Source organism: Heloderma suspectum, chromosome 5 (assembly GCF_057233095.1).
Source record: "Heloderma suspectum isolate Gila_16-S chromosome 5, 16-S_ref, whole genome shotgun sequence".
Classification (NCBI taxonomy): Eukaryota; Metazoa; Chordata; class Lepidosauria; order Squamata; family Helodermatidae; genus Heloderma; species Heloderma suspectum.
In genome coordinates, this window is record NC_139462.1 from 225828626 (window position 1) to 225900714 (window position 72089).

A 72089-nucleotide genomic window follows, 5' to 3' on the forward strand; every position below is an offset into this window, starting at 1 on the left:
TTGCCATATCTGAGCTCACTAGGGAGGGTACCTCCCCCTGTTCTGGCTGTTCCCAATCTGAATCTGAAAGTGAGCTGCCAGACATCTCCAGACACTCAGATTCATTGCTGACACTTTTTATTCTCCCAGTATTTTAGCATTTTAGCTTCGTAGTCTTTTCACTCCGGTATTTTAAATCTGTATTTTAAATCTCTGCATTGCTGCTACATTTTATTCTGATTGTACTGTTATATTGTGGTTTTAAGCTTTCAAATTTTATATTGTTTTATGCTGCACTTTCTGGTTTTAATTTTTATTAACTGCCCAGAGAGCTTTGGCTGTTGGCCAGTATAGTGATGAAATAAATAAATACTTTTTTTTGTCATGTGGAAAAATACTCAAATAATTATGTAAGAAGTTTTGTGACAATTTACATAATTTACCTTAGTATGTAACATTTAGCATAATGTCCCCAGTTCCATTCAACTTCTCTTCAGCAGAAACATAGGTATTTTCCTATGAATAAATATGAGTAAACTTTAGGAAAGTAAAAAAGAAATCAGAAAGTCCACAGACTCTGAACAGCCTGAAGGGGTCATTCCACAGCAGATTCCGCAGGTCAGATTATCAGAAATTCAAGCTCATCTCAGTCCAACTCGAATTTCCCAAGTATCCTTCATAACAGGTACCTCTGACAGCCTCATTTTATGATGTTGTTTTCTTCCTGTAGCCTTTTAGGGCCTGCCTGTCAGTCAGAATCTACACAAGCGTGGTCAGGCAGCATAGTCCTTCTGACAATTGCTAGCTTATAGGCTGAATGATTGGGCTGCATCTCTTCCTGCATGCTTGAGAGATTTCTTTCCTTCCATTGCTCTCTGGTGCATTGTTCCAACATCAGTTGGCTTCCTTAGATGCTTCTCCCTCATGAAAAGTGTGAGGATTTCTCTGCTATGTTCATGAAGTGACACCCTCCCCCATGCAAAATAAAGCAAACCAAAAAAAGCCCCATCATTTTGCTTCTGAACACATTTTAACTTGGCAGGAGTTAAAAGGAGGGAAACTTAGAGAGTGGGATGATATTTTAAGCTAAGTTGTTACTTGTTCTTTGGTCAGCCATCACGTGGTGGAATCAAGGGATGTTGTTTTTATTCAAATCTGTATAATAGAACAATACTCAACAGGGAGCAATTGTCAACTCTAGTTTTTATTTATATGAGGCAAGGATCTGTTTGTTTAGAGACGTGAGGCAGAAGGTTTATACTTGGGTTGTGGGCCAAGCTGCATCAGTGGCAGGTACCAAGTCCAATATTGTCTATTTAAAACAGGGGTGAGGAACCTGTGCCCTCTAGATATTATTGGGCTCTAACTCCTATTTGCCCCAGCCAGCATGGCCAATGATCAGAGATGAAAGCTTTGCTTCATGGTAACACCCAATAGATTGGCGATCTCCACTCTAGTCATGGTCCCACCACTCTGAACATTATCCACAGGATGTGGCCTACAGCAACATTAGAGAACACCAATGGGGGGTGGACCACAGATGGTGACTGTATCCATGAAATTAAAAGATGCTTGCTCCTTGGGAGGAAAGCTATGGCAAACCTAGACAGCATAGTCAGAAGCAGAGACAACACCTTGCCGACAAAGGTCCGTATAATCAAAGCTATGCTTTTCCCAGTAGTAATGCATGGCTCTGAGAGCTGGACTATAAGGAAGGCTGAGCGCCGAAGAATTGATGCTTTCAAACTGTGGTGCTGGAGAAGACTCTTACGAGTCCCCTGGACTGCAAGGAGATCAAATCAGTCCATCCTAAAGGAAATCAACCCTCTCTGCTCATTGGAAGGACAGATACTGAAGCTGAAGCTCAAATATTTTGGCCACTTAATGTGAAGAGAAAACTCTAGGGATGTACTAAAGGGACTTACTTTGTCCCGCAGCTTTTATCGCGGTGGGGGGGAGGCGCTTCGCTGCTCTCCCCCCTAAGTTCAGGTGGGGGGGGGAGGCTTCCCACCTCGCCCAGCCGAAATTCAGGCTGGGGGGAAAGGCTTCCCGCCTCGCCCGGCCGCGAAATTAAAAGTAAAAAAAAAAAAACCGCCCCCGTGATAGGCTACGTGACGATTAACGTAGCCTATCATGGCTAGATTTGCAAAGTCAGCTGTGATAGGCTACGTAAATCATCACGTAGCCTATCACGGGTGACTTAAAAAAAAAAAGCACATACGGATAATGGCGGCCCCCATAGGGAGCCGCCATTCGCGTTCCTTATTTGGTCGCTGTAGTCTACATAAATCTTTACGTAGACTACAGCGACCAAATAAGGAACGGGAATGGCGTCTCCCTATGGGGGCCGCCATTATCCGTACATGCTTTTTTTTTTTTTTAAAGTCACCGGTGATAGGCTACGTGACGATTTACGTAGCCTATCACGGCTGACTTTGCAAATCTAGCCGTAATAGGCTACGTTAATCGTCACGTAGCCTATCACGGGGGCGTTTTTTTTTCTTTTATTGGAATGGTGGCGGCGGCAGCTGGTTGAAAGACCGGCTGCCGCTCCCACCCCAGATGAAGACCCAACGAACCGCCGGCCGGACCTGTCGCCGGGAGGGACATTCGGGAAAGGTAAGTCCCGTCCCGGGGGTGGGTGGGTGGGGGGGTGCGGATAATTTCTCCCTGAAACTTGTTTGGGGGGCCGAACACGTTGGCGCTCGGCCCCCCGAAGTTTCAGGGAGAAATTCTCTGCCATCCCTAGAAAACTCCCTGGAAAAGGGACATGAAGGCCTGGTGTGCTATGGTCCATGGGGTCACGAAGAGTTGGACACGACTTAATGACTGAACAACAAATTGAAACTGAGAGGATACAGCTTTTTTTTTTTTTTACAGCCATTTACAGCTGCATTTAGGCTAATCTACCATCTTTACGGCCGCAAATGGTGTCCACTACGCCATTTGCATTCCTGTTTTTCCCCACAATAGGCTACGCAAATATTTGCAATGGCAGCCAGCTGTACTGCCAGCGGAGCTGGGGGCTGGCTCTGCAGGATTGCCATGGAGTGGAGCCAGGCCAGACAAATTCCGGGGGGATGGACGGATCACCTCTCCTCCCCGTGAATGCCCCCCCCGGACCCGGAGGTAAGGGATTTATACATCCCTACAGACAGCTACCCTTGTGAAGCCCACAAGTAGGGATGTACAAGAGTCACTTACGTGGTCTCGCAGCTTGCTTCGCGGTGGGGGGGAGGTGCTTCACTGCTCCCCCCGAAGTTCAGGCCGGGGGGGGAGGTTTCCCGCCTCGCCCGGCCGAAATTCAGGCCGGGGGGGAGCCTTCCCGCCTTGCCTGGCCAAAATTCAGGCCGGGGAGAAGCGCCCCGTCTCCCCGGCCGCGAACTTCAAAAGAAAAAAAAAACGCCCCTGTGATAGGCTACGTAACGATTTACGTAGTCTATCACAGCTAGATCTGCAAAGTCAGCCGTGATAGGCTACGTTAATCGTCACGTAGCCTATCACGGGTGACTTTCAAAAAAAAAAAGCGCGTACGCAAATGGGGGCCCCCATAGGGAACTGCCATTCGCATTCCTTATTTGGTCCCTGTAGTCTACGTAAAGATTTACGTAGACTACGGTGAAAATAAGGGCAACGCTATTTGCGTTGCCCTTATTTTCGCTGTAGTCTACATAAATCTTTACGTAGACTACAGGGACCAAATAAGGAACGCGAATGGCGGCTCCCTATGGGGGCCGCCATTAGCCGTATGCGCTTTTTTTTTTTTAAAGTCACCCGTGATAGGCTACGTGACGATTAACGTAGCCTATCAGGGCTGACTTTGCAGATCTAGCCGTGATAGGCTACGTTAATCGTTACGTAGCCTATCTCAGGGGCGTTTTTTTGTTTTTGTTTTTTACTTTTCTTGTAATGGCGGCAGCGGCAGCCGGTCGAAAGACCGGCTGCCGCCCCCGCCCCTGACGAAGACCTGCCGAACCGCCGCCGGGACCTGCCGCCGGGAGGGACATTCGTGAAAGGTAAGTCCCATCCCGGGGGGGGGGGTGGCAGAGAATTTCTCCCCGAACAACCTTCGGAGGACCGAATGCACTGGCGCTCAGCCCCCCGAAGTTTCGGGGAGAAATTCTCCCCCATCCCTACCCACAAGCAAGACATGAGTGCATAGCATCCTCCCCCTCATGTTCCCCAGCAATGGATGTACTGTACATAGGCATATTGTCGAATCCACTTATAATACCATCCAAATTGATGGCCATCACTACATCTTGTGGTAGCAGATTCCATTGTTTAATGATGTGCTGTGTGAAGAAGTCCTTTCTTTTTTCTCTCCTGATTCTCCCACCACTCAGCTTCATGGGATGACCCAACTGAGATCTAGTATTATTAAAGAGGGAGAGAGAAAAAAAAAGTCTCCCTATCCACTTTCTCCACACCATGCATATTTTTGTACACCTCTATCATGTTTTGCCTTATTGACAGATTCATCCATCACTATCCTGAACCTGTGATGCAATTTCCATTGGGAGACCACGACTTGGGAGATTAGACTTTAAAGGGGGGAAAGGCAATCATTCTCCCAGGCTAGCATGGCACGTGCTATACTTGAACCTGAGTAGCTTAGCTTTTTGAATGCTGGCCTTCCTTCTCTTCAAATTGTGCAACTCAGTCCTATTTCAAGAGACAGATCCTCCCTCTGGCATTTTGTGACAACTGCACATGCTGCCCCCCCCCCGGCCTGCAATTTCAAATTTGATTACAAAATCCATATATGTCCAATGCCCTTTCAAATAGCATGGACTAAGAGAGGTCTAAAGTGTGATTTGAAAGACAATGTTTCGTACTTTCTATAAATACACCAAGGTCAGAAATGACTATGGTGAGATAGTTTTCATTCATATATCAGCAGCACTTTAGAGCCCGACTTCAAGAAATCCTTGATCTTTCTTAAGTGGTGAAATGAAAAGTCTGTGTGTATATTAAGAGAAAGATGATATGGTTTGGAGCTGGCACACTAGAACCAAATTGGTCAGTCGAAAAGGATTCCCCCCCCCCGTCCACTTCAGTGAACAGCTCACCAACCTTCACTTCTGCCTTCATCCATTTGTCAGGAGAATATTGAGGCTTCAATGTTCCCTCATCTTATTTTCAGGCTACTGAATCTTCTCATAATTCATCTCCTCTGTCCACTGATGTGTCATCTTTATCTTTATGAGTTGGACAAAAACAGGGGCGAATTCATCTCTCAGGAAGCAGCCAATGAGCCCTGTTGTCACAGCGAGGGCCTGGTGTCATTGGGCCCTGTGTGGTCCAGCTCATTCTGAGGATTCTCACTAAGCAGGAGTCAGGTTTCCCAGAGAGACAGGAAACAGAGCAGCAACATGGAGAGCTCTGAGGGATGCTGTGGCTGGAAGCCAGACAGGCATGCCTGTGTGTTGTTCCAACAAGCAGGAGATTGTGATTCAGTCTTAGGTTATGTTTTTGGGGCTTTCTTTAGGCTGGTCAGCTCTGCTTCTCTATTGACTAAGGCCTGACGTGGCTGTGGTGTGTTGGTATATTCATGGCTCGAATCCTCAGACACAGGCGAAACTGGTTCTTAGGGCCTTCCTGGAGAATTCGATCCTAAGGAAGTAGGGATATAGGAGAGTTTTGTTTCAGATTTCTGAATTACTTGAAAATGCCCAGTTCACAACCTTTCATACTAATGGGAGCACATCCTTTCCAAAAGCGTTTGCAAGTTCCTGTACTTGCATTTGAAAAATGCACAACATTCTCAAAATTCACAACATTCTCAAAATGCACAACTTTTGAAAAGTGGACAATTGTTGAAAAATGCACAAGTTTCCTCATTTGAATGATCTAAAAACAGGTTGCAAATGAGAACAGGAGCAAGCTGAACTGAGCTTTGAAATAATGTTCAGAGAATTTCAGCAAGCTCAAGCACCCCCTAGTTCTCCCATCCATAGAAGGAAGTGGAAACCTCATGACACCCTTTTGTAAGTAACCCCTCTCCTGATCTATGCTAGAGATGTTGGAGAAATCCATTTGGTTCTCCTTTTTAGTTTAGTGCTTCTCTGAATGTTGAGATGGAGTTCTCCAATCAAAGAAAGATACAAAAGTGTGCATATTAGGGGAAAGTGTGCAAAAAAAAAAAGTGTACATCTGTAAAAGCATCATATTAAGCAAAATTGCTTGAACAAATGCCTGTGTTTGTTTATTTATTTATTGCATTTATATCCTACCTTTTTTCCTCTTGCAAGAAACCCAAGGTGGCTTACATTATCCTCCCCCTCTCTGTTTTATCCTCACAACAGCAACCCTGTGAGGTGGGTTGGGCTGAGAGTCTGTGACTGGCCCAAAGTCACCCAGTGAGCTTCCATGGCCGAGTGGGGACTAGAACCCGGATCTCTTGGCTCCCAGTCCATCACTCTCACCACTGCACCACACTGGCTACACTGTATTAGGAGAAATGCACACAAAAAGGCAAACACATTTTTAAAAAATCTTTAACCCCACCCACCCCCCGATATGTGGAACCAAGATAAACTGAATTTAAGACAGGGAAAATTAGAGCTTTGGCTATTGGGTGGTATATAAATGTAATAACTAAATGAATAAATAAATAAGTAATAAAAAAGAGAATCAGAGAAACTGGAATTCACAGATGTATCCTCCACCATTATCTATCATCTCTTTTAAAGGTAGTATTATTATATGAAGCTGCCTTTTTATGTGTCTCTCTGAGATTGTTAGTGGCTCTCCAGTGTCGGGAGAGAGATCTTTCCCTCAGCTCCTTGAGGTCACTTTTTCTGTAGTGATTCCAAGAACTCGACCTTCAAAGTATATGCCCTAAAACTGAGCTAGGGCTCTGCCACTGAGCTAGGGCTCTACCTGAGCTATGGCACTTCACATAAACATTGAAAGGGTCCTGAAAAGGAGAAGTACATTTTCGGGAGTACCTACATAACCAGGATAAATGAAGACTGCAATCCTATACTCACTTACCTGGGAGTAAATCTTGTTGAACTACATGGGGTTTACTATTGAGTATACACTTATAGAATGGCACAGTGTGCCATCCCAGCATTTAATATATTGAGTTAAAGAGTTTTTTTACAGTGTGCTTAACATTAACTTTAATTTCTCTGCAACAAAGATGAGGAAGATTAACATTCAAATAATTCAACATGGTTGGGACAAGGAGTGCAAATCCCTTTCCTGCTGTGACCTAATCTGATCTCCTGGGGAATGCGTAAACACATCAGTTTCTTTTTAATCCTGCAACCAAACCACCATGTGGCCATTTGCTTTGAGTTTCAGGTAGAGTCCCTTTAGGGTTACTTGCAAAGAATGCAGTGCCATCTCCAAAGGGATTAATTGTAGGGTTCCAATCATTTATTTTTAGTCCTTTAATAAGAGGATTAGATCAGATAGCCTTCACCAGCATTTCTGTGGAAAGGGCAAACAGGGGGTAAAGGAAGGACAAATCTATTTTGTACTTCTGCACAGCTACAGAAAAAGTGAGTCTACGGCATGGGTTAGCAATCATTTGGGTGTCAGGGGTGTGCATTGCCACCCCAGAACCCACAGGGGCTGCCCCTTACCACTCCTGTGGCCACAATTGCTGCCACAGTGGCGGGAGCAGAAAATGTGGCTGTTTTACAAGGAAACAAGGCCTGTGAAGTGAGGCTTCAGGACAGGAGCATGGTATTGTTGCAAAGAAGGCACACGCTCCCTGTGCACCTTGTTTCCTTGCTTCATAGGGGGAGGGGGGGATCTGTTGCCATGGCAGATTTGGTGGCAGAAGGGGGGGCACAAAAATGGCCAAGGGGGCTGTATGTAGCTCATGGCCCATGTGTTGCTTATCCCTTGTGTAGGGCATTGTCAGAGCTGAGGTGTATGTAGCCACTGAGCAGGAACCAGGAAGTCAGCATGATGTCGGGAGCACCCTTGCTGCCTTCTGAAATCCTCAGGTAGCCAGAATCAACACACAGACAATAGGGCTCTTTCCCAGGGCTTTATTCCCATACAACCTAATGACGCTTACAGATGCTAATTGCCTGAGACGCAGAGGGACACTTAAGAGAGCTGCTTACCAGGGGGTTCTAGCCTTAGGGAATCAGTTGGTTTCCATTTGGAGGGAAAGGGCAGGAAGCCTCTGAACTTAAGGGCTAGGAGGAGAGAGTCCACCCCTTTCCTGTGGGGCATCAGGGCGCAGCTGTTGTCGTCGTGCCAAGCAGGCTGAGCACCTCCTCTTGGTGCCTGCCATCTCCCACTTGTCCCTGCTCCGGTGCCTTGCATCCAGAAGCTCCAGTTGTCCCTCCCTCTCCCTGCCAGGGTCACTGTCACTCTCAGGAATGTGAGCAGGGAGGGGCTGTACCTCCAGCGGTGCCTCTGAACAGCGCACAGGTTCCTCTCCCACGGTTTCTATCTCTTCCTCAGAATCAGAACTGCTTTGGGGCTCTATGGGCTCCAATCCAACCCTGACACATGAATTGTTTTGCCCATTCCCATGTTGCACTGGGCCAGATTGAATGATGCATCACTCCCAGTCTGGCCCAACAGGTGGAGGGCTACCCCATCTCTCTCTCTCTCTCTCTCTCTCTCTGTGTATGTGTGTCTTTGGCTTTCTCTGTCCCTCTCTCTCCCCCTCTGTTTTCCCCACTGCCCAGCAAGCTGCTGGAGAAGGAACACATCACTTTTGCCAAGGGTCCAAACTGATCACTTGCACAGAGCTTTTGAAATTACTCCAAGCACTGCATACTGCCCTGGAGTGGCAGGTTTCCCACCCCTGCTTATGGGGAGTGGTTAAAGCATTCTCATCACTTTAACTGCTGTGGCTTCCCCTGGTGCCTCACTCAGTCTCAGAAGAGGAATCTGATTCAAAGATAGAGGAATCTGATTCAAAGATAGAGGAATCTGATTTGGGGCCTGGTCAGTGTATAGAATGTCAGGGTGCTGGGAATTTGTCTCTGTTTTTACAAAAGATTGCAGTCAGGAGGAGGCAGCTGCCCTTCTCAGCCTCAGCCAGAGTTGACGTTGTGGAAGGTACCCGAGCTACTGCAGATTGTGGAACATAATTTGATAAGCAGCAAGGAAGCAGAATCGGCTGATGGAGGGGCAGGCCCAGGACTTTCTCCTAAAAATACATGGGGAAAAGCAAACAGGTAGAGTACTAGACCCAGGCCAAGATTTCCAGTAGAGCAAGATTGACAAGCGAGGAACTCTAGTCACCCCACCCCTACATAAAAGTAGGCACAGAGGCTAAGGAGTTTTGTGGGTAGAATATTGCTGGTATTGGAGACTTCTTTGATTGGACCACTCTTGATGGTTGAGTAATTGCATGCTTTGATTCCCATGGCTTGGCCTCCTGCCTTGGATTATACTGCTGGACTTTTAAGACCTTGTTTCTGATTCCTGTTGTGATTATCTGAGTTTCTTTAAGTGAACTTGGGCTCACTGAGGCATCTGATCCATGGTCTCTTGTAAGATGCCTGCATTTGGGCCCTGCTATAATAAAAGAGATCACTGTTTCTTTAACATGTGTTTTGGTTGCTGATGTTGCAAGGAAGCTGGGCCTGACATTAAATTTGCAACTGCTGTTTCAGTCCCCCACCCCCATTATTACTGCTGCTCTGTTGACTCTCAGTTCTTTTGCATTTTATTGTCACATCACCGTGCTTTTATTGTATGTGCTTTGCATATATTGTAGGCTGCCTTGGCAGCTCTTGTAGCTAGAAAGCAGAACATAAATATGTTAAATAAATAAACTGCACATGCTTGAGGGATGAATTTCCCTAGAGCTCTATTTCTAGTCTGTGACATTTCAAATATATTCACTCATAAGTCTGTTCCATCTTATTGTGTGTGTTTTTCTAAGATCTGCATGAAAATGCACATTTCATTATACATTCTACAGAATCTTCTCTCAAAATATGTATTCTATAAATATTTCAATATCCTTTTTCAGTGAGAACTGTACCATAAAATTCAGGATGTGTGAAAAAGACCACTCCGTGTACAAAAGCCCTGTACCTATTTGTCTGACAGTTGATAAGCTCCATTGACTCAAAAGGGGATGCCTGCACATTTCATCTGATTCTGCCAAGAAATTGTAAAAAATACCCACACCCCATTAAAAACAAATAAACAAAAAAACTCCAAATGTAAGGGCTCCTTAAAAACATAGGAAGAGCCCTGCTAGATCAGACCCAGGGTCCATCTAGTCCAGCATTCTGTTCACACAGTGCCTAACCAGCTGTTGACCAGGAACCCACAAGCAGGGCACGAGCGCAACAGCACTCTCTCACCTATGTTCCCCAGCAACTGGTGTACATAGGGTCACTGCCTATGACACTGGAGGTAGCATATAGCCATCAGGACTAGTAGCCCTGGATAACCTTTTGCTCCAGGAATTTGTCCAACCTTTTTTTAAAGTCATCCAAATTGGTGGCCATCACTATATCTTGTGGTAGCAAATTCCATACTTTAACTGTGCTCTGCGTGAAGAAGTACCTCATCCTCCATGAATTTGGCTAATCCCCTTTTAAGGCAATCCAAATTGATGGTCATCATTACATCTTATGCTAGCGAATTCCATAGTTTAACTATGTGCTGTTTGAAAAAACCCTTCCTTTTATCTGTCCTGAATCTCCCACCAATGCACTTCATAGGATGACCCTGGCTTCTAGTATTTTGAGGGAGGGAGGAAAATGTCTCAGACAGACCCCTCCCTCAGGGGGCTCTAGGGGTCACTTGAGAAGGGCCTTGCCCCAGTGGTACAGTAGGCATGGCTTCACTCAGATGGGACACACACAATGTGTCCAACTCTGCATACATTTGCTTGAAGGTTTTCCTTCATCAAACTAAGACCTATCCCAATCCATGCGAAGCCATGTCCATTCACTGGTAAATAATAAGACAAAGTCCATCTTTCCTCAGCAACAAGCTTAATATCTCTTCTTCGCCTCCAGCAGTGACTGAGCCCTTTTATGTATGCAATCCACAGTCTGTCTGGCCCCACTATGAGTCCCTTGGCCCATGCTGTATATTAGCAGATGAGCTCTTACGGCGATGGAATGTCAGCTTTTTGAGAACGCCTGATAAAACCTGATTGGAATTTGTTCCACTTCATGGGGGCCATAGCAAGATGTTGGTAAATGATGATGTTAAAGCTGTATGTCACCTGAAAGCTGTAAGGCTGGAGGGAGAAAAACAAGCTGCCATGCATGTCTTACTTACATCTCATCTGGACTACTATAACTAGGGATGTGTGAACCCACCCCCGTCTGGGTTCTCCAGGTGCCCACCCAGCCCCTGCCCTGCTCACTGATGCCCAGACCACACTCCAGCCCCTCCTGTGCTCAGCAAGCAGCCCGCAATCACCCTGGCGGCCCTGTTAAGCTTTGCGGTCAGCATTTTTGAGAAATAAAATGGCCACTGCAAAGTGTGGATATTTTTGTATGCGTGAGATGCAAATTTTTACAAAAATGAACCTTTTTGCGTGTACACAGAAATGTGCATACACAAAAAAACACATTTTCTCATACTCAGATATGTGCATTCGCAAAATGCGCATTTTCGCGTATGTGCAAATGTGTGCATTTTTGCGATCACCATTTTATTTCTCAAAACTTGGTGACCACAAAGCTCAGTGAGGCAGCTGGGGTGAGTGCAGGCCATTGGTCGAGCATGGGCAGAGGGCTAGCAGGGGTAGGGGCTTGGTGAGCAGGGCTTGGTAGTGCAGGCAGGGGCAGTTCCACTGGATTCCCAGACAGAATTGGGCACCCATGTCATCCCTAACTGTAATGTGTTCTATGTGGGGCTGACTTAAAAAAACAGTTGAGATACCTCAGCTGGTCCAGAATGCTGTGGCCCAGATACAGGGAGTGCATGACTTCTTTGTTACAACAGCTTCACTGCCTATTGGTCTCTTTCCAGGCAGAATGCAAAATGTTGGTTATGACTTATAAAGCCCTCTATGGCTTGGGACCAGGCTAGCTGAAAGACTGATTGCTCCCATATGATTCTGCCTGAATCTTAAGGTCTTCAGGAGCAGCCTTTCTTTTGAGACTGCTGCCTTGACAGTGCCTTTGGAAGTGATGAGAAAGAGGGCCTTCTCAGTGGCCACTCCCAAGCTGTGGAACTCCCTGCCAAGGGATGCTAGGCTTGCTCCCTTTCTGCTGTCCCTCCACTGGCAGGCAAAGACTTTTTTTCTTCAAGCAGGCCTTTGGCACGTAAGTGGGTCTGTTGGCTTGGATGCTGCTTTTCTTTCTGTTGTTGTTATTTTCAATTATGTTTTAATACAGGTGTTTCATTATTGTTTTAATCCAGTTTTCTTTTATATTTGTAAGCTGTGTTAAGTTCCATGTTCCTTGATTGAAAGGTAGGGCACAAATCCAATCCAATCAATCAATAAATTAGAGCTGTGCACAAATGGACCCTCAAAATTCTCCAGCCTATTTGTGGGCAGATAAATGGGGGGGGGGGATTTCACTGAATTTCTCCTAGGGGAGGAGCAATTCTCCAACAATTTCTCACAGGTAGCGCTCACTATTGGCAGGGGTTGTAGAATCGCCTCATGACGTCTTTCTCATGATGGCTTTAACTGAAGTGCGGGAAGCTGAGGGGGCTACAGGCTGCCACAGAGAGATGACTGTACAATGACAGACAGGACACTCAGCACTCTCCTCATCCACCTCGCAAGTAAGGTAAGCGCAAGAACCCCAACACATGAGAATTTCTGAAAAATTTTCATCATTGAATTTCTTTTTGAAAGCAATTTCTTGTCTATCAGTTTGAATGGGAATGGTCAGAAAAATGTGGGAGACATTTTCAGCACAGCACTAAAATAAACCCTCCATCCTATTTTTAAAAAATGCCCCCAGAAACAGTGCTGACTCCAGTTTTTTTTGAGGGCCTTTGGACACCTGCAAAGGTCCTTCTTCCTCAGTAAGTCCACCTTCTCCCCACCACTGTCTCCAGTTGCTCTTGCTACTCCTCGTCTTTCTCATTGTTGCTCCTACTTGCTTTTTTGCCAGGCAGAGAGGCCATGAGCAAGTAGGCTGTGGCAGCTACTGCTCCTCCTTCTCACCACCAATGTTGACTGAGCCAAAGTGAGAGGCAGGTGAAGAAGCAGGTTGCCATGGTGAAGAGGAGGAGCAACTCCGGGGGGCTCTTGCCAGGGTGTGGGTAGGGATGTTAGAAAAATCTGCCACTGATTCAAATGAGGCCAGATTCCAAAGAATCTGGCCACTGGAATCTGTGGTGGGACAGCCCCACGTACCTCTGCTCCAGGAGGATTCCCCTTGGAATGGCTCTCAGTTGCTTGCTTAACCAGAGCCATTCCCTTCTGTGCCGATTGCCATTTTAAAAAAAAAACTGGATGATTGGCAGGATGTGCCCATAGACTTATACGCAGGATTCACGGCTCTATTTTGCGTATAAGTGTCCATAGACCTATACACAAGATTCATGGCTCTATTTTGCATATGGGTCTATGGGCACATCCTGCCAATCACCATTTTCTAGGCAACATGGGGATCGGCGTGGAGGCAAACAGGTCCAGGTAATCTGTATATCCCTAGAAGGGGGTCCTTGACAGGTGCCCAACCATGCCTACCCTTGACGCCGGCTCTGCTGAGAATAGGGATGGCGGAGAATTTCTCCCCGAAACTTCGGGGGGCCGAGCGCCAACGTGTTCGGCCCCCCGAACAAGTTTCGGGGAGAAATCCTCCGCCCCCCTGCCCCCCGCCCCCCCCCCGGGATGGGACTTACCTTCCCTGAATGTCCCTCCCGGCGGCGGGTCCGGCCGGCGGTTCGTCCGGTGTTCGAGCGGGGCGGGAGCGGCAGCCGGTCTTTCGACCGGCTGCCGCCCCCACCATTGCAATGAAAGAAAAAAAAAAACACGTCCCCTGATAGGCTACGTGACGATTCACGTAGCCTATCATGGCAAGATTTGCAAAGTCAGCCATGATAGGCTACGTGAATCGTCACGTAGCCTATCACGGGTGACTTTAAAAAAAAAAGAAAAGTGTGTACGGATAATGGCGGCCCCCATAGGGAGCCGCCATTCCCCTTCCTTATTTGGTCGCTGTAGTCTACGTCAATGTTTACATAGACTACAGCGAAAATAAGGGCAATGCTATTTGCGTTGCCCTTATTTTCGCCGTAGTCTACGTAAACATTGACGTAGACTACAGCAACTAAATAAGGAACGCAAATGGCGGCTCCCTATGGGGGCCGCCATTCGCGTACGCGCTTTTTTTTTTTTTAAAGTCACCCGTGATAGGCTACGTGACGATTCACGTAGCCTATCACGGCTGACTTTCCAGATCTAGCCATGATAGGCTATGTGAATTGTCACGTAGCCTATCAGGGGACGTGTTTTTTTTTTACTTTCGAGTTCGCGGCCGGGCGAGGCGGGAAGCCTCCTCCCCGGCCTGAATTTCGGCCGGGCGAGGCGGGAAGCCTCCCCCCCCGGCCTGAATTTCGGCCGGGCGAGGCGGGAAGCCTCCCCCCCCGGCCTGAACTTCGCGGGGGGAGCAGCGAAGCGCTCCCCCCCACCGCGAAAAAGCTTCGGCGAAAGGTAAGGGACTTTCGTCCACCCCTAGCTGAGAAATCTCTCTGTTATTGATACAGGTAATATGTAGGTGCTGGTAACTGGTAGGATGGACTTTCAAACTGAGTGTTGCTATTCCCCCAATTGAGAATCACATAGGTTTTATTTATTAAATAATAATAATAATAATAATAATAATAATAATAATATAAGTTTTAATGTTGGAAAGCCACCTTGAGTCCCAGTATTGAGAAAAAGGTGGGATATAACTATAATTATAATTATTATTATCATTATTATCATTATTATTATTATCATCATCATCATCATCATTATTCATTTATTCACAACATTAATATACTGTCCACTCCACATTGGAACGGATTCCGAAGCAGTGAACAATAAAAGATAAAAAGAATAAAAAAACCAAATTAAAACATATAAAGAATAAAACAACTTCTGAAACATTAAAAAACAAACAAACCAGAATATGAATACAAACCATTGGTGGTAAATCAAGGGAGGCTTCTTGAAATAAAGGTGTCTTCAGCAGCCACAGAAAACAACACCGTGTTGGTGCATAACCTGCCCTACAGAGGCAGGGAGTTCCAGAGGACATGGGCCACCACACTGAAGGCTCTACTCCAGGTGGATTCCAGTCAAGCCAAAGGTCCATGTGGAACCACCAGGAGCATCAAATCTGATGACCTCAGTGACTGGGCAGGTGATAAGAGGGAAGGTTTTGCTATTAGTGTGGCAGTCTCATAGGAAGAAATGGCTCCAGAGCAAAGTTGGCAAGGATTTCTATCTACTAACCATGAACACATTCTCCAAGTGCGGATGCCGAAACAGCAGCCCCCATGAACAAGTGCGAGGTTTCAGCTGTCCTGGGGAAGCCCAAGGTTTGCAGAAGTACAAAAAAAAAATCATTAGAAAGAAAAAGAAAAAGAAAAAACCAAGGGGGAAAAGACCTCACCCTCCTCCAATGAGCACTGAGCATGCACAGCAGCCATGGAATGTTGACTGATGGTTGAGGGGGATGGAAACTGAGGGGAAGGTGATTGGAATGGAGTCTCCTGGGAAAGGGCATGGCTGGCTGGAACCTGAACAGGAGCACTTGATGCTGTAGCTGACTCTTGCAGGTCCCACTTCTTATGTTGAAAGCAAAAATCAAAGCCAGTTGGGAAGTTCCTGTTCAGAAAACACCAGAGGGATTTTAAGATAAATTGAACAGGGCTCCCCAATTTATTTCCAGGCCTGCCCATGCACAGTGATGGTTGTCTGAGGCCCTTCCCCAAGTGCCTCCTCCAAGGGAGGTTTGGAGGATGGGAAAAAGGGAGAGGGCCTTCATGGTGGTGACGCCCCCCAATTATGGTATGAGCTCCCAAGTGAGGTCCACCTGGTGCCAACTGCCAACACTGTCATCTTTTCAGCACCAGGCTATGACCTTCCTCTACTTCCAGGCATTTAGCAGCATGTGACAGGGTTTTTAACAGGCCCTGGGATTAGAAACATCAGAGAAACCCTCAACAGATTCAAATGAGCTCAGATTTCTTGAATATGATCTGGGGATTTTTCATCAGACCAGCTTTTTCCCGAGTCACATGGATTCTACAAACTTGTAGAACAGGGGTGTTTTTTAAAATAAATGTTTACAGTATTTATATAATGCTCCATATATTATAGGGATGTAAGAAAGTGATTTGCCTTTCGTGGATTATGTTGATGGGGGGGAGGTGTCCCCCCAGATGTTGATGGGGGGGAGGTGTCCCACCAGAATCCTCGACGGGGGGGAGGCAATCCGTTCCTCCCCCCCCGGAATCCTCAATGGCCGGCTGTGCTCCACGGCAGCTCCGCGGAGCAGCCGGCCAGGCCCAGCCCAGCCCAGAGCCGTCCGCAGCCGGATTTCCGGCCGTGGAGGGCTCTGGGGAAAAAACAAACAAACGCGTACGCAAATGGCGGCGGCTACGGCCGCCGCCATTTGCATTCCTTATTTTTGGCTGTCTTAGTCTATGTAAATATTTACATAGACTATGACGGGGAAAATAAAGAAGAACACAAATAGCATGGCGGGCGCTATTTGCGTCCCTTTTTGATTCACCGTTTTAGCCTACGTAAATCTTTACGTAGGCTAAAACGGTGAATCAAAAAGGGCCGCAAATAGCGCCCGCTACGCTATTTGTGTTCCCCTTTATTTTTGCCATCATAGTCTATGTAAATATTTATGTAGACTAAGACGGCCAAAAATAAGGAACGCAAATGGCGGTGGCCATAGCCCCCGCCATTTGCGTACACGTTTTTTTTTTAAACCCACCCAGCCATGATAGGCTATGTAAAGATTTACGTAGCCTATCACGTTGTGTTTGTTTGTTTGTTTTTAACCCAGGCATGATAGGCTACATAAAGATTTACGTAGCCTATCACGTCTTTTTTTTTTTTTTTTACAAGACTGGAAATGGTGGCGGCGGCAGCCGGTCAGAAGACCAGCCGCCGCAGCTGCCGCCACTGCCGCCACTGCCACCACTGCTGCCGCTGCCGCCACTGCCGCCACTCCCAGAGCCGCCACCACCTGGAAGATCTGCCCCAGGTAAGTCTCATCCTGGGGGGGGGATCTGCGGGGGGGTGGCATGGGGTGGCAGGCCATTCCGCAATGGAGTTCGGGGGGCCGAATGCACTGGCATTCGGCCTCACCGAGATGCGTGGCGGAATTCTCTGACATCCCTATATCTAGAACAGATTTCATAGTAGTGAACACAAGAGATAAAAAGGATAAAAAGATTAAAACACCAAATTAAAATTATGCTACTTAAACCCAAAAAACCCGTGAAATAGGATACCAATAAAAACCATGACTGGTCAATTAAGGAATGCCTCCTGGAACACTGCTGTTTTCAGGAGACGCTGGAAACAGCACACTGTGGATGCCAACCTGACCTCCAGGGGCAGAGAATTCCAAAGAAAGGTGGCCACCATAGAATCACAGAATCATAGAATAGTAGGGTTGGAAGGGGCCTACAAGGCCATCAAGTCCAACCCCCTGCTCAATGCAGGAATCCAAGTCAGAGCATCCCTAACAGATGGCTGTCCAGCCTCATTTTGAATGCTACCAGTGTGGGAGAGCCCACCACCTCCCTAGGTAATTAGTTCCATTGTCACATTGCTCTAACAGTCAGGAAATTTTCCCTGATGTTCAGTCGGAATCTGGCTTCCTGTAACTTGAGCCCATTATTCCGTGTCCTGGATGAAATGATCAAGAAGAGATCCTGGTCTTCCCCTCTGTGACAAATTTTCCAGTACTGAAGAGCACTATCCTATCTCCTCTCAGTCTTCTCTTCTCAAGGCTAAACATGCCCAGTTCTTTCAGTCCCTTTTCATAGGGCTTTGTTTCCAGTCCCCTGATCATCTTTGATGCCATGCTGAAGGCTCTTCTCCTGGTGGACTCTAGTCGGGCCATAGGTCCATGCGGAACCACCAAGGTTTTTTATTATTCAGGGGCGGAGGGAGATTTGTGCAAATGCACACTAGCAAATGAAAGAAATTTTCTTACAAAACATCTGATTTCATCAATGAGCCGATGATGTCACTTCATTTCATTTATTATATTTCTATACCACCCCATAGCTGAAGCTCTCTAGGCAGTTCACAAAAAAAAAAAAAAGAATATAAAAATAAGAATAAGAAAAAAATAAGAAATAAAAATGGAACAAAGAATAAAAGGAATCTGGTGGTCGGAGTCTACTACCGGCCACCCAATCAAGGAGAAGACGAGGATGAAACTTTTGAAAAGCAAATAGCCAATGTTTCAAGGAAGCATGATGTAGTAGTAATGGAGGACTTCAATTTCCCCGATATTTGTTGGGAGACAAATTCTGCAAAACATGGCCCCTCCAGGAAATTCCTGACTTGTGTGGTGGATAACTTCCTCCTACAGAAAGTAGAGGAAGGAACTAGAGGATTGGCTATCCTTGATTTGATCCTAACCAACAGAGGTAGGGATGTACGAAAGTCACTTACCTTTTTGGAGGGTGACATTTGTGGTGGTGGGGAGGCACTCCGTCCCTCCCCCAGAAAATTCTGGCTGGCTGGCTCTGCTCCGCAGGGATTCTGTGGAGCTGCGGGCCGGCTCCGCCAGCGGCCGGACATCCGGCCGCTGGCTAGCAGGGACGCAAATGGCGGCAGCTGTAGCCGCTGCCATTTGCGTCCCTGCAGTCAGCCATGATAGGCTACGTAAATGTTTACATAGCCTATCATGGCTGATTTAAAAGAAAAAAAATGCACGTACACAAATGGCGGTGCCCATGGGTGCTGCCATTTGCATTCCTTATTTTGGCACGTCTTAGTCTACGTAAACATTTACGTAGACTAAGATGGCGAAAATAAGGGGAATGCAAATAGCGTAGCATCTACGCTATTTGCGTTCCCCTTATTTTTGCCGTCTTAGTCTACGTAAATGTTTACGTAGACTAAGACGTGCCAAAATAAGGAATGCCAATGGCGGCGCCCATGGGCGCCACCATTTGCGTACGCGCATTTTTTTTTCCTTTTAAATCAGCCGTGATAGGCTACGTAAACATTTATGTAGCCTATCACGGTGTTTTTTAAAAATCTAGCCATGATAGGCTACATAAATCTTTACGTAGCCTATCCCTTTTTTTGTTTTTGTTTTTTTTTAACTGGAAGTGGCGGCGGCAGTAGCCACCGCCCCGCTGCCGCACCGCTGCCGCCGGAGCTGCCGCCGCCAGGAAGATCCGCCCAAGGTAAGTCCCGTCCCGGGGGGGTGGGGGGTGGCAGACCGTTCCGTCACCGATTTCGGGGGGCCGAATGCTCTGGCATTCGGCCTTCCTGAGATTCATGGTGAAATTCTCTGACATCCCTAAACAGAGATGACTTAGTGGGTAAAGTAGCAGTTAAAGGAACTCTGGGGGAAAGCGAGCATGTTAAACTTGAGTTGATGGTTCTAAAGGAAGCAAAAGATGAGTGTAGCCAAATGCGTACCCTGGATTTTAGTAGGGATGGACGAAAGGGACTTTTACCTTGTCCCGCAGCTTGCTTCGTGGTGGGGGGGAGGCACTTTGCTTCTCCCCCCAAAGTTCAGGCGAGGGGGTGGAGGCGCCCTGCCTCACCCGGCCGAAATTCAGGCTGGGGGGGAGGCGCCCCATCCCTCCCTGGCGAAATTCAGGCCGGGTAGGAGCGCCCCGTCTACCCGGCCACGAAAAAAAAGTAAAAAACAACAACACACACACACAACTGTGATAGGCTACGTAACAATTTACGTAGCCTATGACGCCTAGATTTCCAAAGTCAGCTGTGATAGGCTACGTAAATCGTTACGTAGCCTATCACGGGTTTGTGTGTGTGTTTTTTTACTTTACTTCTTTTTTTGCAATGGTGGCAAGTCACGGGTGACTTTAAAAAAAAAAAAAGTGTGTACGGATAATGGCGGCCCCCATAGGGAGCCGCCATTCCCGTTCCTTATTTGGTCGCTGTAGCCTACGTCAATATTTACATAGACTACGGCGAAAATAAGGGCAACGCTATTTGCGTTGCCCTTATTTTCGCCGTAGTCTACGTAAACATTGACGTAGACTACAGCAACTAAATAAGGAACGCGAATGGCGGCTCCCTATGGGGGCCGCCATTCGCGTACGCGCTTTTTTTTTTTTTTAAAGTCACCCGTGATAGGCTACGTGACGATTCACGTAGCCTATCACGGCTGACTTTCCAGATCTAGCCATGATAGGCTACGTGAATCGTCACGTAGCCTATCAGGGGACGTGTTTTTTGTTTTTTTTTTACTTTCGAGTTCGCGGCCGGGCGAGGCGGGAAGCCTCCTCCCCGGCCTGAATTTCCGCCGGGCGAGGCGGGAAGCCTCCCCCCCCGGCCTGAATTTCGGCCGGGTGAGGCGGGAAGCCTCCCCCCCGGCCTGAACTTCGCGGGGGGAGCAGCGAAGCGCTCCTCCCCACCGCGAAAAAGCTTCGGCGAAAGGTAAGGGACTTTCGTCCACCCCTAATCTGGAGTACTGTGTCCAGTTCTGGGCACCACACTTTAAGAAGGGTGCAGACAAACTGGAGAGGGTTCAGAGGAGGGCGACAAAGATGATCAGGGGACTGGAAACAAAGCCCTATGAGGAGAGACTGAAAGAACTGGACATGTTTAGTCTTGAGAAGAGAAGACTGAGGGGAGATACGATAGCACTCTTCAAGTACTTGAAAGGTTGCCACAGAGAGGAAGGCTGGGATCTCTTCTCGATCATCCCAGAGTTTGGGGTGTACGGATTCCCCACCATCTGTTCTGGTGGGGAATCTGCGTGGGGGGGAGGCAATCCGTTCCTCCCCCTTGGAATCCTCATGGAGCTGGTCCGCTCCGCGAGGATGCTGCATAGCCCAGGGCTGCCCCATTCCGTTGTCCACCTGCCCCAGATTCTCCCCCCCCCATTTTTTCCAGCTCCGTAACTTATGTAAATACTTCTGTAATTCCTGCTGAAAAATTATTTCTGCACACCCTCGGTCTCCGTAAGAGTAATGCCCTTCGTGGGGACTCCCTGGTTAACTTCCAGTCACCTGACCTCCCCTGACCTCCCCTGACCTCCCCTCCCCTCTCCTCACCAGAGCTGTCCTGACCTCACCCCACCCCACCTGACCTGACCTCACCTCACCTGACCTCTCCTCCTCTCACCAGAGCTGTCCTGACCTCACCCCACCCTACCCGACCTCACCTCACCTCCACAGACAATAAACAGAAAAGATGGAAGATTTCCATGGATGACTCAGCCCCAGAGAAAGAAAGCCCCTGGAAAATTTCTTGTAAAAAGGGAAAAGCCGCTCTCGGTCTTTCTTCCTCCATTTCCGATTTACGTTTTTATTTTTGTAATTATTTTTGAAAAATCTGCCCTTTGGCGGAGAAAAATAAAAGGGTCCACGTGAGCTCGAGTCTTGGTCGCTGTAGTCTACGTAAATCTTTACGTAGACTACTCCGAAAATAAGGGCAACACAAATAGCGTTGCCCTTATTTTTGCCGTAGTCTACGTAATCTTTACGTAGACTACAGTGACCAAATAAGGAACGTGAATGGCGGCTCCCTATGGGGGCCGCCATTATCCGTACGTGCTTTTTTTTTTAAAGTCACCCGTGATAGGCTACGTGACGATTTATGTAGCCTATCACGGCTGACTTTGCAAATCTAGCCGTGATAGGCTACGTTAATCATCACGTAGCCTATCACGGGGGCGTGTTGTTGTTTTTTTACTTTTATTGGAATGGCGGCGGCGGCAGCCGGTCAAAAGATTGGCTGCCGCCCCCACCCCCGACGAAGACCCGACGAACCGCCGGCCGGACCCGCCGCCGGGAGGGACATTCGGGAAAGGTAAGTCCCGTCCCGGGGTGGGTGCGGGGGCAGGGGGGTGCAGAGAATTTCTCCCCGAAACTTCTTCGGGGGGCTGAACACGTTGGCGCTCGGCCCCCTGAAGTTTCGGGGAGAAATTCTCCGCCAACCCTAAAGAAAATTAAAAAAAAAATCCCCGTGATAGGCTACATAACGATTTACGTAGCCTATCATGGCTAGATCTGCAAAGTCAGCCATGATAGGCTACGTTAATCATCACGTAGCCTATCATGGGTGACTTAAAAAAAAAAAAGCGCGTACGCTAATGGCGGCCCCCATAGGGAGCCGCCATTCACGTTCCTTATTTGGTCCCTGTAGTCTACATAAAGATTTACGTAGACTACAGAGAAAATAAGGGCAACGCTATTTGTGTTGCCCTTATTTTTGCCGTAGTCTACGTAAATCTTTACGTAGACTACAGGGACCAAATAAGGAACGCGAATGGCAGCTCCCTATGGGGGCCGCCATTTGCGTATGCTCTTTTTTTTTTTCAAAGTCACCCATGATAGGCTACGTGACAATTAATGTAGGCTATCACTGGTGACTTTGCAAATCTAGCCGTGATAGGCTACGTTAATCGTTACATAGCCTATCACAGGGGCGTTTTTTTTTTTTTTTTACTTTTCTTGTAATGGCGGCGGCCGGTTGAAAGCCTGGCTGCCGCCCCCGCCCCTGACGAAGACCTGCCAAACTGCCGCCGGGACCCGCCGCCGGGAGCGACATTCGTGAAAGCTAAGTCCCATCCTGGGGGGGGCGGGGGGGCGGAGAATTTCTCCCCGAACAACCTTTGGAGGACCGAATGCGTTGGCACTCGCCCCCCCGAAGTTTCGGGGAGAAATTCTCCCCCATCCCTACCTCTGAGCCTCCTTTGGAGGAGGGTCCTGGAGGAAGGCCTTAGATGCAGAGCTTAGTGTATGGGTTGGTTCATGCTGGGAGAGTCATTCTGTCAGGTACTATGGTCCATGATGGAATGAAAGGTTCAGGATAATCCGAGAAATACAGGTGGAAAGGATTTAATAAAATCCACCCATCACTAATTGAAATGCCCAATAGGTTTGTGGGATCCAAGCTGGGGTGGGGGGTGCACATTGCTAGTCACAAGTCATGCAGCCCTGGTCTTTTCCTCTCTATGGTCATTATGCAGGCCTCGGTTGCTGTCACGATCGCCAGTGGCTGTTTCACAGTCCTCGCTGGCAAGAGAAAGGGAATTTGTCTGGCTCTGAAATGACCTTCCCATCTCTCTTCAAAGGGTGCTTTTGATTTAGGCTTTATAAGCTCATGAACTGTATTCATGGTGACTGATCAATCCATTGTAGTGGACCAAGAAAACTAGAATGATATGCCTGCCTGTGAAATATCGAGGGACTTCTTGAAATTTGACATGAAAACAGGAGGCTGAGTGGGGAGCTGGTTGTGCAGTGGCTGGGATTCATAATAGCCTTTCCATTTATATCTGTACTTTTAAAAATGTGTGTGGTGGGAGGAGGATGTCCTCCAAAGGTACTAGTTTACCAGGAGTAGTTCCTATTTTCTATTTTGCATATGTCCCTGCAAAATCACTATCCCTGTTTCGTTTTGAGAACGGCCCTGAGCCACCATGTGAGGACTATGAACACCTGGTGGCTGACTGTCCCCTCACGGAGCCACCATTTTGTGGAAAAAATGGTAGCTCGAGTTTTTCTGTAAAAGTAATGTTGAGCAAAAATGTTGCATAAATGGCCCCTTTACAGCCATCATTCATGCAAAATTATTCTTACAGAAAACCCTGAGATGCCATTTTTTCACAAAATGGTGGTTTGGCGAGGGGACAGGTGGCTGCTGGGTGCTCACCAGATCATTCAGCAGCTTGCGCAGTGTGGCAAGCAAGGGTGGGTGGCAGCAGAGGTTTGGTGAGCACCCAATGGGAGTCAACAGAGGCAAGTTCGTCCATCCCTAAGCTATTTTCATCACTGTCTTGGTTCCAGGTTGCGGGGTAGGGATGGCCGTGAATTTCTCCATGAATCTCGGGGAGGCCGAATGCCAACGCATTCGGCCCCTGAAATTGTTGGTGAAATTCTCCGCCCCACCGCCCCCGCCGGGATGGGACTTACCTCCCTCCAATGTCCCTCTCAGCGGTGGGTCCCGGCGGCGGTTCGGTGGCGGTTCGGCGGGGGCGGGGGTGGTGGCCGGTCTTCTGACCGGCTGCCGCTGCCGCCATTACAAAATAAAGTAAAACAACAACAACACGTGATAGGCTACGTAACAATTTACGTAGCCTATCACGGCTAGATTTCCAAAGTCAGCCGTGATAGGCTACGTAAATCGTTACGTAGCCTATCACGGGTGACTTTGAAAAAAAAAAAAGTGCGTATGCAAATGGCGGCACCCATGGGCTCCGCCATTTGCATTCCTTATTTGGGCCCAGGTAGTCTACGTAAAGATTTACGTAGACTACGGCGAAAATAAGGGCAACGCTATTTGAGTAAATCGTTACGTAGCCTATCACGGGTGCGTTTTTTTTTTTTAAATTCAGTTTTGTATATCATGGCTGGGGAGACGGGGCGCTTCTCCCCGGCCTGAATTTCGGCTGGGCGAGGCGGGGCACCTCCCCCCCAGCCTGAACTTCGGGGGGAGAACCGAAGCACCTCCCCTCCACCGCGAAGCAAGCTGCGGGACCAGGTAAGTGACTTTCGTACATCACTATTGGGGGGTGAGGGTGGCTGGGCAAGATGATCTCATTCTCAGTACACCCACCTCCTCCTCACCACCACTGATGGCACTGCCCATTGCTGGCCTCTCCCCCTGGCCCCAATCCTCACCACCTCTGAGACGGAGTGGACAAGGTTGCGGAGGCTATTTCTCCTTCTCTTCACTCCTCTCCTTGCTCGCTCGCTCAGAGAAGGCAGGGGGGCAACCATTTGCAGGAAGAAGGAGCAACAGGATCAAGAGGCTGCAGGGATTGGCAGGAGCCCTCCTACTGTGGCAAGGGCCTTGGCAGATGGCCAATGATGCCACCCCATTTCGCTGGCCCTGCCATCTTGCGTACATTCCTTACATATAAAAAGGCAGGAGATAAATGTTGAAATAAATAAAGAATAAGAAACACCTTGGAGATGGCTTCCCCCCCGCTTATTAGTGCACACACATTCATGCACTCCGTTTGCCGAAGTGTTCAAACATGTAAATCTTGTCTGAGATTTGAAAAGACCCGTTTTGTCCCAGTCGGAATGCTAATGCCACACTATACTTTCAGCTGGTGCCATTTGGCAGTATTCCACTGACAGGACCAACCTGTGCCAACTGCAGAAAAAATGGAATGGCGTTTGGAGAGGACGGGCCCCTGCAGACTTGGATTTTTATCTCTCTCTTTACAGAACATGTGGAGACAGGGTTTCTGTCTCCCAATTTGCCTGACAGCTTGCATCTTGTTCTGATAACACCCTTCTCAGCTTCCTCGCCAAATTGCAGGCAAAATAGCCTTCTTGAGAAAATAAACTGCCAGTGGAATGGAATGAAGAGCATCCCGGATGTTACCATAGCAATCAAAGTTCGTGATGCCAAAAGGAGACAGCAATAACAATAATAAGAATAACCACCCCAAAAGGTAAATAAAAAATAAAACATGATGGGAAAAACAACACAGTGGCCAGTTGTCATGGCAACTGGAGAACCGTGTCTTTCAAGACTCATCTCCCTCAATTAAACATCAAAGATGATCGCTAGAGATGTAAGGTTCTGGGATTTTTGTCCACACGCTTGATTAAATTTGTCTCATTTGTCTTGCTACCACAGTACAGCTGGTATTACTGGAGACCACTCTGTCCATCATAAGATCTCCTCCAATAAGGTCTTACAATTTCAGTGAATCTGTCTTTTCACCTTGTCATCTTGAACTGCATTTCTTGGGCATGGGGGAGGTGTACTGTCAGAAAACTGAGTGGGGGGGGGAACCTGTGATCAATTGGGGGACTGTGTTGGAGGGATCTGCTACATTCCACCAGGAAATTACCCCCCCCCCGCTCCTTGTTTCCATCTTCTTCCTAGGAATGACATAAATGCCCTAACCCCGGCACCAGCTTGTCTGGCAAAGGGGGGGGGCATTGTGGGTGGGTGGGGAGAGAAGAGGTGGCTGCCGCCTATTGGGTGCCCCCATGGCACCACCAGGCAGGAAAGGGGTCGGCAGAGCCCTCTTAAGCTCTGCGACCCCTCTCAAACCAACTCTCTTGCTCGCGCAGCTGTCCTGCGTGAGAGAAAATTAAGATCCTCCCAGCTGCCGGCCACATCTGACAGGGCGGTTGGTCCAGCTTGCCCCGTCCTTGTGGCCGCTGGTGCTCACTGAGCCGGGGGGGGTGCCTGCTCCTTCCCTCCCCCAATGGCGGCCAGCTCCGGCTCGTCCCTGGGGGCGGTGGTGGCTGCAGCCAGTGCCTGATGCACCTTTTGTTTGGCTGCACCTCCTCCTGCTGGCCCCGGCTCAGGGACCAGCTCTGGCAGGTCCCAGTCAGGAGCAGCGGTGGCGGCCAATGCTTGCCATGCCTTTGCACTCACCTCAACTTCCCTGTGGCTGCGCTTCTTCCCAGCAGCGACCAGCTCCGGCTGGTCCCTGTCTGCGGCGGTAGCGGCAGCTCGTGCTTGACGTGCTTTCACACTAGCCGCACCTCCCAGGCTGCGCCTCCTCCCCTGGTTCCTGGCAGCAGCCAGCCCAGGCTGTGCCTCATGTGCGGCTGTGCCTCTCCGGGTGACCAGCTCCTGCTGGCCCCTGCGGCCAGCACTGACTGTGCCTTTGTGACTCCTCTCCCTCCCTGTGGTGGCTGTAGCAACCAGCTGCAGCTGGTCCCTTGCGGCGGTGGCCAGCACTCATCGCCTTTCTCCAGCACTGGCCACTTGCCACCTGGCCACAGCTGGCGTGGATGCCTGCTCTGGAGCGTGCGCTGCCTAGGGATGGCGGAGAATTTCTCCCCAAATCTTCGGGAGGCCGACTGCCGACGCATTCGGCCCCCCGAAGTCAGTTGGGAAATTCTCCGCCAGCCCCCCGCCCCCCCCGGAACGGGACTTACCTTCAGCGAATGTCCCTCTCGGCAGCGGGTCCCAGCGGCGGTTCGGCGGCGGTTTGGCGTGGGCGTGGGCAGCGGCCAGTCTCCCGACTGGCTGCCGCCACCACCATTACAAAAAAAAACCCCTAAAGTAAAAAAAACACACCACACCAGTGATAGGCTACGTAACGATTTACGTAGCCTATCACGGCTAGATTTCCAAAGTCAGCCGTGATAGGCTACGTAAATCGTCACGTAGCCTATCACGGGTGACTTTGGGGGAAAAAAAAAGCGCGTACGCAAATGGCAGCGCTTTTTTATGGCGAAAATAAGGGCAATGCTATTGCTTATTGCGTTGCCCTTATTTTCGCCGTAGTCTACGTAAATCTTTATGTAGACTACCCATGCCTAAATAAGGAACGCAAATGGTGGCGCCCCATGGGGCCGCCATTTGCGTATGCGCTTTTTTTTTCCCCCAAAGTCACCCGTGATAGGCTACGTGACGATTTACGTAGCCTATCACGGCTGACTTTGGAAATCTAGCTGTGATAGGCTACGTAAATCGTCACGTAGCCTATCACGGGGTCTTTTTTTTTTTTTACTTTTTGTTTCACGGCCGGGGAGACGGGGCGCTTCTCCCCGGCCTGAATTTCGGCCGGGCGAGGCGGGGTGCCTCCCCCCCTGGCCTGAACTTCGGCCAGGCAAGGCGGGATGCCTCCCCCCCCTCGCCTGAACTTCGGGGGGAGAAGTGAAGCGCCTCCCCCCCACCGCGAAGCCAAGCTGCAAAAAGGTAAGTGACTTTTGTACATCCCTAGCGCTGCCTCCTCACCGACAAGGATTCCTCTGGGTCAGCTTCTCCGGGCCTTGGGCCCTCAGGTTTGGTGTTCCGGGGGGGAGGTTAACTCCCTGTGGGCCCCCCTCCTACATCCATGTGTGCCGGCCTGCTGGCCGGTGGGGTGTGACCTGTGAATGGCCCCAAAGGGGGCGAGTCCAAGCTTCTCCACACCATATCCTTCTCCCCACCTTTAGTGTCCCTCCCCCCGAGGTGTCCCATCTTTTCATCCGTCCTCTGTTAGACCCATGCATGTGGCAGGATGTGCCTGACCTTGTTCGATCTTGAACGCCATCCACTGTTTGCCCTGGTTAGTACTTGGATGTGGGACCTCCAGGGAATCAGGCTTTCTGCATTGTGCAGAGCAATGTGGGGTGTTCCGGCCTTGCGCTCACAATTTGACTGCTTCTTTTGGGTACATTTTCCCTTCGCTTGCCCTAATGTTCTTATTCCTTGGACCGTTGGATTTGATGTACGCCGGTACAGGTGCTCTTATGTGGGCACGGTATGGTGTTTAGGGATGTGCGAAAGTCACTTACCTTTTTGAAGGGTGACATTCGCAGTGGGGGGAAGGCGCTCCATCCCTCCCCCCGAAATTCTGTCCGGCCAGCTCCTCTCCATGGAGATTCTGTGGAGCCACTGGCCAGGGCTGCCCGCAGCTGGACATCCGGCCTCTGGGCAGCCTGCATGGACACAAATGGCGGCTGCCATAGCCACTGCCGTTTGTGTCCCTGTATTTTACCGTGACAGGCTACATAAGTATTTACGTACCCTATCACGGCAAGCAAAAAAACAACAACAGTGGACGCAAAAGATGGTGGCTATGGCGGCTGCCATTTGCGTTGCCTTTTTTTCACCATTTTAGCCTACGTAAATATTTATGTAGGCTAAAACGGTGAAAAAAAGGGAACGCAAATGGAGGCTGCTGTAGCCGCCGCCATTTGCGTCCACTGTTTTGTTTTTTTTTGCTCGCCGTGATAGGCTACGTAAATAATTACGTAGCCTATCACGGCCTCCGCAGGGATGCAAATGGCATCCCTGCATTAGCCGTGGTAGCCTACGTAATTATTTATGTAGCCTATCACGGCTATGATGAGAAAGCGAATAGTGGCCACAGACATGGCCGCCATTCGCAAGTCAGCGCCGATGGCAGCAGGTAAGTGCTCCATTTCACGCGCCTTTTGTAGGGTGGGGGGGTGGGGGGCTTCGTTCCACCATGGATTTCGGGGGGCTGAATGCACTGGCATTTGGCCTCACCGAGATCCATGGCGGAATTCTCTGACATCCCTAATGGTGTTTTGGCTGCTCGAAGGGCTTCTCTGTCAGCCTTTCCATCTCAGCTTTGGTTACCTTAACACGTTTTAATAGGGATGTACGAAAGCCACTTACCGTTTCGCGGATCTGCTTCGCCATAGGGGGGGAGGCGCTCCATCCCTCCCCCTGGAATCCTGCCCGGCCAGCTCCGATCTGCGGGGATTCTGCAGAGCCGCCGGCCGGCTCCGCCCGCAGCCGGACATCTGGCCACTGGGCAGCAGGGACGCAAATGGCAGTGCCTGTAGTCACTGTCGTTTGCGTCCCTGTACTTAACCATGATAGGCTACATAAATATTTACATAGCCTATCATGGCAAAGTAAAAAAAAAAAACGCATATGCAAATGGTGGCAGCTATGGCAGCCGCCATTTGCATTCACTATTTTTCGCCGTTCTAGCCTACGTAAATATTTACGTAGGCTAGAATGGTGAAAAATAGTGAACGCAAATGGCAGCCACCATAGCCGCTGCCATTTGCGTACGCTGCGCCCAGCCAGGAGACCAACTGCCACTGCCCCCGCCCCCACCACTGTCCCCGTCCCCACACCCGGTGCCGCACCCACGGCCACTGCACCTGCTGCCCCCGCCGCCGCCCCCACTGCACCTCCCGCCCCCACCACCACACCTTCTGCCCCCTCCCCTGCCGCCGCCCCCACTGCCGCACCATACGCCCCCACCGCTGCACCTGCCGCCCTCGCCGCCACCCCTTCTGCCACTGCCGCGCCACCGCCGCCGCACCTTCCTCCCCCCTGCCACACCTTCCGCCACTGCTGCTGCACAGCCGCCACACCCGCACCCGCACCCACCGCCGAAGCTGCCTCCGCCGCATCCACCGCATCCTCCGCAGGTAAGTGCCGTCCCGGGGGGTTCCGCGGGGTGGGCAGGGGGGCAGGAGGCCATTCCGCCACGGATTCCAGGGGGCCAAATGCCAGTGCATTCGGCCTCACTGGAAACTGTGGCGGAATTCTCCACCATCCCTAAATTTTAATCCAGTGGTTGGCAGATGAGGCATGCAGTGGGAGTTCCTCCTCTTACCCTGTTTCACGAAGGTTTTCGTCAGTCTTCCTCTGCAGGTACAGGTGCTGCAAGTTGGAGGGAATGACTTGGGATATAAGCCAGGCAAGGACCTGACCGAACAGGCCTTGGTTAAAGCACAGGTGGTCCAGCATACCTGGCTGGAAGTAGCCATGTTGTGGTCCTCACTGCTCGCATGGATCAAATGGAAGGCTCGGAATGATGCTGCGATTGGCAGGGCATGTCGGAGGCGAATGGAAAAATGGCTTTGCCTGTTTGAATGAGGTGATGGATTTGCCACCTACCAGGAAATTCTGTGGACAAGGAGGGAGCATTACAGGCAGGATGGTGTCCACCTGTCCAATGTGGAGTACAACGTATTTCTGTTTGATCTGCAAAGGGGCCTGCGGGAAGTACTTCTATGCAGGTGGGGGGAGTTTCACAAGCAATAGGTTTGTGACTCCTGTGGCAGCTAGGATGGGCAAAAGCAGAAAGAGATTAGGGATGGTGTGCATGTAGGGATGTACGAAAGTGACTTACCTTTCGCGGATTATGTTGATGGTGGGGGGGAAGCGCTCCGTTCCTCCCCCCCGGAATCCTCGAACGGCAGTCTGTGCTCTGTGGCAGCTCCGCGGAGCAGCCAGCCAGGCCCGGCCCGGCCAGGCCAGAGCCGTCCGCAGCCGGATTTCCGGCCGCGGAGGGCTCTGGGTAAAAAAAAAACAAACGCGTACGCAAATGACGGTGGCTACGGCCGCCGCCATTTGCGTTCCTTCTTTTTACCATCTTAATCTATGTAAATATTTACGTAGACTTGATGGCAAAAATCAATGGGAACGCAAATAGCGTAGCAGGCGCCATTTGCGTCCCCTTTTGATTCCCCGTTTTAGCCTACGTAAATATTTATATAAATTAAATATTTATATTTTAATATTTATATCTTAGATATATCAGACAATGCCCATCCCAGTTTATCTCAGGTTCATTGCAGTCCTAACTGAGATTCAGTCACAGGAACAGGTGAATTTTTCACTGTATTTTCAGATAACTTCTATCAAAAGGTTTTTCCTGAATCCTTTTGTGCTTCCAAAAGACAAGAGGGTAAAGAGTACATCAATGGACTTGCCCATAAGATGTATCATGTAACTGATAAATGTAAAAACTAGGGATGCCACTGAATTTCGTAATTAGCTTGTTGGTTGACACTCTTCCAAGGATAACGCTAGGGGGTGTACGAAACCCCACTTACCTCCATCCGCTGGGGTCCGCACGATGGGGGAGGCGATCCGGTCCAGTGCACTGTGGTCCATAGGGGGAGAGGCGATCCGTCCATCCCCCCTAGAATCCTCCCTGGCCAGATCCGCTCCATGGCAAGGCCGCAGAGCTGCCAGCCAGGGCCAGCTGCAGCCAGACTTCTGGCCGCAGCTGGGCTGTGGACATAAATGGCGGCTGCTATGCCGGCCACCATTTGCATCCCTACCAAGCCGTGATTGGCTATGTAAGTATCTACATAGCCTATCACAGCAAAAGGCAGGGATGGAAATGGCGGCCGCTAGGCCATTTGCGTCCCTTCCTTTTGCCATGATAGGCTACGTAGATACTTACATAGCCTATCACGGCTTGGCAGGGATGCAAATGGCGGCCGCTATGACAGCCGTCATTTGTGGCCGCAGCAGCCCGGCAGTGGCCAGAAGACAACCCAGAGCCACCGCCGGAGCCGCCGCCACCACCAGAGCCGCCGGCGCAGCCAGGTAGGTCTGTTCCGGGTGGGGGGTTCAGGGGTGGCAGGGGGTAGTCCATTCCACCACGGACTCCGGGGGGCCAGATTCTAAAGAATCCGGCCTCACTGGAGTCCGTGGCGGAATTCTCCAACATTCCTAGATAACACTCACCTTTGTAGTGAGCCTGGATTGGTGTATACAAATTCATTATTACATTCGGAATTGATTGCAGACTTTGGCGCATGCACAGTCTGCTTATAAATGATACCATTTCTGTACATATGCTGAGTTGGTTGGCTTAATGCTTGAACTATCTGGCATGTCCGCCTTTGATAATGCACATGCACAGAATCTCATAAACACAGAAAGAGATCTCATCTGAGAACACATGGATGAATTCATTACTTTCCAAGGAAGTAACGAATCCACTCAGTTTAAGTTCATCCATCACTAGTAAAAACCCAGCCATAGTTAGATGCAAAAGCATATTGGAAAAGGTTAAAGCACAGAGATTTGAAGTGAATAGGATCTCTCCCCTATACCCCCACTGCTAACACCCCATCACTGTCCTTTCCCCACTCTTGGAAATGGGTCTGGAGGATAGACATCTCTTCTGAGTTGGATTCCACATGAACTGGAACTAAGGATGGAAAAAAGTCCCTTACCTGGTCCCACAGCTTGCTTTGCAGTGGGGGGGAGGCGCTTTGGTTCTCCCCCCGAAGTTCAGGCTGGGGGGAGGTGCCCCGCCCGGCCGAAATTCAGGCCGGGTGGGAGGCACCCCATCCCTCGCTGCCGAAATTCAGGCCGGGGAGGAGCGCCCCGTCTCCCCCGCTGCGAAATAAAAAAGTAAATTTTAAAAAACACACACACATGTGATAGTCTACGTAACGATTTACGTAGCCTATCACGGCTAGATTTCCAAAGTCAGCCGTGATAGGCTACGTAAATCGTTATGTAGTCTATCACGGGTGACTTTGAAAAAAAAAAAGCGCGTGCCGTACGCAAATGGCGGCGCCCATGGGCGCCGCCATTTGTGTTCCTTGTTTGGGCAGGGGTAGTCTACGTAAAGATTTACGTGGACTATGGCGAAAATATGGGCAACGCAAATAGTGTTGCCCTTATTTTCGCCGTAGTCTACGTAAATCTTTACGTAGACTACTGGGACCAAATAAGGAACGCGAATCGCAGCCCCCTATGGGGGCCGCCATTTGCGTACGCGCTTTTTTTTTTTTCAAAGTCACCTGTGATAGGCTATGTGATGATTAACGTAGCCTATCATGGCTGACTTTGCAGATCTAGCTGTGATAGGCTATGTAAATCGTTACGTAGCCTATCACAGGGGCGTTTTTTTTTCTTTTGAAGTTCATGGCCAGGGAGACGGGGCGCTTCTCCCCGGCCTGAATTTCGTCCAGGCGAGGCGGGAAGCCTCCCGCCCCGGCCTGAACTTCGGGGGGAGGCGCGAAGCGCCTCCCCCCCACCGCGAAGCAAGCTGCAAGACCAGGTAAGTGACTCTTGTACATCCCTAATAGGGATGTACGAAAGTCACTTACCTGAACCCGAAAGTTGATTCGCGGTGGGGGGGAGGCGCTCCGTCCCTCCCCTCGAAATTCTGGCTGGGGGGAGGCACCCCATCCCTCCCCCCTGAAATTCTGGCTGGGGGGGAGGCGCCCCGTCCCTCCCCCCAAAATTCTGGCTGGGGGGGAGGTGCCCTGTCCCTCCTGCCGCGAATCCTGTCCTGCTGGGACGCAAGTGGCGGCGGCCATAGCCGCCACCGTTTGCATCCCTGCAGTCAGCCATGATAGGCTACGTAAATGTTTACGTCGCCTATCACAGCTGAGTGAAAAGAAAAAAAAAACACACGTACGCAAATGTAGACTACGTAGACTAAAATGCATTTATGTAGACTACGGCGAAAATAAGGGGAACGCTATTTGCGTTACCTAGGGATGTACGAAAGTCACTTACCTGGTCTCGCAGCTTGCTTCGCGGTGGGGGGGAGCCAGATTCTGGCTGAACATCAGGAAAAACCTCCTGATCGTTAGAGCAAAGCAACAACAGAACCAATTACCTGGGGACGTTGTGGGATCTCCCTCACTGGAGGCCTTCAAGACGAGGCTGGACAGCCATCTCTCGGGGATGCTCTGACTTGAATTCCTTCACTGAGCTGGGGGTTGGATTTGATGGTCTTATAGGCCCCTTCCAACCCTCCTATTCTATGATTCTATGAAATAATCCACTGGTTCGCCATTGTCACTTGCGAGCTGTGTTAAGATTCACCTACCCCCAAACCCAGGAATCCTCTGCTTTTTAAAAAAATTTTAAAGTGTTTTTAGCCACTGTGTTAGCTCTTGGGTTCCATTATTTGCTTCCTTGCAAGTTGCAATGGAACAACCTGAATTATGGTGAGTCCCAACTTGGTACAACTCTAGTCATTTTGGGATATTATGTTCAGGTCCCTCTCACCTTTGGGTGGAGGGAGCTTGTGTTTTAATTGCCTTGGTTGTGCTTTGATCTCTTGCTGGGCATTCTACCCAAATTGCAATCGATAGTGGCAGGTGGATACAGGGGCTGGCATTTTCTCTTTGCTGAAAGGAGATTAGAGTTAAATAGGACATGACATACAAAATATTTCTTTTGAAACGAGGTACAATAAAAATACCCGTAAAACCCAGTGGACTGGAAGAAAATGGCAAGCAATTTACTGGCAAGTGTTTTTTTTTTAATGGACATTATTGATTTAAACTTCTCATTATGCACAAAGCAAGTATTACAAAGCATCATTTCCTCACAATGTAACCACTCGTGGGCCTTTCTCTCTTCTTTACTCTAATCCATTTATAATGCTCCCCTACATGGGCAGTATCATCAGTTTCTTACTGGATATAAGGTACCTAATATTTACTTACTTTTACTGTCATATTGGTGAGTGTTTATGTTAAAAGGGGGATTAAATGTGTGTGTGGGGGGGATATTCTTAAATTTATTATGTAATCTATTCTTTTTGGCAGGGTGAAAACAACACACAAGTAGGCCAGATTGTGAAAACATTTGCCCCTCGTTTCTCATTCAACGTCATTGGCCCTCTGTGATGATGTAATCCTGTATTGAAATGTGACTGGCCATGTATCATTCCCTACTGCAGAGGACTGACGGCTGGAGTCACCCCTGCACTAATGCAGGAAGAAGGAGGGGATGACAGCAGTGAAGGTGGAGGAATGGAGGAGGGGAATTGGAGGAATGACACTGAGCAGGACTGGAGGGGGGGATGTGTTTGCATCATTCAGCCCCTTTTCCAGAAATATTTCTACCCCCATAACGCCTCCTTGGGGGCCTGAAAATAATAATAATAAAAAAAACCTGGAGAATATAGGACATCATTATTATTGTTGTAATTATTTGTATGATTAGTGCTATTATTATTATTAGGGATCATAGAATCATAGACTAGTAGGGTTGGAAGGGGCCTACAAGACCATCGAGTCCAACCCCTACTCAGTGCAGGAATCCAAGTCACAGTATCCCTGACAGGTGGGCATGGCTGTCCAGCCTCATCTTGAATGCCTCCAGAGTGGGAGAGCCCACCGCCTCCCTAGGGAAATGGTTCCATTGCTGTATTGCTCTAACAGTCAGGAAGTTTTTCCTGATGTTCAGCCAGAATCTGGCTTCCTGTAACTTGAGCCCATGATTCCATGTCCTGCACTCCGGGATGACCAAGAACAGATCTTGGCCTTCCTCTCTGTGACAACCTTTCCAGTACTTGAAGAGCGCTATCCTGTCTCCCCTCAGTCTTCTCTTTTCAAGGCTCAACATGCCCGGTTCTTTCAGTCTCTCCTAAATTTTAGGGATGTACAAAATGTACTTAACTTTCCGCAGATTATGTTTATGGTGGGGGGGGAGGCGTTCCGTCCCTCCCCCCGGAATCCTCAATGGCCAGCTGTGCTCCGCGGCGGCTCCACGGAGCAGCCGGCCAGGCCCAGGCCAGAGCCGTCCGCAGCCGGATTTCCGGCCGCGGAGGGCTCTGGGTAAAAAAACAAACAAACCCGCGTACACAAATGGCGGCGGCTATGGCCGCCGCCATTTGCGTTCCTTATTTTGGGCCATCTTAGTCTACGTAAATATTTACGTAGACTATGACGGCGAAAATAAAGGGGAATGCAAATAGCGTAGTGGGAGCTATTTGCGTCCCTTTTTGATTCACCGTTTTAGCCTACGTAAATATTTACGTAGGCTAAAACGGCGAATCAAAAAGGGACGCAAATAGCACCCGCTATGCTATTTGCATTCCCCTTATTTTCGCCGTCTTAGTCTACGTAAATATTTACGTAGACTAAGACACCAAAAATAAGTACGCTTTTTTTTTTACCCAGCCATGATAGGCTACGTAAATCTTTACGTAGCCTATCACGTCTTGAAAAAAAACAAAACCACAAGTCTGCAAATGGCGGCGGTGGCAGCCGATCGGAAGACCAGCCGCTGCCGCCCAGAAGATCTGCCCCAGGTAAGCCTCGTCCGTGGGGGGATCTGCGGGGGGGGGCAGGCCATTCCGCCACAGATTTCGGGGGGCCGAATGCACTGGCATTCGGCCTCGCCAAGATCCGTGGCAGAATTCTCTGCCATCCCTACTCCTAATAGGGCTTTGTTTTCAGTCCCCTGATCATCTTTGTTGCCCTCCTCTGAACCCTCTCCAGCTTGTCTGCATCCTTCTTAAAGTGCGGTGCCCAGAACTGGACACAGTACTCCAGATGAGGCCTAACCAGTGCTGAGTAAAGGGGAACTAGTACTTCCCAGGATTTGGAAGCGATGCTTCTATGAATGCAGCCCAAAATAGCATTTGCCTTTTTTGCAGCCATATCACATGATTGGCTCCTATTCAGCTTGTGATCTACAACAATTCCAAGATCCTTTTCACTTTGATGGACAGACACACCGCTATCCACTCCTTTTGGGCGGTCGACGAATCATCCTTGCTGCCTGCCTGTGCGATCTGTGCAACGGGAGCTGCAGGACGGTTCAGCGACTGCTCAAAAAGCACTGCGGGGACATCCGTCCTTTTACTGAGCCGTGATTGTGTGCACAGCCATGGCTCAGTTTACTTCTACATATTTAAACTGGAGTCTATGGCTGCTTTAAAGGGGTAATGCCTTAAGATTACAGCAAAAAGGGCCCTTTACACAGTAATCTTGAGGCATTACCTGTGTGGTGTAGCGGCTAGAGTGTTGGACTGGGAGTCAGGAGATAGGGGTTCTAGTGCCCACTCAGCTATGGAAGCTCACTGGATGCCATTGGGCCAGTCACAGACTCTCAGCCCACCCCACCTCACTGGGGTGTTGTTGTGAGGATAAATTGGAGGAGGGGGAGGATTATGTACACTGCCTTGGGTTCCTTAAGGAGGAAAAAGGATGGGATAAAAATGTAATAAATAAATAAGGCAGCCATAAGGTAGATTGTGTACACAATTGTGGCTCGGTAAGTGGCCAGCTGGCCCTGCAGTGCTTTCTGCTGGTCTCACAGTGGGGAAGTGAGCCTTCTGCAGCCTGGCAAGCAGGATCTGGGAGGCCAGACATGTGGGGGAGGGGAATCCACAGGACTCCACCCCCTTCTCAGACTCCTGTGCCATCCCATATTATTATTTAGCACCATCACTGCATATGGCATTTTATACAGTAATTCTCTAGCCAGGGACCTAAATCTCTAGGTAATTCTCTAGCTGGAGAATTACTGTACAAATTCTGACCCAGGTAAGGGAAGATGTAATGGAACAGAGCTGGAATAGGGATGCATGATAAATTCAGTTCAGTTCATTTGTGTTCAGGATTTACCCAGTTTGCACCTTCCAGACTGAACATGGACTCAGACACGCTTTATGGTCAAAGCACATTTCCAAACTTGCAATGTGATTTGCAGAACCCCCCCCCCCAAGTGTTTGACATAGGGATGGGCGAACCCCCTGACATCCGGTCCAGGGGGTGAGGGTCTGCTGTGGGGAAATCTGGGCAGCTTGGGCCCCTGTGAATTTCCCCGGGGCCCTGGCACATCTGCTGGAGTTTGCAGGGAAGCTCTCTATCTTTCTAAAAGGCACAGGAGGTTAATGGTGGTTGCTATTAGCCTGATTAAAGGCAGCCGCCGGCGTTATCACATCACACCAGTGCTGAAGGAGTTGCACAGGTTACCAGTTGTTTTCCAGGCCAAATTCAAGGTGTTGGTTTTGACCTTTAAAACCGTATATGGTTCTGGCCCAGCCTATCTCAAGGAGCACCTCCAGCAATACCAGACAAGCCGCTTAACAAGATCAGCCTCAGATGGCCTTCTCTCTGTCCCATCAGCCAGGACAGCTAGGCTGGAGGGAGAGGGCCTTCTCTGTGGTGGCCCCCACTCTGAACTCCCCCCCTAGAGAACTCTGCCATGCCCCCTCTTTAATGAAAACGTGGTTGTTCAGGCAGGCATTTGGGGTGGGCTAGGGAAATTTTAGAAATGATGTTTTAATGTGTAATTGTATTGTTTTTAAATGGTTTGTATTATTGTACATTGCCCAGAGTGGCCGGGTGACCAGCCAGATGGGCGATTAAGAAATTAAATAAATAAATAAATATTGTAGGAAAATTATGCCCATAATTGAAGCATTTTATGTGATTTGCAGCCATTATGCATTCACTTCTACCTAAATTGTGGCTGTTTATGCCATCTGCACCAGCCAAATTAAACAGGTATAGCTATTACCAACTTGGAAAGGACCCAGGCCTGTCAGCCATGTTGGACCTGTCAGAGTCTGCCGGAAAAAAAAGAGGTGGCAACTCTAACAGGGATGTATGAAAGTCACTTACCTTTCCGCAGATTATGTTGATGGGGGGGAGGTGTTCCGTCCCTCCCCTCGGAATCCTCGATGGGGGGGGAGGCGATCCATTCCTCCCCTCCGGAATCCTCAATGACCGGCTGTGCTCTGCGGCAGCTCCACAGAGCAGCAGGCCAGGCCCAGCCAGGCCAGAGCCGTCCGCAGCTGGATTTCCAGCTGCGGAGGGCTCTGGGGAAAAAAAACCCACGTACGGAAATGGCAGCGGCTATGGCCGCCGCCATTTGCGTTCCTTATTTTTGGCCGTCTTAGTCTACGCAAATATTTACGTAGACTATGACGGCGAAAATAAAGGGGAATGCAAATAGCGTAGCGGGCGCTATTTGTGTCCCTTTTTGATTCGCCATTTTAGCCTACGTAAATATTTACATAGGCTAAAACAGCGAATCAAAAAGGGATGCAAATAGCGCCCACTACGCTATTTGCATTCCCCTTTATTTTCGCCATCATAGTCTATGTAAATATTTACATAGACTAAGATGGCCAAAAATAAGGAACGCAAATGGCAGCGGCCATAGCCGCCACCATTTGCGTACGCGGGTTTTTTTTTTAAACCTAGCCATGATAGGCTACGTAAATCTTTACGTAGCCTATCATATCATTTATTTATTTTTTTACAAGACTGCAAATGGCGGTGGCAGCAGCCGGTTGGAAGACCAGCCGCCGCAGCCGCTGCTGCCGCAGCCGCTGCCGAAGCCGCCGCCGCCCGGAAGATCCGCCCCAGGTACGTCTCATCCCAGGGGGGATCCGCGGGGGGGCAGGCCGTTCCACCATGGAGTTCGGCCTCACCGAGATCCATGGCGGAATTCTCTGCCATCCCTAAACTCTAATTCAACACTATCATGGCTGAATACACCGGCATTCAAAGCCAAACAATGAAGAGCTAAGCATTCAACAACACTGTGGTCTAGAAGACTGCACAGGTTGAGCTGCACAGGGCCGATCCATACAGCCTGATTCCATTGTTTCTTCAAACACTGCCCCCCTGCCCCAGTTACATTCCTAGAATGCTGTCATTTTTATCCAAATGCAGTTTCTCACTGGGTTCTTGTGTGCACAGCTCACTCCTGCAAAAACACAACAGCAATAATTATTCATAACACTTAATTGGTCACTTGGAGCAGCATTCACAAATCTGTTCATTCAACAGCAGACAATAAATATTTTCCCAATATACTGTGACCTTATGAGACCATTTTTGTATGGCAAAGAACGGGGGGGGGGAGTAATTATTGTGGCTTTGTTTTGTGTGGGATGATCAAGCGCTATTCAGCCATGATGCATGTCCTTCCTATATAATGGTGCACATGTATCATTGATGAGGGCCCGGCTGCTTTCTTTCACACTCTTTCAGAACAACAACTTTGGAAAACAAGATTACAGCTGGTGCTGTATTTTATGGTTGGCTTCCAGCCCGATTCACAGAAGGAGGGGGAAACCCTAAACAAAACCACAGTGATAACGGACAGAAAGGAAAAGAATCGGTGGAACACAATAACATCAAATCCAAGGCAACTGATATGAATTTGGCCCAGAAAAAAAAAATGCTGCTAACTGTCACTGTTTTCCAGGATGGAGAAGCTCCATTGCATAATCAGTTACATAACGAAAATGGAATATTAACCAGGCTTTTGGTGGCAAGGGATCAACAACAAAGAAGAAGAGGAGACCTTAGGGAAGGAGATTTCGTGGAGGCATACAGCTGCTAGCCATGCTGTGCTGCCTACTCAAAGGGTTTCATTCTGTGGCATCACTCTGCAATGGGCTAGGGATGTGCGAACTCATGCCCGTCTGGGTTCTCCAGACTCCTGCCCAGTCCCTGCTCGCTGGTCTCTGGACTGTGCTCGAGCCCCTCCCACTCTTGGAAAGCAGCCCGCACTCACCCCAGTGGCCTAATTGAGCTCTGTGGTCACCATCTCTAAAAAAAATAAAATGACGATAGCAAAAATGTGCATGCTTTTGTATGCGCGAAAATGAGCCTTTTGGGGATGCACATATTCTCATGTGTGAAATGCACATTTTTGTAAGATATGCATTTTCATGCATATGCAACTATGTGCATTCGCAAAATGTGCATTTTCACATGCGCAAAAATGCACACTCGCAGAATGCGCATTTTCACATGTGCTCAAATTTGCACATTTTTGTGATCGCCATTTTATTTCTCAGAAAATGGCAACTGTGATGTTTGACAAGGCTGCTGTGGTGAGTGCAGGCCATTCACTGAGCATGGACAGGGGGCAAGCAGGGGCAGGGGCTCGGCGAGTGGGGTTTGGGGGTGCGGGCAGGAGCAGATCCACCGGATTCCCAGACTAAATCAGGCGCTCATGCCATCCCTAGCCTGGGCTTTGTTCAGTTTGGGCCCAGTTCAGACATCCAGTGGGCCCCACACGCAATGGAGTCCAGGTGTGTTCAGAGGGCATCATACTTGTGAAGCACCAGCTACTGTATATGATCCAGCACCTCCCAGGCTGTCCTGATCCATTAGTGATCATTTTTGCGTCCCTGCTCTTTGCCGTGATAGGCTACATAAATATATACATTGCCTATCACGGCTAATGCAGGGACACAGATGGCGCCCGCTATGCTGGACACGATTTGCGGCCACAGCCTGGCAGAGGACAGAAGTCCGGCTGTGGACGGGCCCGGCCGGCGGCTCTGTAAACTCACCATGGAGCGGAGCTGGCCAGGGAGGATTCCAGGGGAAGGGATGGATCGCCTGCCCCCCCAGAGGATGCCCCCTCTCCCAGAACGGGGTAAGTAATCCGCCCATCCCTAGCCTCAGGTAGCCTCAGATATCTGTTCCTTGAACATCAGCCCCGTCACAAACCTCTTATGGAACAGAAGATAATTTCATTGGTTTGTAGTCCGGCATGGGCATGTACCATTCCAACAGTTGGGGATGTCACGAGTGCCTGGCTGGGTCTGGAAGGCCAGTGGACTCCCCTGCTCCTGGCCCAATAGCCTCTGCTCGCTGAGTGGTGGGACGCTGATGGACTCGGTCACCGAGCACTCTGGAACTCGGTGAGTGGCCGGGAGCAGCTCAAAGTTGTCATAGGCACCCCAACCACTCCCACTATCTCCTCCTTGCAAGGTGGAGATGGTGAGAGTGGTTGGGGCAAGCGCAGCACCGAGGACTCATCCTGCCCCTGCTGGCTGTTAAAGGCTTGGCAGCTGGCAGGGGCAGGATGAGCCCTCGGTGCCATGCATACCCGAAGAGCTCCCACCATCTCCTCCTTGCAAGGGCATGCACAGTGCTGAGGAGTGCAGCAGTCAAGCCCTTGTGCACAAAAACTGCCAGAGTCCTCATTGTGTGACCTGGATGGAGGTGAGTCCATTCGTTCCTACTAACATTTGAACAATTAGCTATTCGATTCAGCTTATGCAAGTCATTGGTGCTCCTGAAATGGGTACTGGCCTATGTGTGGGGGAAGAATGCTACGAAGAAGAAGAAAAGAAGGAGAAGAAGAAGGAGAAGGAGAAGGAGAAGGAGAAGGAGAAGGAGAAGGAGAAGGAGAAGGAGAAGAGGAGGAGAAGGAGGAGGAGAAGGAGAAGGAAAAGGAGAAGAAAGAGAAGAGCAGGAGAAGGAGGAGAGGAGGAGGCTCTCACAAATGCATTCTCTACAAAAGTAAGTTTCCTGTAAGTCATGTTATGAACCATTTTGAACCATAGCTCTGAGTAAACTCTTAAACACCATAATCTTGGTTCCATTTGAGGGAAAGCAATGAGATTTAGATTCTTGACAGAGCTGGGTGAGGGCTCAAGGGTGACGGAGAATAGAAAACAATTTGAGAGGGGAAAACAACATCCTGCATGACAAACAGAAAAGAGATGTGCCCTCGGTGCTTCCAACAGCAGTGCTGGGCCACCTGACACCCCCCCGCCCCCCGCCCCCATCAGACATGAAACAGGATTGCAAGAACTGAGTCATTGGGACCCCTGTGCCTCCAGGAGTAATTACTTGCTTCAGCTTGGAGTCATCATTCACTGGTGTTCAAATGTGATCCTCATTCTGTGGATAAAGGAAAATACATCTCCAATAACACAGCAATGAAGGAAAAGACCTGCCTGAGGAATTGGGTGGTTGTTTGCGCATAATGTGGAGCTGTCTCAAGAGCCCACACCTGAATGAAATAAGCAATTTGAAAGCTGATTTTTATTCTTCCTTCCCCTTTTGAAAGCACAGCTGCGAGCCTAACTTGCTGACTCGCTCACTAAGTGCTGTTCGATTGGGACCTTTCACATGCCGTTTTACAAAGTAGATTTCTCTCCCCTGCTTTCTGGAGAAGATGTGGCTCACTGGAGCAAGGCTTCCCAATAAGTAGGGATGGAAGAGCCAGTGATTTTTGAGTTTCCCTGAATTGTCCAAAATGCAGTTTCAACCTCGTTTCACCTTGCTCCTGCTTTCGTTTCTGATCGATTCCTCAGCTTGTTCAAAGGGGGAGAGTGCACATTTCAAATGGAGAATATGCACCTTTCTGAGCATATTTTTCAAAACTGCACACATTCACCTCATGGACCAAAGCATAAAAATGCGCATTTTTTGAAAAGTGCACCTTTTTAAAAGTGCATTTCAACCACGGTCGTGATTTTTGTTCATTTGCAAACATTTTCTAAAAAAAAAGAAAAGAAAAAAAGTTCTACTGCTAGCACTCGTGTTCAGGATTGCAAGCGTGACATTTTCGGACCATTTTCAAACATAAACAAAATTAGGGATGGATGGACTCATCTCTGTCTGGGGCGTGGGGGAGCTCGACGAGCTGGCCCTCCCCCGCTTGTGTGGCCTGGACCTGCTTGCCTGCCCACTGAGCTTCACAAGTTGCCCCTCCACTCTGCACCAAGGACTCCAGCAGTCAAGCTCATGTGCTTTATGTGCATAAGGGTTTGACTGCGAGGGTCCGCAGTGCCACGTGCACCTCAAGTCCTCTAGTCTTCTCCTCCCGAGGAGGATAGACCACTTAGGGTTCTGAGGCCTGCCCTGCCCTGGCCAGTTGACAAGGGCTTCCTTGACAGCCAGCAGAGGCAGGATGAGTCTTCGGCACGGTGCACCCCTCAACCACTCTAACCTTCTTCTCCCAAGGAGGACATGGCTAGAGTGCTTGGACACCTGCCCCCTCCAGTTGTCAAGGGATTCCTTGGCTGCAAGCAGAGGCAGAACAAGTCCTCAGCGCCACTCCCAGCTGCTTGCCAAACTCTGGGGTGCTCGGCAGCCAGGTCCATTAGCACAACACAGCTTGGTGAGTGGGGTCCAGGAGACCGGATTGGGGGGGGAGTCCATTGGACTGCACCCCCTCCTCAGACTCCTACACCATCTCTAAGCAAAATTATGTTCAAAGGATGACAAAGCCCCTCTACCTTTCACATAATTGTTTCCAGACATATTGCTGTACAAGAACTGTTGGAGTTCTCAGCACCAGAAGTAATCAATGAACCTACTAAAGCTCCTGTGAGCCCCACAGCACTGACATATCATGTCAGCTACCAGGGACAGCATTGGATAGGACCTCCTTACCAGGTGAAGACCCTGCATATGTGAGAGCCAAGATGAATGTCAAAGTGTTTTGGGTTCTGTCATGGCCCTGGGGTTGGACTCCCTATGTCTGGGGAATGAAGCATAGAATAGTAGGGTTGGAAGGAGCCTATAAGATCCTTGAGTCCAGCCCCCTGCTCAATGCAGGAATCCAAGTCAAAGCATCCCTGACAGATGGTCCAGCTTCATCTTGAATGCCTCCATTGTGGGAGAGCCCACCACCTCCCCAGGTAATTGGTTCTGTTGTTGCATTCCTCTAACAGTCAGGAAGTTTTTCCTGATGTTCAGCCAGAATCTGGCTTTCTGTAACTTGAGCCCATTATTCCGTGTCCTGCATTCTGGGATGATCGAGAAGAGATCCTTTCTGTGATAACCTTTCAAGTACTTGAAGAGTGCTACCATATCTCCCCTCTTCTCAAGGCTAAACATGCCCAGTTATTTCAGTCTCTCCTCATAGGGCTTTGTTTCCAGTCTCCTGATCATCTTCGTTGCCCTCCTCTGAACCCTCTCCAGTTTGTCTGCATCCTTCTTCAAGTGTGGTGCCCAGAACTGGACACAGTACTCAAGATGAGGCCCAACCAGTGCTGAGTAGAGGGGAACTAGTACGTCATGGGAATACATGGCCTCTGAAAGAGAGATGGTGTGGGGAACTCCTCAGCATCAAAACCAGCTGTGCCCATTCTCTCAGAGGCCGCAGTGCATGAGGAGACCCAGGACCCAATTTTGAAACCACCTCCCCAACCAGAGGAGGTCATACTACAATCATCGTCAGAATCTGAGTACTCTGAGTACTCCAGCCCTAACATAGCCACAGCCTTAACAGAGCAAATTCCATCAGAACAAGGGATGTATGGATTGTGTAACATCACCTCTGTCTGTGTTTCCTGGGTTGTCAGTTCCCTTTCATTCTGTCATCCACCCATCAACAGAATTGGGGGGGGGGTTAGTTTCCAAATGTGCACAAATTCACATGTGCAAAAATGTGCAAATTCCCACAAAATGCACAAATACCCCCCATCCCAAGCATTTTCACACTTTAGCCTATGGGGGAAATGCACATTTTCCAGCTAGGGTTTTTGTTGCATGTTTTTCTATGATGAAATTTGCACAAAATTCCTGAAGGTTAGAAAAATGGTCTGCAAATCCATAGAATCCACCTGACAGGGGGGAAAGCTGGTCTGCTATAGAACCCATGGGTTGGATTCATAAAAATCTAGGGATGTACGAAACTCACTTAACTTTTCACAGATTGTGTTCATGGTGGGGGAGGTGCTCCATCCCTCCCCCCGGAATCCTTGACAGGGGGAGGTGATCCAGTCCTCCCCCCCAGAATCCTCGACGGCCAGCTCTGCTCCACAGCGGCTCCACGGTGCAGCCGGCCAGAGCCATCCGCAGCTGGATTTCTGGCCACGGACTGGCTGGTGCAGATACAAATGCCGTCGGTCATAGCAGCCGCCATTTGCGTCCAGCCAGGGAGCCGTGATAGGCTACGTCAGTCTTTACGTAGCCTATCATGGCTGGGTAAAAAAAACTAGGGATGTCAGAGAATTTCTCCACGAATCCCGGGGAGGCCGAATGCCAGCACATTTGGCCCCCCGAAATTGGTGGAGAAATGGTCTGTCCCTCCTCCCCCAGGACGGGACTTACCTTGTGCAAATGTCCCTGGCGGCGGCAGTGGTGGCAGTTCGGCGGCAGTTTGGCGGCAGTGGCTGAGGCGGCCGGTCGTCTGACCGGCTGCCGCCGCCACCATTTCCAAGTAAAAAAAAAACAAAAACCACGTGATAGGCTATGTAAAGATTTACATAGCCTATCACGGCTAGATTTTTAAAAAACACCGTGATAGGCTACGTAAATGTTTATGTAGCCTATCACGGCTGAGTGAAAAACAAAAAACAAAACCGCGCGTACGCAAATGGCGGCGCCCATGGGCACCGCCATTTGCGTTCCTTATTTTGGCATGTGTAGTCTACATAAACATTTACGTAAACTATGGCAAAAATAAGGGGAACGCCATTTGCGTCCCAGCAGGACAGGAGGATTCGCGGCCAGAGGGACGGGGTGCCAGAATTTTGGGGGGGAGGGACGGGGCGCCTCCCCCCCAGCCAGAATTTTTGGGGGAGGGATGGAGCGCCTCCCCCCCCACGAATCAAGCTTTGGGTTCAGGTAAGGGACTTTCGTACATCCCTAAAAAAACCAAAAAAACCAAAACGGCATATGCAAATGGCAGCGACTACAGCAGCTGCCATTTGCGTTCCTTATTTTTTGCCTTTTTAGTCTATGTAAATATTTACATAGACCATTACAGCGAAAAAAAGGGGAATGCAAATAGCGTAGTGGGAGCTATTTGCGTTCCTTTTTTATTCACCGTTATTTATTCACTAAAACAGCGAATACAAAAGGAACGCAAACCCTACGCTATTTGCGTTCCTTATTTTTTGCCATAATAGTCTACGTAAATATTTACATTGATTAAAACGGCGAAAAATACGGAACGCAAATGGCGGCCACCGTAGCCGCCGCCATTTGCGTACACCTTTTTTTTTTTTTGCTTTGCTTTGCTTGCCATGATAGTCTACTTTTTCATTATTATTATTAGCTTGCCGTGATAGGCTATGTAAAGACTTATGTAGCCTATTACAGCAAAAACCAGAATGCAAATGGCAGCCACAGCAGCTGGTCGAAAGATCAGCCGCCGCCGCCACTGTAGCCGCCGTCGGAGCCGCCGCCGGAGCCACCACCGGAGCCGCCGCCATCCGGAACATCCGCCCCAGGTAAGTCTCATCCCAGGGGGAATCCACAGAGAGGCAGGGGGGTGGCAGGCCGTTTCGCCACGGATTTCAGGGGGCCGAATGCCAGTGCATTCAGCCTCACTGAAATCCATGGCGGAATTCTCCACCATCCCTATAAAAATCTGAACTCATTTGGTCCAATTGTGGATTTCTCTGACATCCCTAATCAGAACCAATGGTTTTTAAATCAGGAAAGACCCCTTTAACTACAACAGACTTCAGAAGAGATTGAGCCAGCCACACAGACTGAGCCTCACCCTTATCTAAGCCTCAGTCAAAAGTTTTATGCCACTGATGCAACATGTGAGCCTGCCATGCATGCATGGCTCCAGCTTGAGCTCCACTTGGAGCTGTCCCAGGCCTGGCACAGAGCCGCAGTCTTACCAGAACTAGGGGTGTACGAAAGTCACTTACCTGTCCTCGAAGCTTGTTCGCGGTGGGGGGAGGCGCTTCGCTGCTCCCCCCGCGAAGTTCAGGCTGGGGGGGAGGCTTCCCGGCTCGCCCGGCTGAAATTCAGGCCGGGGGGAGGCTTCCCGCCTCACCCGGCCGAAATTCAGGCCGGGGAGGAGACTTCCCGCCTCGCCCGGCCGCGAACTCCAAAGTTGTTTTTTTTAAAAAAAAAATGCCCCCGTGATAGGCTATGTGACGACTAACGTAGCCTATCACGGCTAGATCTGCGAAGTCAGCCGTGATAGGCTACGTTAATCGTCACGTAGCCTATCACGGGTGACTTAAAAAAAAAAAAGCGCATACGCAAATGGCGGCCCCCATAGGGAGCCGCCATTCGCATTCCTTATTTGGTCGCTGTAGTCTATGTAAAGATTTACGTAGACTACGGCAAAAATAAGGGCAACGCAAATAGCGTTGCCCTTATTTTCGCCGTAGTCTACGTAAATCTTTACATAGACTACAGCGACCAAATAAGGAACAGGAATGGCGGCTCGCTATGGGGGCCGCCATTATCCGTACGCACTTTTTTTTTTTTTAAAGTCACCCGTGATAGGCTACGTGACGATTAACGTAGCCTATCATGGCTGACTTTGCTACGTTAATCGTCACGTAGCCTATCATGGGGGCATTTTTGTTTTTTTTCTTTTATTGGAATGGCGGGGGTGGCAGCCAGTCGAAAGACTGGCTGCCGCTCCCGCCCTGCACGAACACCCGCCGAACCGCTGACCGGACCCGCCGCCGGGAGGGACATTCGGCAAAGGTAAGTCCCATCCCAGGGGTGGTGCGGGGGGTGGGGGGGTGCGGAGAATTTCTCCCCGAAACTTGTTTGGGGGGCCAAACACGTTGGCGCTTGGCCCCCCGAAGTTTCGGGGAGAAATTCTCCGCCATCCCTAACCAGAACCCATATTTGGGATTAGGGATGGTGTAGGGATGGCAGAGAATTCCGCCATGGATCTCAGTGAGGCCGAATGCCAGTGCATTCAGCCCCCCGAACTCCGTGGTGGAACGGCCTGCCCCCTGCCCCCCCCACAGATCCCCCCCGGGACGAGACTTACTTGCGGTGGATCTTCCGGGCGGCGGCAACAACAGCGGTGGCTGCGGCGTTGGCTGCGGCTGGTCGTCCGACCAGCTGCCACTGCCGCCTTTTCCAGTCTTGGGAAAAAAAAAAGACGTGATAGGCTACGTAAAGATTTATGTAGCCAATCACATCTGACTTAAACAAAAAACAAAAATGAGCGTATGCAAATGGGGGCAGCTACGGCCGCCGCCATTTGCGTTCCTTTTTTTGGCCCATCTTAGTCTACGTAAATATTTACGTAGACTAAGATGGCAAAAATAAGGGGGAACGCAAATAGCGTCCGCTACGCTATTTGCGTTCCCCTTATTTTCACCATCTTAGTCTATGTAAATATTTACGTAGATTAAGAGGAGCCAAAATCAGGAACACAAATGGTGGCAGCCATAGCCGCCTCCATTTGCATACGAGCTTTTTTTTTTTTTAAGTCAGACGTGATAGGCTACGTAAAGATTTACGTAGCCTATCACGGCTGACTACAGGGACGCAAACGGTGGCGGCTATGGCCGCCGCCATTTGCGTCCCTGCTAGCCAGCGGCCGGATGTATGGCTGCTGACAGAGCCAGCCGGCAGGTCTGCGGAATCCCCGCGGAGCGGAGCCGGCTGGCCTGGATTCCGGGGGGAGGGACAGAGCGCCTCCCCCCAGCGGAACCCAGTGGAGCCAGGTAAAGCCAATTTCGTACATCCCTAGGATGGTGCGGGCACACAGTTATGTCCAGGAATACAACAGAACCACCCCTGCCTGCCCCCGAGCCCTGCTCACTGAGCCCCTGCCCCTGCTCGCCCCCTGCCCATGGTTGGCAAATGGCCTGCACTAGTCAAGAAGCCTCGTCGAGCTTCACCGTCGCTATTTTTTGAGAAATAAAACAACGATCGCAATAATGCACTCATTTGCATACGGGCAAAAAAGCACGTTTTCGCACATATGCACATTCGCAAAATTTGCATTTTCACATGTATGCGAATGTGCGCATTTTCAAAAAATGGCTGCTGCGGAGCTCGATGAGGCTGCCGGGGTGAGCGCAGCCTGCTCGCTGAGTACAGGAGGGGCTCAGTTGCAGTCCGGGGACTAGCGAGTGGCTGCAGGGTCTGGGTGGGCGAGGTGGGTCCTCACATCTCTACTTGGAATTCCATAGGGATGTATGAGTATTTCAAGTCATGGTCAACAAATTCCTGATTCCCACTTCTATTCATGCATGTTTCCTTCATAGACTGAATCAGCCCCTCTTTAGCCTATGGAGCAAGATTGTGCAAATTAGGAAATTAGGAAATTTGCACAATTCGGGGAAAACTTGTGCTAATCTCCTATTTGATTGCTGCTTGATCTGCACACGGTTCCCATTCATGTAGAGTGAGCAGCAATTGCAAATGCATATGAGAATCGGGTGCAAGTTTAGTGGCAAGACGATGTTTGGAGAACCCTGGCCATTTCAATCATCGCTTGTTTACCTATCCCTGGGATTCAGCCACCATCTGGCTGTGACCACCACCTGATTGCAACAACCTCAGTATTTCTCAAGGGAATTCATTTACAGGGTGTGGACCCTGTTGGAACCTGAGAGCCAGTGTGGTTTAGTTGTTAGGGCACTGGAGTAGAACAGGGGAGACCCAGATTCAAATCCCCACTTGGCCATGAAGTTCATTGGGTGACTTTGGGACAGTCACTGACTCTTCAGCCTCACCTGCCTCACAGGGTTGCTGTGAGGACAAAATGGAAGAGGGAAGGATCATGTATGCCACCCTGAGCTCCTTGGAGGAAAAAAGGCAGAACATAAATGTAACAAACAAACCTGTGGCACTCCATACATTGTTGGACTACCTTTCCCATCATCCTTCAGCATTGGACATGCTGGCTGGGGCTGATGGGACTGAGAGCCCAACAACATCAGAAAGGTCCCATGTAGGGATGGACAGGTGTCCCACCGTCTGAGTTCTCTGGGCGCCTGCCCAGCCCTTGCCCCCGCCTGTGCCTGACCCTGACCCCGTTTGCCGAGCTACCCGCACTCACCCCGGGCACATTCAGTGATCTCTGCGGCTGCCATTTTCTGAGAAATGGCACCTGCAAATATGTGCACATTTGCTCTTATGCAAAATGGCACTGTGAATGGCCAATATACGCAAGGTTGCAGGAGTAAATGGGCCAATTTACAGATCTTTAAAGTTATAATAATAATAATTTTTAACAGAACCACTGGTTTGCTAATCCTTATACAAACAAATTTATGGCCTGGAGTTTTGTGGACTTTTAACAAAACAGTCATATCACACTTTTCCGGGGGGGCGGGTGCATAGGGAGCATGAGAAACTGGGCCACATTTGGGCCTGCATGGAAATTCAGATTTTTAATGGCTCCTATGATTGGCATCTGGAAAGCTTTCACATTCCACTCTGGTTGTGTGTGTTTTTTTTAATACTCTGCAGAGCAAGGACTCCATACAGCTACCCTAATGGTTTCTGAGGACACTACTGAGTTTTTGCTAGTGCGATGTTCCAATGTGTGATAAATATGAGGGTTGTGTGGGCTTGTTTTTCAGGCAGGCTTTTGCTTAAAGGAGAGAAAGAGAGAGAAAGAGGGGGAGGGGGAGAGAGAGAGATGCCACCAGAATGGAATAAGAAACTACAAGGAGGCTACAAGGTTCTCCACTCAGGTAATTGCACTGGAGCTGATAGATCCACTTTGGAAGCAGATTTCTGGATGATGGCTGCAGTTTTTTTAGACTTAAGAGGCCACTGATGAGAAGTTAACCCACATGCTCTGGACTACATTAGACATGATGGGATCAGACCTGTTTGTTGTTGCCCTGTGGATCCATCAAGTGGCAGAGGGGTGTAATGTTTTGACTATGTAAGGTGTACATGGGCAAGGGGGGGGGACAGAACCCTCTCCCCTCCTCAATCTTATCTTATCTGCTGTATCTCTTCAGACAGTCTTCTTCCAGGCTGGCTTAATGTCCAGGAATGGAGTTGGGAAATGTGGAGTTTTGTATGATTGAATGTAAGGAAATAGAGCAGGGGGGGAGGGTTCAGCACCCCTCACCCCCACATGCCTATTGTCCTAAATACTAGAGCCACCTCCTGCTTGAAGCATGAACAAGTCAGACATGTGGATCAACAAACGTGGATGCCCCTTTGAACCTGTTTTGGTTCTCTCACACCATCACAGCCTTTTAGCCTTTGGCAAACAACTCCTCAGTCCCTATCCTGCTGTGACCAGGCCCAAGGACAGGGATTGGGGACCCCTATTCTATAAGGGCTGCATTCCCTTGAGGGTAAACTGGAGGGGCTGCATGATGGTGGTAGAGAGGGCTGAAGACAGTGGTGGGAAGAGACAAGGTGGCCACTTATGAATCACCAAAAAAAGGGGGGATGCATCACCAAAAAGGAGGACACAAGTTTGCATAAAATGTGCATGTGCTAATTTATATGAATAGATTCAAATTTAGAAATAATTGTCAGAATTAAAATAGAAAAGCAATACATCTCAACATAGGGCAGGTGACTAGGTGATGTGTGGCCTGCCTGTTCAGTCTGCTGGCCAGATGCTAAATGGTGATAGGAAAAAGTTCTTAAGGTTCTTTATGTTTAAAATAGAAGCCCATTAAATAAGAACATAAGAGAAACCATGCTGGATCAGACCAAAGGTCCATCTAATTCAGGATTCTGTTCACACAGTGGGCAACCAGCTGCCCATGGGAAACCCACAAGCAGGACATGAGTGCAATAGCACCCTCCCACCCATGTTCCCCAGCAACTGGTGTACACAAGCTTACCACCTCTGATCCTGGAGGTAGAATAGAGCGATCAGGAGTAGTAGCCACTGATAGCCTTCTCCTCCTTGCATTTGTCCAACCCCTTCTTAAAGCCATCCAAATTGGTGGCCATCACTACATCTTGTGGTAGCAAATTTCATAATTTATCTATGCACTGTGTCAAGAAATCCTTCCTTTCATCTGTCCTGAATCTCCCACCAATCAGCTTCAGGAGATGATCCCTTTTAGGTTCTAGTACTTTAAGAGAGGGATAAAAAATGTCTCCTTATCCACTTTCTCCACACCATGCCTAATTTTGTACACCTCTGTCATATCTCCCCTTACTTGCCTTTTTTCTAAGCTTAACAATCCCATCTGTCGTAACCTTTCCTCATAGGGGAGTTGCTCCAGGCCCTTGACCATTTTACTTGACCTTTTCTGCACTTTCTCCAACTCAATAATATCATGTTTTAGGTGTGATGGCTAAAGATGGATGGACTCACCTCCACCCTGGGTTGCCTGGCTGCCCGACAAGACACCACTCGCATGCCCCGGGCCCTCTTGTCAAGCCGCCATGCTTGGCCAGCTCCATGCACCAAGCAGCCCCACTCTTGACAAACGGGTCTAGCACCTGCCAGCTTCCTTCCTGACACACCATGTCGTGTAAAAATGGTGGCTCGAGTATTTCCGTAAATCTAATGTGCGGGAAATGGTAGCATCAAGGGGCCATTTCTGCAACATTACAGGCACTGGCAGAACAGGAGGAGGATGAGAGGGAAGACCCTCTTGTCCTCCTTCTGCCCCGCTGGCACTGCTGCCACCACAGTAGCCAGGATAGAAGGAGGAGAAGGGAGCAACATCTTAGGTGATAACCAGAATTGGACACGGTGTTTGAAGTGTGGTCTCACCATAGACAGAGGATGTTCCCCTGTAAAAGCAGACACATCTAGGGATGTCAGAGAATTCCGCAATGGATCTCGGTGAGACCGAATGCCAGTGCATTCAGCCCCCCGAAATCTGTCACAGAACAAAGCCCCCGCCCCCCCAACCCACGAAAGGTGTGCAGGATGAAGTCCCGGCCACCCCCACCTAGGGATGTACGAAAGTCACTTCCCTGGTCTTGCAGCTTGCTTTGCGGTGGGGGGGAGGCACTTCGCTTTTCCCCCCGAAATTCAGGCCGGGGGGGAGGCACCCCGCCTCGCCCGGCCGAAATTCAGGCCTGGGAGAAGCGCCCCGTCTCCCCGGCCGCGAACTTCAAAAGGAAAAAAAAGCCCCGTGATAGGCTACGTAATGATTTACGCAGCCTATCATGGCTAGATTTCCAAAGTCAGCCATGATAGGCTACGTAAATCATCACGTAGCCTATCACGGGTGACTTAAAAAAAAAAAAGCGCATACGCTAATGGCGGCCCCCATAGGGAGCCGCCATTCGCGTTCCTTATTTGGTTGCTGTAGTCTACGTAAATCTTTACATAGACTAGACATGCCAAATAAGGAACGCTAATGGCAGTGCCCATGGGCCGCCGCCATTTGCGTATGTGCTTTTTTTTTTTCAAAGTCACCTGTGATAGGCTACGTGACGATTTATGTAGCCTATCACGGCTGACTTTGCAGATCTAGCCGTGATAGGCTACGTTAATCGTTACGTAGCCTATCACGGGGTTTGTTTGTTTTTTAATTCAGCTGTAATGGCGGCGGTGGCAGCTGGCTGAAAGACCGGCTGCCGCCCCCGCCCCCGGACGAAAGCCCACCGAACCGCCGCCGGGACCCGCCGCCGGGAGGGACATTCAGAGGAGGTAATTCCCATCCCGGGGGGGGGTGGCGGGGGGTGGCGGAGAATTTCACCACCAATTTCGGGGGGCCGAATGCGTTGGCGCTCGGCCCCCTGAAGTTTCGGAGAGAAATTCTCCCCCATCCCTACCCCCACCCCATGAAAGGCGCGCGAAATGGAGCACTTACCTGCTCCCGTCCATGCTGCTTTGCGAATGGTGGCCGTCCTGTGGCCGCCATTCGCTTCCTCCTCTTCATAGCCGTGATAGGCTACGTAAAGACTTACGTAGCCTATCACGGCTAATGCAGGGACGCCATTTGCATCCCTGCGGAGGCCGTGATAGGCTACATAAGTATTTACGTAGCCTATCACGGGGGGGGGGGACCCAGTGTACGCAAATGGCGATGGCTACCACCATTTGTGTACACTGGGGTTTTCCCCCCTGCCATGGTGGCTCCGCGGCTTGGCCGGGCAGGATCCCGGGGGGAGGGGCGGAGCGCCTCCCCCTGCGTCAATGATTACAGGGGGAGGGACGGAGCACCTCCCCCCCACTGCGGATTGCCTGGCGCAGAGCCAGGTAGGTGTTTCGTACATCCCTAGACACATCATTATGGTACATGGAGACAGAGACTAAAGTGGTTCTTTCTCTTTCAGCCATACCCCCTCCCCCCGCTTCCTAGCATCCTTTCCTCTCTCTCTTTCTCACACCATCTTATTTCTTCAGGACAGATAAAAGGAATAGCTTCTTCACACAGTGCAGAGTTAAACTATGGAACTCACTGCCATAAGACGTAGCAATGGCCACCAATTTGGATGGCTTTAAAAGGGGGTTGGATGAATTCCTGGAGGAAAAGGCTATCAATGGCTACTAGTCTTGACGGCTATATGCTACCTCCAGGAGCAGAGGCAGTGAGCCTATGTACACCAGTTACTGGGGAACATGGGTGGGAGGGTGCTGATGCACTCAGATCCTGCTTGTGGGTTTCCTATGGGCAGCTGGTTGGCCTCTGTATGAACAGAATGCTGGGCTAGATGGACTCTTAGTCTGATCCAGCAGGGCTCTTATGTTTTTCTATCTCCTCCTCCTCCTCCTCATCCCCACCTAGAGCTGCTGGAGTAAGAACCAATTCATTTTGCCAGAGACCTGAACGGATTACTTGCAGGGCTTTTAAAATTTGGTTGAGAGAAGAAATGTATGGATTGTGTAAAATCTGTTCCAGCTGTGTTTCACAGATTGTCAGGTGGCTTTCATTCCATTGTCCTCCCATCGATGTAATTTGATTTTTTTGTTTCCAAATTTGCACAAATTTGCACTTGCATAAATGTGCAATTGTGCAATTTCCCACATATGAAAATACACAAATTGCCCCTGAAGCACACATTTTTACGCTTTAGCCTATGGGGGAGAATCCACATTCTTGGCCGGGTATTGTTATTTTGTATATTTTTCTATGATGAAATTTGCAGAAGACTTGGGAAAGTTAGAAAAACAGTCTACAGGTCTGTGGAATCTGCCCAACAGGGGAGAAGACAGTCCACTGCAGAATCTCCTGGTCGGATTCATGAAAATCCGAACTCATGTGTTTCCGTTGCAGATTTCTCTGACATCCCTAGCTGAGGGTGACAGGTTTCCCACCTCTGGCTAAGAATACATAACTAACGTAATTGCGTACTCCCCCCCCCTTTTTTTTTTTTACCTATCCCTTCATGTCCTTGCCTATCTGTTATTTCTCCGGTGTCAAATTTTAGATTGTAGGTCCCTTGGAGTAGGGTTCTGTCTTCTTGTGATTACTAAATTACATAATTAATAAATAATTGAACAGGTGTTTATCTCCACCTAGGACTCATGGAAAACATTAATTCCATTTGTTAGTCAAGCAAGAGCGTTGTGTGCTGCTCACCACCAGGTCTGGATGTCTGGTTGGGAGCCTCACACTGGTGAATGAATAATAGAATCATAGAATAGTAGGGTTGGAAGGGGCCATCGAGGCCAACCCCCTGCTCAGTGCAGGAATCCAAGTCAGAGCATCCCTGACAGATGGCTGTCCAGCCTCGTCTTGAGTGCCTCCAGCGTGGGAGAGCCCACCGCCTCCCTAGGGAATTGGTTCCATTGTCATATTGCTCTAACAGTCAGGAAGTTTTTCCTGATGTTCAACCAGAATCTGGCTTCCTGTCACTTGAGCCCATTATTCTGTGTCCTGCACTCTGGGATGATCGAGAAGAGATCCTGGCTTTCCTTTCTGGGACAACCTTTCAAGTACTTGAAGAGCTCTATCATATCACCCCTCAGTCTTCTCTTCTCAAGGCTAAACATGCCCAGTTCTTTCAGTCTCTCCTCATAGGGCTTTGTTTCCAGTCCCCTGATCATCTTTGTTGCCCTCCTCTGAACCCTCTCCAGCTTGTCTGCATCCTTCTTAAAGTGCGGTGCCCAGAACTGGACACAGTACTCCAGATGAGGCCTAACCAGTGTTGAGTAGAGGGGAACTAGTACTTCTCAGGATTTGGAAGCGATGTTTCTATGAATGCAGCCCAAAATAGCATTTGCCTTTTTTGCAGCCACATCACATGGTTGGCTCATAGTCAGCTTGTGATCAACAACACTTCCAAGATCCTTCTCGCTTGTTCAGCCACGTATCCCCCATCTTGTAACTGTGCATTTGGTTTCTTTTTCCTAGGTGCTGAACTTGGCATTTATCCCTATTCAATGTCATTCTGTTGTTTTCTGCCCAGCGCTCCAGTCTATTTAGATCACTTTGAATTTTGCTTCTGTCTTCCACGGTATTAGCTATCCCGCCCAATTTTGTATCATCTGCAAATCTGATCAGCATTCCCTGCAACTCCTCCTCCAAGTAACTAATACAAATGTTGAAGAGTACTGGGCCCAGGACTGAGCCCTGCGGTACCCCGCTCATTACTTCTCCCCAGTTTGAGAAGATCCCATTGAGAAGCACTCTTTCAGTCCGATTCTGTAGCCAACTGTGGATCCATCCGATCGTTGTTTCGTCTAGCCCACTTTGCGCTAGTTTGCTCATCAGGATTTCATGGGGCACTTTGTCGAAAGCTTTGCAAAGTCGAGGTATATAATGTCTACAGCATTCCCACGGTCCACAAGGGAGGTTACTTGATCAAAAAATGAGGTCTTCGTGTCGAAGCTGGGAAAGCAGAGCCACACAGTTTTAGGGATGCTGGAGAAATGCAAGACGGAGTATAATGAGCTCAGATTTCTAAGAATCTGACCCGCAGAATCCGCTTCAGAGTGACCCCCTGCACAGAGTCTGTGGAATTTTGGATGATTTTTTTTTTTACTTTCCCAACATTTAGACATATAAATTCATAGGATAATACTTAAGTTTCTGCTGAGGAAACACTGAATGGAATGGGGGACAATATGCTAAATGTTACATACTAAGGTAAATCATGTAAATGCATAAGTAATTATTTGCATATTTTTCCGCACAAAGAAAAAAAAATCACATCCATATGTGGACAGACAACAGAACAAAAGGTGCCTGACAATCAACAAAACAAAGACATAGTAGATCTTACACAGTCTGTACATCCCTACTCAGTTTTGCCTAGAGTGACACTGGGAGGCATATTGGCAGTTCCTATAATAATTTTCCTTTTTGTGTTGTTCTCTCTCTCTCTTTCTCTCTGTCTCTCTCTCTCTGTCTCTCTCGTTTTCCAGGAAGAAGTTGGATAACTTGAATTCACACTAAGATGCAAACCTAGCCTTGTGTGGAGTGCTCAAATGCTCAAGGAGAAAGAACGGATCCAGGATTGGACCCTTAGGCTTACTTTCATCTCTGCAGTGGTTGGCAGAGAAGGAGCAATTCCTAAAGAAATCTTTGGGCTACCAATGTTTGCCTGTGTTTGCAAGAGGAATGGAACTATCACTTGCTTGTATTTGGATCAGGGAGGGATTCAACTATATTTCTGTGTCTGATTACAGAAATATGCCTTGGGGAACAGTTTCTTCATCAAGGGTGATTATGGATCAAATCTAGCCAAAACTGAACTTTTTAAACCAGGGGTGTGCACGCACACAGCCCTGCTGGCATTGCTTTGCAGCCCCCATGGGCACCACTGCTGAATTGGCTACAGAACTGGAAAAGAAAGAAAGAAAGAAAGAAAGAAAGAAAGAAAAGAAAAGAACCCTGGTGATTTCTCTTGAAAGCAAGGTATGCAGGGAGCATACATCTTATTTTGAAGCAGAATCTTGCTCTTTGAAGTGTCCCAGGAGCATGATTTTGCTTCCAAACAAGGTGAATGCTCCCTACCCACCCTGTTTTCCTAATAACTTAGGATGAGGAAGGGAGCAATCCTATGGCTGCTAGTAGGATATCTGGTTTTCCGCGAACTGTCCTCGGAGTAGGGATGTCAGAGAATTTCTCCACGAATCTCGGGGAGGCCGAATGCCAGCGCATTCGGCCCCCCAAAATTGGTGGAGAAATTGTCTGCCCCCCGCCCCCCCCCCGGGATGGGACTTACCTTGGTTGAATGTCCCTGGCGGCGGCGGCTCCGGTGGCAGTTCGGTGGCGGCGCGGTGGCGGCGGCGGCCGGTCTTCTGACTGGCTGCCGCCGCCGCCGCCATTTCCAAGTAAAAAACAAAAACAAGCAAACGTGATAGGCTACGTAAAGATTTACGTAGCCTATCACGGCTAGATTTTTAAAAAACACCGTGATAGGCTACATAAATGTTTACATAGCTTACCACAGCTGACTTTTGGGGGAAAAAAAAAGTGTGTACGCAAATGGCGGCGCCCATGGGGGCCACCATTTGCATTCCTTATTTTGGCATGTGTAATCAACGTAAACATTTACGTAGACTACGGAGAAAATAAGGGCAACGCAAATAGCGTTGCCCTTATTTTCGCCATAGTCTACGTAAATGTTTACGTAGACTACACATGCCAAAATAAGGAATGCAAATGGTGGCGCCCGTGGGCGCCGCCATTTGCGTACGCACTTTTTTCCCCAAAGTCAGCCATGATAGGCTACGTAAACATTTACGTAGCCTATCATGGCTGACTGTAGGGACGCAAACAGCGGCGGCTATGGCCGCCGCCCTTTGCATCCCAGCAGGAGATGACGTTTCGCGGCCGGAGGGACGGGGCGCCTCCCCCCCGGCCAGAATTTTGGCGGGGAGGGACGGGTCGCCTCCCCCCCGGCCAGAATTTCTGGGGGAGGGACGGAGCGCCTCCCCCCCCACCGCAAAGCAAGCTTCAGGATCAGGTAAGTGACTTTCATCCATCCCTACCTCGGAGCCTGTGCTCCAAGGTCGGTTCCTGGAGAACCAAACTTCCCCCCTTCCACGCTGCCTCAGAGGCAGCACAGAAAATCCCTGCACTCCAGGCTCACAAAAGGAGTGCGGAGTGGCCAAAATGGGGTGTTCCGGGCAGGAGGGTGGAAATGCCAGCACAACACATCTTATGTGTTGACCGGCAGCCTCCTCCCCCGCTCCACCCTCCCGTGGCTAGTCAGATGAAATCAGCTGTCTAGCCGCAAATGCAGGGCAGGAGAAGCACAGAGGGGAGAATCCCCTCCGTGCTTCTGCTGCCCTGCATTGGATAGGCGGTTGCCTCCGAGTTGCATAGGATTGCACCTGAAGAAATTTAATGTGAAACTACCTAATTTGTACTTGCAGACCAATAAGCAAATCAATACACAATTTGCATTTCTCTGAATTTGGCAATGGAGTTCTCCCCCCCCCCCAAATGCATACAGAAATGCATATATGAGGGGAAAGTGCACACAAATATGCAATATATGAGGGCAATTGCTTGGGAAAATGTTATACTAGGCAAAATTGCACACAAAAATGCATACTTGATGGGGAAACTGAGAAACTGAGAGAAACCTGTGTACCACTGGTGGAAAGAATATTGTGTTGATGTTCTGCTATAGCATTTGCTTGGCCAGTGTTGGAAACAGAAAGCTGGTTTAGACGAACCTACAGTTCAGACTGGGGATGCCGTGACGTGAGCGCAGTTCGGGGTTCGGGAATTCGTCGAGCAACCCCCGCCCATGGCCCCCAAACTGCGCCCGCTGAGATGCTGCCTTCTTCGCCCTCCGCTCGTGCCCATTCATGCTCCAAAGTACTCACCGCAAACCTGCTTGGTAAGCGCCGCCATTTTCGCGCCTTTGCTTTCTAGGAAAAACAGGAAGTTTAAAACATGCACATATTCAAATATGCACAGTTTGGAGCTGGGAAAGCTAAATAAGCACAATATTAGAGGTATAATCCCTCTGATATTGCACTTATTTAGCTTTCCCAGCTCCAAACTGCACATATTTGAATATGTGCATGTTTTAAACTTCCTGTTTTACGCCGAAATCAAAGGCACGAAAATGGCGGCGCTTACCGAATGGGTTCACGGTGACTGCTGGGGAATTATTTGAACTCGTGGGTGGCTCGAGCACAGGTTCGGGGGGGAAGCAAGCAGGGACGTTGCTTCGGCATGTGCACAGAGAACCGAAGTAGGGTGAATTCTTACATCCCTAATTCAGACAGATCCCGCTGAATTCTTCTTATGTCTTTGTGGAATGCGAGTTCTAATTCTGGTTGTTGTTGTTGTTTTTCTAGTTTCAGCAGCAAGCCTGGAAATTTCCAGGCCATCTCTGCCACCAGCATATTTCTGGTTTGCAGATATTTGATGCACTTTCCTTATGGAGATTTTTTTTTCAGGAAGCCAGAGAGAAAACTGTGACTTTCCTTGCCCTTCAGAGTCTCAGCAGGAACCACTTTCATCAAAATGATAATAGTCTTAATTTTTGTTGTATCCCGGCTGGCTGCCGCAAACGCCAGCTCCCAGTCAGAAAGTGACAAATTTTAAAGCTCCCTAAAAATCTGATATTTTCTTTCTTTCTTTCTTTCTTTCTTTCTTTCTTTCTTTCTTTCTTTCTGAAAACACTTTCTCTGTAGAGGTACCTTAAAGACCAAGAACGGGAGGATGGGAGATGTTTGCACTTACTGAGATGTTCCGACCTCCACCTTGAAACCTAGACCATTTTCATTGCTTATTCGTTTTTGTTCAAATGAGAAAAAGTGTGCATTTCGGTGTATCAATTTTTGAAAGTGCACACCCAAGTTAGCACTTTCACCTATAGACTAAAGTGTGAAAATGCATTTTGTTTTGTTTTGTTAAAATGCAGATTTTATTTTTGGTTATGTCAAGGAAGTTGTTCTATCTGATGACATAGAGATGATAGTGCATTTTTTAACAGCTGCCAGAATGCTGATATCCGTAAATTGGAAAAAAAACCCAAAAGGCCCTACAGTTGATGACTGGATTATTAAAGTATGGGAAATAATATATATAGTTAAGTTAATTAACATAGTAAGGGTTAGAGAGGGAAGACAGTAAAATAATAGATTTATAGAAATTTGGTCATTATTTGTAATGTATTGGTGTAACAAGAATCAAGAGAATGTATAGCCTTTTGTATTATTGGGAACTTTGTGATATTTGCTGGTTTTGTTGATAAATTTGTTTATATTCTATATTGTTTAAATTGTTGATAATATTTGGTATTATTCGTTGTATATTTTTATAAACTATTGTCAGCACAGTAAAAATAAAAAAAATGGAAAAGGAAAAAAATGCACATTTTGAAATCACACATTTTTCTAACATACTCATTTTGCAAATACTATCGCGTGCTCAGGAAAGTGAAAGGTTTCCCTAAAAATTGCACTCCCGTTCACGTATATGTTCAGGTTTATGAATAGGGGAAATTCAAGTTAAAACAAATAAAAATGAAATTCTCATGCATCTCTAACCAAGCTCCTCCTAGGGATGTACGAATTGTGTACCTTCAGTGCGGCTTGACTTCCGCAGTTTGCGGCCAGTGCTCCGTACTGTCATTCGCAAGACCCTGGAATTCTCCTCTTTTTTTTCCGCTCCGAAAATTACGAAGATAAATCCGTACTGACAGCAGTAATTCTGCATAACTTCCGTAAGAAAGGCTATTTTTCGTAGATATTTACTGTACCCTGAGACTTGCAGTAATTACTTTCAGCCAAAACACTTCCTCCTCCTCCGGGCTTCCCAAAACAAGGCTGCCCCAGGTGTGCCTGAGCAATGCACTCTTGGTTTAAAGCAACGCTGTTGAAAGAAAGAAAGAAAGAAAGAAAGAAAGAAAGAAAGAAAGAAAGAAAGAACCTTTTAAAATGACCATGCTGGTCTGGAGGCCTACATGAGTATTATTCCCCCTGCTAGGCTTTCTATTTCCACATCCAGCTTTGTTGGTGACATGGTGAGGCTAAAATGGAGAGGGGAACCAACTCTGTGCATGACTACTCAGAAGTAAGTCTTACTGAGTTCAATGCGACTTCCTCCTACACATGTCAGCACCCCACTTGCCCCCAGCTCAGCTTTGTATTTCCACATCCAGCTCATTAGCAAACCTCCTGTTAGTTATCTCACTGGGTGACTTTGGGCTGGACTCTGACCACTAGATCATACTTCTGTTATGAAACTCATGAAGAAAAAGAGTCAGTATAATGGAAAGTTCTTTCTGAAGCAGTCACACTTCACTTGTACAAATGCAGCATGAAGGGAAAGATCAGCAACCTTCTCTTTGTTTGAATAAAAAGCACACTCTGCACATGCTCAGGGAATGGACAAAATGAGGAATAAAAATACCAGGGAATATGAAGAACTATATTCTTCTAGTGTGTGTGTGTGTGTAATCTCCCTCCATCCAGCTGTTCCCTGGAACCCTCCCCCCCATTCACCCAAGGGTCTTCTGATATAACTAACAGGAGGTTTGATCATGAGCTGGATGTGGAAATACAAAGCTGAGCTGGGGGCAAGTGGGGTGCTAACATGTGTAGGAGTAAGTCGCATTGAACTCTGTAAGACTTACTTCTGAGTAGGCATGCACAGAATTGGTTCTCCTCTCTCTACACAGCTTTGTATTTCCACATCCAGTTCATTATCAGACTTCCTGCTGCAGGAAGTGGCATCCTTGCAGCTGTGATAGGCTACGTAAGTATTTATGTAGCCTATCACGGCTAACCCCCCCCAAAAAAACAACAGCATATGCAAATGGCGGCGGCTATGGCGACCGCCATTTGCGTTCCCTATATTTCGCCTTTTTATTCTACGTAAATATTTACGTAGGCTATTACGCCGAAAAATAGGGGAAGGCAAATAGAGTAGTGGAGGCCATTTGCGTTCCTTTTTTCTCCACTATTCTAGCCTACGTAAATATTTACGTAAGCTATTATGGCAAAAAAAGAGAAAAAAGAATGCAAATAGCGCCCACTACGCGATTTGCGTTCTCCTATTTTTTCACCGTAATAGCCTACGTAAATATTTACGTAAGATAAAATGGCAAAAAATAGGGAACGCAAATGGCGGCCGCTGTGGCTGCCGCCATTTGCATATGCTTTTTGGGGGGGGGCCTGCTGTGATAGGCTACGTAAATACTTACGTAGCCTATCACAGCAGCCTGGCTGGACACAAATGGCAGCCGCTACGGCTTCCGCCATTTGCGTCCGCAGCAGCCCGTCCGCTGCCGGAACTCTGGCTGCGGACGGCCCTGGCCGGCTGCTCCGTGGAGCTGCAGCGAAGCGGAGCCAGCCGGGCAGGATTCCGGGGGGAAGGACCGGATCGCCCCCCCATCGAGGATTCCGGGGGGAGGGATGGAGCGCCTCCCCCCCACCATTAATTAATTCTGTGAAAAGGTAAGTGACTTTCATACATCCCTAGGCTTGTACTTTCAGCCCATTAGATTTAGTCCTGCCTTCTGTGGCAGCTGAGAACTAGTACTGGTCTTTGGTGTGATGGCCGTTCAGGTATTTGAGGAGTGCTGTCACGTCCCCTTCCCGCTGCTGCTTTTTCTTCTTCTGGTTACACATACCTAACTCTAGGGATGTGTGAGAATTTTGTTTCAGTATGTGAATCACTCGAAAATGCCCTATCCACAATCCTGAACACGAACGGGAGCATGAAAATTCCTGAACTCACCTTCATGTCAGCAAAATGTGTACTTCAAAAATACGTAACTTTCTCAACATGCACAACTTTCTCAACTTGTGCAACTTTCTCAACATGCGCAACTTTCTCAACATGTGCATCTTTCTCAATGTGCACAACTGTCTCAACTTGCACAACTGTCTCAATATGCCCACATTTTAAATCACCCTCACTTTAGTCTATGGGGAAATGTGCACAAATTTACACAAATTGGGGAATCGCCTATGCAACTTTCGCATTCGATAGGTGTTCATTTTGCGCAATTTTCCCATTTGCACAAAGCGAACAGCGATCGCAAATGGAAGCACAAATTGAGGAGAGTTGAGAAGTGAGATGATGTTTGGACCCTCTTGGCAACTCACATCGCTCATTTGCCCACTACTACCCAGTTTCTTCAACCTTTCCTTGTGTTGGGCTTGTTGGGTTTGTTTCCCATGTCCTGACCATCTTTGTCATTAAGGGTTGACCTAAGTCCAGCATTTTCTTTCTATGAGTGGCCAACCAGATGACTCAGGACACTTTCAAGCAGCATCTGGTTTTCAGAGGCTGACTGTTCCTGTACATGAATGGATTTAGCTGTGTGAAGAAATGCCATGTATATAACTATTGTTGCTTTTGTAAATACTCTATCTGGCCTCTGAGAGGCCATAATGTATCTGTGTAGGTCTGAGGCCTAGTGTTGTTACTGTGTTGAAGACCTGTTTTAGTAATAGCTGCTTGGTGAAGGTAAAGGAGGAGAGAGATACCATCGTTGGTGATATTTTTAGAGAGGGGTGGATTAGGTAAAATTAGTTTTTTATTGACTGGGGATTCTAGCTAGGTTGGAAAGATCTATTGGGAAATGACAGGTGATAATTAGAGATTCAGAGCCAATTGTTAGTGAGGGAGAAGGTCTGCTGGTTGGTGAGTGGTGCTATAGAAGGACTAGGAGAAACTGAATAGCTAAGGACTAAATATTGAGCTATTCCTTCTCTGGGATAATCAGAAGTGGCTGGTGAAGATCAGGAATAGGGATCAGAAGGTTGTGTTTTACTAGGGGGTTGCCCTAAGACCTTGTCAAAAGAAGGTTACACAAGAAGGCATTAAAACCCAGATAAATGGTCCACACAGCCAGAAATACAACAGGAGGAGCTTTGGGAGTCAGAGGAAGACTGTGCCCAAGAGCTGAGCTTATTTGTCTGGGGTGCAGGTTTAGGCAACTTGGCCTGAGGTCAAAGAAGTCAGTCATTAAGGGTGCAATCCTATGCACGTTTAGACAGAAGAAAGTCCTACAATTCCCAGAATCCCCAGCCAGCATAGCTTATGTACCTTATGCACAAAGTATCTCTTTTATACATTCACTTCTTTAATAATTCATCTTATCTCTAGTGTCGATGCCCATCTCACACCTATGCCTCTTGTACCGAATGACTTGGAGGTTTTAAATTATTCTAAGAGTGTTTGTGGCAGCAGAAAAGGGTCAGCTTTGGGATCTCTGAGTATAGTGGCAGATAATTCCTTAGGTCCCTGCAGTTTTGGCCTCCCCTTGGGGGCATGCCTATGGGGCCTGTCATGATGAGCATCTTCACTTTATAGTTTACCATGACTCCACCGGGTGCAGGGCTCTGGACCTGGGCTTCAGAGTCCACACGAAGCAGTGCCACTGTGTGCTTATTGTCTCCAACCAGAAGATTTTACCCTGTTTACTTCAAATCCTGGTCAAAGCCTGACTTTTCAGAAAGTGGAGAGGCATTTCTCTAGAATCTGGCCATCAAACTTGCAAGGAGCAGACAAATTGCAGCTAAGAGCATGTGTGATGGCTCCATAAGTTATTCTAAGAAAATGGGAACCTGAAAATGCATTGAACACATTTTCAGGTTTCCGTTTCCTTAAGATCTTTCCCCATTTTCTCGTGGCTAAGTTCAGAAGTGGAACATGTGAAGATGAAGCATTATAATTCAAGAATGGTAGGATGTAAAATGGCTTTAATGACATTTATGAATTGATCCCAGACTTAAAAGAACTCATCCTGGAACTCTGGAAGAGGATTGGCTGGGATAAAGTTCTGCCTATCAGTGCAAGTTGCTAAATTTCAGGGGAGAGCTGGGATATGATCCCTCATTGTCAACCTGTCCAGAGTAGCTCAGCTCTGGATCCAAACACCAAATCAATCTACTTTCTCTTTGGGGTCCTTCCTCACCTGCACACTTGAAGGGGTTCTGAAGGGGTTCTGGGAGTCTCATGTCACCATGATTGTACAGTCTCTAGTAGGGATGGATGGATGCCCCCTTCCTGGTTTCACCAGGTGCCCGCCCAGCCCCTGCCCTCACTCATGCACTGCCAGGCCTGTGTTCCCCTCCCCCCTGCACACACATAGCTGGGAGCTGTCAGTGACCATTGTGAGCACCATTTTATGAAAAAAATGGTGCATGCAAAATATGTGCACATCATTTTGTGTGCAAAAGGGGGCTGTGAATGGCCCATATACACAAGAATACAGGTGTAAACACCATTAATGGCTCTCTTTAGCTGTGAAGTCTTCCTTCCTTCCTTCCTTCCTTCCTTCCTTCCTTCCTTCCTTCCTTCCTGTTTTCCACCTTGGACCTGATCAGAAGGAAGTTAGAATGTTTTATTTCTGTTCTTTCAAGAAGTCACAAGATGTAGTGAACCCAAAAATACAGTTGGAACCAAGCTTCACTTGATCCTACCAGATCCAGCACATCACTTAATCTCCAACCACCTGGGTTCTTTTTTATCTATGTCATTTATCTGAATGGGTCTCAAAAGGTTGCCTGCATTATTTCTGGCTCATTTTTCTTTGGGATCCTCTCTGGCAGAGATTTTGTATCTTAGAACATGCAACTTGGAGACAGATGGTGGTGGAGACAGATAGCAGAAAAGGGCCAACCACATCAAAAAGGGGATCAGGCCTGCACATGGGCACAGACCCTCTCAGAATTGGATGTGTAATTGATTGAGAATAATTGCACTGAGATTTTCATGATGCCATGAGATTTCTGGCCCATCACTCATGTTCATAAGAGCACAAACCTCCAGACTAGGAACACAGACTATCGGTCCATCTTGCCTAGGATTTGTTTCCTCTGATGGACAACAGCTCTCCAGACTCTAGTGATGTTGGAGGAATCTGTCTGGTGGGAGGAGCTTGGTGAGTTTTCACCGGCTAGGCCCCCTGGACTCCAGCTTGACCATCTGCAAGCTGGCCCTACTTGGCCTGCGATGAGTTGGGCCAACTTGAGGATTTTGCAAGGGGAGGGGGGGTTGCACGAATCAGAATTTGCATGAAATTGCGGCCTTAAATGGCCAAAGTTGCACAAATTAGACTATTTATGGCCACTATTATATGCAAATCAGCCCACAATTTTGCGCCAAAACAAAAACCCTCAGTAAACGTGGGTTTCAGGAACTATCACACAGTTGGGCTCACAGTTGCAAGCTGAGCCAGGTCTGTTGCAAGGATCCGTGGGCCTCCAAGATGGGCGGATTTCCCTGAGACAGATAACCGTACCAGAGTGCACGAAGAGTGAAACTGTCTCATCTAAAATATTTCTTGACCGCCTTTCAGAGCAGAAGCCCTCCCAAGGCAACATATGGAACTAAAACACCTAAAACTGGTATGATATTAAGAGGGATAAAAAAAAAAACAGTAAACAGCAAGAGCACAACAAAACCAACAAAACCAGTAGTAACACCAACAAAACCAGCAATAAAAACAGCAACAGCAGCAATCATATTAGCAGAAGGGCAGAGTAAAATAATGCTTTCAAGGCATCCTTAAAAACCTGCAATGATGGAGCATGGTGGACCCCTGATAGCAACTTATTCCAGAGGTGCGGGGCCACTGCAGAGAAGGCCACCTCACGTGTGGTCACCCACCTAATTGTTCTCACAACTGGGCAAATGAGAAGGCCCACTCTTGTTGATCTTATAGGGCAGGCATGCTGATATGGGTGAAGGCGGTCCTTCAAGTAATCATCATGTGCTATCTGATCCTTTTAACTGAAGTCTCCAAGATTGAACCTGGGACCTCCTGCACTCAAAGAATTTGGTCTGACCCTGAGCTATGGCCCCTCAAGGGATGAGTGAGAAATTCATCAGTTTGCATTTCAATGAGAACTTACCACATTTGCATGTCCTGAACTTAAACACAAACTGGACACACAGTTAGACATTGAAATCCATACTTCTATAAAGTCTGTGATCCAGTTCACCAAAACAAAACAATAAAACAAAACCCCACACACATTTCTGTACAAAAACTAGGGATGTACGAAAGTCACTTACCTTTCGTGGATTATGTTGATGGTGTGGGGGGAGGCGCTCCGTCCCTCCCCCCGGAATCCTGGAAAGGGGGGGAGGCGCTCCGTTCCTCCTCCCCCCCGGAATCCTGGCCAGCTGGCTGTGCTCCGCAGAGATTCTGCGGAGCCGCCGGCCAGCTCCGCCAGCAGCCGGACATCTGGCCACCGGCTAGCAGGGACGCAAATGGCAGCAGCCATAGCCGCCGCCGTTTGTGTCCCTGCAGTCAGCCGTGATAGGCTACGTAAATGTTTACGTAGCCTATAACGGCTGACTTTAAAAACAACAACAACAACGCATGTACGCAAATGGCGGCGGCCACGGCCACCACCATTTGCATTCCTTATTTTGGCACGTCTTAGTCTACGTCAAGATTTACGTAGACTACGACGGCGAAAATAAGGGGAACGCAAATTATGCTATTTGTGTTCCCCTTATTTTCGCCATCTTGGTCTACGTAAATCTTGACATAGACTAAGACATGCCAAAATAAGGAACGCAAATGGCGGCGGCCGTGGCCACCGCCATTTGCATACATGCATTGTTGTTGTTGTTGTTTTAAGTCAGCCGTGATAGGCTACGTAAACATTTGCGTAGCCTATCACGGTTTTTTTTTTAAAACCTAGCCGTGATAGGCTACGTAAATCTTTACGTAGCCTATCACATCTTTTTTTTTAAAACTGGAAAAGGCGGCGGCGGCAGCTGGTTGGCAGACCGGCCGCTGCAGCCGCCGCTGCCAAACCGCCGCCGGAACTGCCGCCAGAGCCGCCGCCGCCAGGAAGATCCGCCCCAGGTAAGTCTCGTCCCGGCAAGGGCGGGGGGGCAGACCGTTCCGCCACCAATTTCGGTGGGCTGAATGCGCTGGCATTCGGCCTCCCCGAGATCCGTGGTGGAATTCTCTGACATCCCTAACAAAAACAACAATTGTGTACAAACCCCCCCAAATCGTGTAAAAAAATGGGGAAAATGAACACTGAATGTGTACATTTCAAACACAGAGTACAAAAATGCGCACATTTGGACAAATGCGCACTGAAATGCTTTAGTCAATTGAAAATCCATTGAATAAACTGTGGGCATTTGAAAATCTATGCAGAAAAATGTGTGCATTTGAAAAAAATGCATACAAAATATGCAGAAAGAAAAAAATGTGCAATTAAATAAGAACAAATTTTCATGCAGACTAAAAAAAATCACAGTCCAATGCAGAAACAGAATGGAATGAACCTAGCAGTGGAAAAATGAGAACTTGGGTGAAAATGAGCTTGACAGAGATTCATCCATCGCTATGCCCCTTCATTGTTTTAGCAGTCACATGCAAACAGTAAAAATATGTCTATTGAGCCCCTGCTGGGCTGATACAAGGCTGGGTTTATTTCCACATGTCACAACTTGTACAAGTAATCTGATTTTGGTTTTTCATATTGAAAGGCAAATACTTTCTCATTTCAGTATGGTAGAACAACAAGTACAATGGGCCCATCAATGGTGTTTCGAAGTGTGCCATGTTCATGAACATCATGTACAAATTATGTTCCCGACCTGTAATGATGCGCTAATGAGCCACAGATCTCCTGGCCAGTTTTATGTGCTCCTCTCCCACTTTACTGTGCCATTTCTGCATATGACAGATGCCTGTTGCAGGCTGGATGTGAGATCCACTCGGGGCTGGTTTGAGAATGACAAAGGCATTGGGGAGGGATTCTTTAAAGCAAATATTGATGTCTCCTAGGTAATGCTCACAAAGAACGCCACCGTTAATTGGCCTTGCTGCAATTTATTTACAGCTGTGGAAAGATGTTTGCGGGCTGGACTATGGTAGCCCCGGTTGCCAGGCCTACTGCCCACCCTCTGCTGAGAAGCATTAATTGACAAACTCATTAGAGAACACATTCTAGGCAAAGAGTAGATGCCAATTAAGCCCAGAAACTTTGCCTTAACTTTCCTCTCATATCTATAGTCGGTGATCCTTTTTTGTCCCTCATTCCACAAGCGAGTTCAATGCGAGAGAAACTCAATGCATCACAGGTAACATTTGACAGTAATACAATCTTCATAAGATTGTAGGCTTTTCATCGATTGATCGGTGTGCTTAATCAAGCAATAATGCAGTCCTCTACATGTCTACTCAGAAGTAAGTCCCATTGAATTCACAGTATTGAATTCAGTCCGCCCCTTGAGTATACCGGAACCTACGTATGAGTAAATATGCATAGGATTGCATGGACAGGACTTAATCCTGTGCATATTTGCTTGAAAGTAAGCCCCATAGAACACAGTGGGACTTCCCAGTCAATATGCATAGGATCAGGCTGAATAATTCTAGGCATGCTTGCTTGACAGTATTTGGCTTAGAAAAACAAGAAGAAGAACAAGAACAGCAACAACTGCAAGGAGTTCATCGTTTCAGTCACTTAGCCAACACTGTTCCATTCTCCACCCCAACAGACAGTCAGTGTGTCAGTTCTCAATGAGCTGTTGTTGTTTTTAATATTTATTTATTACATTTCTATCCCACCTTTTTTCCTCCTTAAGGAACCCAAGGCGGCATGCATAATCCTCCTCCTCTCCATTTTAGCCTCATAACAACAACCCTGTGAGGTAGGCTGGGCTGAGAGTCTGTGACTGGCCCAGAGTCACCCAGTGAGCTTCCATGGCCAAGTGGGGACTAGAACCCAGATCTCCCAGCTCCCAGTCCAGCACTCTATCCACTACACCACACTGCCTTTATATTTGCTACCTAGGATGCTTTCCCAAAAAAATATTCTGCAAAGCCTACCAAAACCTCCTTCTTGCATGTGGATGGTGCCATTTTTGTTACATAAGGTGGTGGTGGTGGTGGTGGTGATTAAACATATTGCCCTTCAACTCAAATTGAGCTCCCAGAGTCACTTATAATTAAAAAGGATAAAACAAACAAAAGCATCAGATTATGATAGAAACAAAGAGTAAAAACAGCAACAGGTTTTTTAAAAGGGAGTCAGCAGGAAGTTCTACTGCTGTTGAAGCATATGAGGGATTAAAAGGCCTGGGTAAATAAAAGCAATCCTGGACTGGCACTGAAAAGTCAAAAGGAATACTTCTCTGGGTTCCGTCAATGGGGTGCCACCACTGAAAAGGCCCTTCCCCTAGTTGGGACCCAACTCAGATTCAAAGGTGGAGATTTCCAAATACAGGCCTCTGAAGATGATCTTAGAGCAGACTGTAGGCTGCAAGAAGGCCTCCCAAATATGGTCTTGGGCTTCAGATGGACCTACTAACCCCATACCCTGTGCCAAAAACTGGGGGGGGGGGGAGAAGGAAAAATGCTCTGGTTTTCTGGTTTCTGCCACAGAAGCCTACATCCTAGAGCATCCCTGGAGCATCCTAGGAAGCAGTGCTTGAAGGCTTCTGCGTACTTCCTTGGGTGTTCTAGGAATGGAGCTTCCATGGCAGGAACCATACAGCCTGTTCCTAGAGTATCTTTTCCCTCACCCCCCACCCCAAACCTTACAAAGTTCCAGTAACAGAATGTGGGATGTCAGGATCCTTCAGCAAGAGAGTGGATTAGAGGAGAGAGAAAGGTGGAGCCAGGATTCCCAGATAGCTGGGTGCTCTATGTTTCTGGGAAGAGGGTTGGTTTAAGAGGAAGTACTTCTTCACACAGCGCAGAGTTAAACTATGGAATTTGCTACCACAGAATATAGTGATGGCCACCCATTTGGATGGCTTTAAGAGGGGGTTAGATGAATTCCTGGAGGAAAAGGCTATCAGTGGCTACTAGTCCTGATTAGGGATGTCAGAGAATTCCGCGACAGA